The sequence below is a fragment of the Moschus berezovskii genome, chromosome 12 (assembly GCF_049115385.1).
Source record: "Moschus berezovskii isolate FMDL1 chromosome 12, NW_MosBer_1.0, whole genome shotgun sequence".
In the NCBI taxonomy this organism is placed as follows: Eukaryota; Metazoa; Chordata; class Mammalia; order Artiodactyla; family Moschidae; genus Moschus; species Moschus berezovskii.
The window spans coordinates 98,178,430-98,249,936 of record NC_142471.1 but is presented as its reverse complement, the minus strand read 5'-3'; the positions used below and the strand labels follow the sequence as shown (position 1 = coordinate 98,249,936).

Below are 71,507 nucleotides of genomic sequence, written 5' to 3'. Positions count from 1 at the left end.
AAGGTTCCGTTCCGTTCCGTCGCTCAGTCGTGTCCGACTCTATGCGATCCCGGGGACTGTAGCCTACCAGGCTTCTCCGTCCATGGGATTCTCCAGGCAAGAATACTGGAGTGGGTTACCGTTTCCTTCTCCAGGGGATCTTCCTGACCCAGGGATCGAACCTGGGTCTCCCGCATTGGAGGCAGACACTTTAACCTCTGAGCCACCAGGGAAGCCCTCACTCAGGGTTAAATGAATACAAATCTAAATTTGACAAAGATGAAAATCCATTGCCCTTAAAGCTAAAACACAATCAGGGAGGTTAGAGAAACTAAAAATGGGGCTTCCCTTCAGGCCCGCACCAAAAGAAGGGGATAATACAAAACCGAGTATTATGACTGTTTCCTCAGCTACGCAGCGCAGTTCCTATGTAGATATTCCTAGCCCAAGGGACATAAAACTGTTAGTAATTAATTCTCCATATAAAATAGATACTGGTTATTATGGGCCTATTCCTGCTAACACTGTGGGGCTTATATTGGGCAAAAGTAGTTGTACTGTAAAAGGGTTGCATGTTATGACTGGGGTTATTGATAAAGATTACGACAGAGAGATTTCAATAATGGTACAAGTCACTCAAAATATATATCTGCAAAAAGGGGATCGCTTTGCCCAGATGCTCCTGTTACCCTATGAGAAACCACAAAAATCGTCCCAAGCTGTTCGTGCTGGGGGCTTTGGCAACACTAACTTATCTGCAGGATTAACTGCTCTCTTACAGGAGTTAGAAAAGCCCATTTTGACTTTGAACATTAGGGGGAAAAATTTTTTTTAATGTTAGATACTGGGGCTGATATTTCCATTATCCGCTTGTCAGAGTGGCCCCCTAAATGGCCTCTCCAAACACCCGCAAACCGTATTATTGGCTTGAGAGAGGCCAGCCTTAATAAGACTTTTGAAATTGTCTCTTACCTGCAGGCTCGAGGGCCCGAGCAGATTGTAGCCTACATTAAACCTTATATTACAGAGGTCCCTATAAATCTGTGGGGCCAAGATTTTTTGCAACAGACTCAAGCCCGTTTGGTATCAAATAAACCTTTTTGTTAGGGGCCATTGAGATACAGCCGCTAAAATTACAATGGAATTCTAATGATCCAGTATAGACGGCTCAGTGGCCCCTGCCTTTTAAAAAATTAGTGGCCTTAACAAAACTGACAAAACAGCAACTTGATCAAGGGCGAATCGAGCCCTCTTTCTCGCCACAGAATTCTCCTGTGTTTGCAATTTTTAAAAAAATCAAGAAAATGGCAAATGTTAATAGATTTTAAAAATGTTAATGAGACTATGGTCACCATGGGAGCCTTACAGCCAGGACTTCCAAATCCGAATATAATACCCAAAAGATGGCCAGTAATTATTATAGACCTTCAAGATTGCTTTTTTACCCTTCCTCTTAATCCAGATGACAGACAACGGTTTGCTTTTTCTATTCCCACAACAAATAACAAGCAACCCGTTCAAAGGTATCATTAAAAAGTGCTTCCTCAGGGAATGAAAAATTCCCCCACTATTTGGCAATTTTTAGTGAGACAGATCTTACTACCCATAAGGGAGAGATTCCCAGATGCATATATAATTCATTACATGGATGATATCTTACTTGCTGCGTCAACAACAGCAACTGTGGAAGCCTTGTTAGCGGCTACCACACAATTGCAAATGAGATATCTAATAGTATCTGAAAAAAAAAATACAATTCCAGGAAACTTTTAATTATTTGGGATATGCAATGACTAAACAAACTGTAAAACCTCAAAAAATGTCTGTGAGATTGGACAAAACTCAAACCTTAAATGATTTTCAAAAACTTCTTGGCAATATTAATTGGCTCCGGCCTTCTCTAGGTATACCCAATTATGCATAACAAAACCTTTCAAAACGTTAGAGGGACCCTCTGATCTAAATAGTTTCCAAACTTTAACCCCCTCAGCCAAACAAGAACTAAAACTAATAGAAGAAAAAATTTCTAAAGCCTTTGCCTCGCGGCTACAATTCGGTGTTCCGATTTCTCTTTATGTTTTTGCTACAATAGATTCCCCTAACGCCATAATAGCACAAGAAAAAAAGCCTTTAGAATGGGTTTATTTGCATACCAAGCAGACAAAAAAGACTGTTACTTATATTAAATTAATTGGCAAACTTGTTCATTCGAAAAGGCAACTCATTCAAGCCCTTATGGGTTATGACCCTGCGAAAATTTATCTCCCAATTTCCAAAAAAAAATTTACTGCTGCTTTACAAGTTAATCTCATGTTCCAGATAGCTTTTTCTGATTACCAGGGACAACTTATTCCTAACCCCCCAAAAGACAAACTATGGGATTTTTTTACAAACCACCCTGTTCATTATTAACAGCATAGTATCTTCCCAACCACTTTCTGCAGTGCCTACTTATTTCATTGATGGCAATAAAGCAGGCTATTCTGGGGTAATAGGCCCAAAATGCATAAAACGACTCAAAAGTCCTTTCTCCTCAGTGCAACGTTCTAAATTATATGTTATTTTTCTTCTCTTGCAATTGGAACCAAATGCCTTTAATGTGCTCACTGACTCTTTATACATTGCTAATATGTTTCTACAATTTGTTACTGCTGGATTCTCCTATTCTAATGATAAATTACTACAGTTATTCTCTTCTACACAAACCCTTATTCAAGCCCAAACTAAACCTTTTTTCAATGCTCATATTCGGGCACACACGGGCCTCCCTGGCCCACTAACCAAAGGAAATGTAAAAGTTGATAAAATACTAAAAATGATTTTCTCCTCAGCACAAAAAGAGCACGACCTTTTTCATACAAACACAAATAGGTTACATGCTCATTATCACATCCCTTTAAAGAAAACAAGACAGCTTGTCCGTACGTGTTCAATATGTGCCCCTTTACATCAACGTTCAGTTCCTGCTAGAGCTAATCCTAGAAGACTAATCCCAAATAAACTCTGACAAGCTGCCTTCACACATTTCTCTCTCCCTCACACTACTCTTCTTTTTGTGGTTATAGATACTTATTCTGGATTCATATGGGCAACTACTGCCACTTCAAAATCTGCCAAAGCAGCCATTCATGGCCTCCTTGCTGCATTGTCGGTAATGGGACTCCCTCTTGCACTCAAAACAGACAATGGCCCGGCTTTTACTTCGGCCACATTTTCCTCATTCTTAAATGATTGGGACATTCGCCATATCCATGGCATTCCTTACAATTCACAGAGACAAGCTATCATAAAATGAGCTCATCGCACTCTCAAGCTCACAACAACAAAATTAAAAGGGGGGACATTAGGCATGAAGTACGGTAGCAAGTATTATTTACCTTTGATCTTATTTACTATTAATTTTTTAAATAAAAAGGACGATCATGTAACGAGAGGACAACGTCATTTTGAACAATCTAAAACTCTCCCTTCATCCTCACTGAATATTACTGTACGGGTGAAGCCAGGGGTATTAAAACTCCTAGGCAAAGGATTTGGCCTTGTCATTACAGATGGAGGAGAAGAAACTTGGGTTCCGCAGCGGAATATACGTCCCGGATCCGATCAAGCCCTCGGGAACACCAAAGTGGGTGACAAGCATCACCAAGCAGATGGCTACGGTCTCGCTGGAGGAAAATCACCAGCATGGGGCCAAACGACACCGGGGAAGCCCAGTTACCCGACCTGGGCTCAGATAAAGAATCTGACGCGGAAAGCCGAGGATGTCCTCAAAGAAATGGGAACCCCCAAGACACCAGATAAGCTCCTCCTGAGTATGTTGGCCGTGTTGTCCTGTGCCTCCATGGTAAGTGCCAATTACACACACTGGGCACAAGTCCCGACCCCTCCACTGCTGCAGTTCGCCGAATGGGATGAGGCAAGTCTCCTTGTCTTTACCGACGACAGTGAACACTTCCCCCTGCCTTGGTCTAAGCGCGGGCCAAGCCACCCGCAAGAAAAGGCAAAGAGGATAAATATATCCTTGGGTATCGAGTTCTGCCTACATGCTTTGGGAAGGGGCCACTGTGCATGACTATATACCCTCAGTGGTGGGGGTATTCTTACTCCAATGGAACTGGTTTTTGTTTGGGATTTTTTGACGCTGCATATTTTCTGCTAAACGACACCGAGAAATACCATCATGGACAAATTGGCAACAAAACCATCTCCTTATTTCTTCCTGATGAGCCACCATGTGAAGTGGTATCCTGGAGAAAGAAGCATCAAGGACCACCGTTGCTATGGACAGACTGCAGGGGAATTTTTGGGAAAATATCAGTTCATTCCAACATTACCTTTGTTGACTGGGGGCCTCATGGTATGTTTGTTAATTGTCCAGACTGGGAAAATACGGAATGTGATCTTACTGAGAGGTTCAATTCAAACGTTCTGTAATGGGTTTCTGGCATCAATGAGACGATGTTTTAATCTGGTATAATGGTGTCCTCTCTCCCCCTCGGCCTCGTGTAGTAACCCCTCATTTAGGACCAAAACATTGGCACATCTGGAAAATACCTGCTTCTCTACATCCCTTTGCCACCTCCATAGGCCATGCTCGCGTTTTGGGGGAACAAAATTATACTATAGAATATAATTCTACAGGCTGTGTACAAGCTTGTATGCGCCCTCCCTTTTTGTTTGCTATGGGAAAATTTATTCATGATGGAAAACTAATCAATTGTACTAATTGTCAGCTTTATACTTGTTTGAATCATACTATTGTTTTCAACCAGAGTACTGACGGGCTTTTCCTCATGAAACAGCGACCGAACTTATGGATACCTGTTTCTCTGGATGAGCCCTGGACTGATTCCATGTTTCAGTCCTTTTTGGTAAAACGATTTTCTAAGCGTTACAAAAGATTTGTAGGGTGGATTATAGCAGGGATTATTAGTCTAATTGGTGTAATCTCCTAGGGACTATCTCTGGCATGGCTTTGTATAACTCCATACAAAATCATGAATTCATTACTACCTGGCACAAAGATTCTCAGGAGCTATGGTCCCAACAGGCTAAAATAGATCAACAGATTCAGGCACACCTAGATGAGTTCCAGGACACATTATTGTATGTAGGGGATCAGATAACGAGAATACAGTCACAATTGAAGTTAAAATGTTATTGGAACTTTACTAACTTTTCTGTTACTAATTTACCTTATAATCACACTAAATATCCTTGGGAAGTTATTAAGGCCCATTTACAAATGATTCATAATAGCTCTAACATAGCTTTAGACATAGACAGGCTTAAGGAACAAATTAGCCGTTATTATGCTCAATTGTCCCCCAAGATGTACAGTTCGGCCTTCTATGACGCTTTGTCTAACGCCTTCTCTTCTTTTGATCCTCATAAGTGGTTTTCTTCGCTGCATTGGCCGCCCTATGTATTGATTGCTGTTGTTATTATTTTTGGGCTTCTAGGATTCCAATGCCTCTGGACCAGGCCCTCCTACGCCCACACCACAGGACTAAAAACAATCGCAGCCGTCTTGGCATTAAAAAATAAAGGGAGGAGATGTTGAGAAACTGAGGAAGAGGTGCCTGAGGAGAAAGTCCTCACCAGAGGCCTTGGCGGAGGGCCGGCCTCGCTTCGCAAGTCTCCAACGTTCTCACAAACATCTTGCCCTTTGGAGCTGTTTCATTCGGCCCTTAACAACCCTTGGCATGCAGCGCAAGAAACACTCCCTAGCCTAAGAAACACTTTCTTTGTTCTTCTTTATTTAGCTTTAGGAACACTCCCTACACACGTAGTCCTTGAGTTAATTGAAAGCCACGCTGGTAACCTTGATTGATAGCTGACCTGAAGCTTAGGAAACTGATTACGCTTAGAAGTGGAGCCAGCATGTCTGGTAAAGCGATGTAAATCTAAGTTTATCAACACTCCACAGGTGTCCTGGTTTTTGTCTTGCTGATATAGCTGTTAAAGTCTTACTTCCTTGTTAAACTATATAAGAGCACTTGTAAAATAAAGTAAATTGTCAGTCTCCGAGAAGGCTGTCTGTGTCCCTTTTTCAGAGGCACCTGCACCGAGCTCTACAACTAGACGGACCTTCGTCAGCAAAGTATATCTCTTTAATGTGCTGTCTGGATCGGTCACAGCTTTTCTTCCGAGGAGGAAACGTCTTTTAATTTCACGGCTGCGTCGCCACCTGCAGTGATTTTGGGGGAAAAAAAAAAATCACTCTCGCTGCTTCCACTGATTCCTCATCTATTTGCCATGAAACGATGAGACCGGACGCCGTGATCTTCGCTTTTTGAATGTTGAGTTTTAAGCTAGCTTTTTCAGGTTCCTCTTTCACTCTCATCAAGACACTATTTAATTCTTCTTCGCTTTCTGCTATAAGGGTGCTGTCATCTGCATATGTGAGGTTATTCAGGCAGCCTCTCCCTCTCCTGGTGCTGGGGGTCCCAGTTCCAGCCTCCTGCCTGAGAATGCAGCCTTCTGACACCTAAGAACTCCCAGCAGTGCACGGTGGGCCCTGAAGGGACTCGTCTGGACGGGCTGTTTGTGAGATGCTGTAGGGGAAAGGAGTGAGACTCAGGCCCTGTCTTCTTTGCTCAGGCACATCCCACTCATTTATTGCACAGTCCAGGAGGCCAGCAGGCCCTAAGGGTCCGCTTGCCCCCAGGATCCAAAGGAGGGCATGGGAATGTGCTGCCTCCTTTTGGACATTTCCTGTAACTACAACATGACCACAGGGACCTCAGTTCAATCCTCAAGGCCTCGGCTTCTGAACCAGTTCAGTTCAGTCGCTCAGTCATGTCCGACTCTCTGCGACCCCATGAATCATAGCACGCCAGGCCTCCCTGTCCATCACCAACTCCCGGAGTTCACTCAAACTCATGTCCACAGAGTCGGTGATGCCATCCAGCCATCTCATTCTCGGTCGTCCCCTTCTCCTCCCACCCCCAACTCTTCCCAGCATCAGAGTCTTTTCCAGTGAGTCAACTCGTCGCATGAGGCGGCCAAAGTATTGCAGTTTCAGCTTAAGCATCAGTCCTTCCAATGAACACCCAGGATTGATCTCCTTTAGAATGGACTGGTTGGATCTCCTTGCGGTACAAGGGACTCTCAAGAGTCTTCTCCAACACCACAGTTCAAAAGCATCAATTCTTCGGCGATCAGCTTTCTTCACAGTCCAACTCTCACATCCATACGTGACCACAGGAAAAACCATAGCCTTGACTAGACGGACCTTTGTTGGCAAAGTAATGTCTCTGCTTTTTAATATACTATCAAGGTTGATCATAACTTTCCTTCCAAGGAGTAAGCGTCTTTTAATTTCATGGCTGCAATCAGCATCTGCAGTGATTTTGGAGCCCAAAAAAACAAAGTCTGACACTGTTTCCACTGTTTTTCCATCTGTTTCCCATGAAGTGATGGGACCAGATGCCATGATCTTTGTTTTCTGAATGTTGAGTTTCAAGCCAACATTTTCACTCTCCTCTTTTACTTTTGAGTTCCTCTTCACTTTCTGCCATAAGGGTAGTGTCATCTGCATATCTGAGATTATTGATATTTCTCCCAGCAATCTTGATTCCAGCCTGTGCTTCTTCCAGCCCAGCATTCCTCATGATGTACTCTGCATATAAGTTAAATAAGCAAGGTGACAATATACAACCTTGACGTACACCTTTTCCTATTTGGAACCAGTCTGTTGTTCCATGTACAGTTCTGACTGTTGCTTCCTGACCTGCATACAGGTTTCTCAAGAGGCAGGTCAGGTGGTTTGGTATTCCCATCTCTTTCAGAATTTCCCACAGTTTATGGTGATCCACACAGTCAAAGGCTTTGGCATAGTCAATGAAGCAGAAATAGATGTTTTTCTGGAACTCTCTTGCTTTCTCCATGATCCAGCGGGTGTTGGCTATTTGATCTCTGGTGCCTCTGCCTTTTCTAAAACCTGCTTGAACATCTGGGAGTTCACGGTTCACATATTGCTGAAGCCTGGCTTGGAGAATTTTGAGCATGACTTTACTAGCGTGTGAGATGAGTGCAATTGTGCGGTAGTTTGAGCATTCTTTGGCATTCCCTTTCTTTGGGATTGGAATGAAGACTGACCTTTTCCAGTCCTGTGGCCACTGCTGAGTTTTCCAAATTTGCTGGCATATTGAGTGCAGCACTTTCACAGCATCATCTTTCAAGATTTGAAATAGCTCAACTGGAATTCCATCACCTCCACTAGCTTTGTTCCTAGTGATGCTCTCTAAGGCCCACTTGACTTCACATTCCAAGATGTCTGGCTCTAGGTCAGTGATCACGTTATCGTGACTATCTGAACCAGTTGCCCCCAGGGAATGGCAGTGTCTGTTCAGGAAGCCAACTGCCTAAGGAAAATTGTCCTCCACCCTTAAAGGAGAAGAAAGAAAGAAAAAACCAGAAAAGCACAGACTCACCCAACCTCCCCCACCAAACAAGGCGCTCAGCATCCCTGATTATTGCAGGAATGCCAATCGAAAAGACAATGGGAAGTCACATTGCGATAACTCACAAATGCCAACATGGCAAGGCTATAGACAATCAACCTGGAAGAGAGTCTAGAGGAAGAAGAATCGCCCTAGGCTGTGGGTGGGAACACCCATTGACAGCAGCCACTAGAATGGAGATGGACAGTCTCTGAATGCCTGAAAGAAACACTCTCATGTCAGGCCTTAAGCCATTCCCACACCTTGGCCTGTTTCCTGAGAGCTCCATCGATCAAAAGGCACTTGCACCCCAACAAACTTCGAGCACTTCTTCCTCAGGAGCCTAGACGCGCACCCCACAAAATCCCCAGTGAGAGACTGAAGCTTAAACAAAATGTTGTACATAGATCCTGTAAACGGTTTCTCAGAAGTAGGGAACTCTAAACCTTGGAGACACGGATGGATGGCCCATGAAGGGTAGGAGGCCAAGAGTAGTCAGTCAGGCAGAGGAAGATCCGAGTATATGAGGTCTAGTCTAGGCCAAGTGAGGACAGACATAGAAGGCAATAAATTGACATCCCAGAAAGAGATGCTGAGAGTTCAAAGTCAAAGAAAGGGTTTCAGAAAGAAAGAAAGAGCACGCCCTGGAACAAATTAGCGGGTAAGTACCCAAAACGAAAGCAGATCTGTCCCTGTAATGAATCACCCACCTGGACTGTACCCTTTCCTCCTCCCTTCCACCCACACAGACGTACAACTCTGTAGCTCTAAGAGACAATCCAGACCAGTTATCTGTTATCTTCCTGCTTTCCATTGGCAAAAAAAAAAAAAAGGGTATCTGAGGTAGAAAAGGCATGAAGACCTGATGCTCATCACTCCGCTCGAACTCCTAAGGCAAATAGTCCCCTGAACACCATAGAGAAAACCCATGAAGTGAAGTGAAGTGAAAGTCGCTCAGTCGTGCCCGACTCTTTGCGACCCCTTGGACTGTATAGTCCACGGAATTCTCCAGGCCAGAATACTGGAGTGGGCAGCCTTTCCCTTCTCCAGGGTATCTTCCCAACCCAGGGATCGAACCCAGGTCTCCCGCATTGCAGGCGGATTCTTTACCAGCTGAGCCACCAGGGAAGACAAGATGACTTCATATCGACTCAGTACAGTGACAATCATCACAGCAGGTCAACTGGATTATGCTGTGGGTAGTATTGGCAAGATGTTAAAGAAAAGGGAAGGAAAGCAGTGCCTACTGTATGATGTCTGCCCTCCCTGGCTTAGGACGCTATTCCATTCCTGGAGGCCGAGCAGGCTTGAGTCCCACTGCTGAACTGGGGTGAGGTGGAAACAGTCTGGCAGGGTGCCCTTCACTGAACAATTTTTAAAGGTTTAGTGTGTGCTATGTTGGGATGGGACGAGACTGCATTGTGGGATCAAGGTCGCTAGGAATTTCAAGGCAAAATTAAGCCAGTCTTCACCTCTGCTGGTCCTGGGGATCTCAGTTCAAGCCTCCTTACTGTCAATGCTGCCTCCTGGTGTATAAGCACCCTCAGCAGTGTACTGTGGACCCTGAAAAGATTAGTCTGGATTGGGTGTTTGTGTGATGTTTTATGGAGAAATAGTAGTGAGACTCAAGCCCTTTTGTGTTTGTTCAGGTAGAATCCAGACAGGTAGTTCAGGTAGAATCCACAAACACAGAAAACTAATCAAACTGGTCACATGGACCACAGCCTTGTCTAACTCAATGAAACTGAGCCATGCTGTGTAGGGCCACCTAAGGCGGACGGGTCATGGTGGAGAGTTCTGACAAAACGTGGTCCACTGGAGAAGGGAATGGCAAACCACTTTAGTATTCTTGCCTTGATAATCCCATGAACAGTATGAAAAGGCAAAAATATATGACACTGAAAGATAAACTCCCCAGGTCGGTAGGTGCCCCATATGCTACTGGAGATCAGTGGAGAAATAACTCCAGGAAGAATGAAGAAACAGAGCCAAAGTGAAAACAACACCCAGTTGTGGATATGATTGGTGATGGAAGCAAGGTCCAATGCTGTAAAGAGCAATATTGCATAGGAACCTGGAATGTTAGGTCCATGAATCAAGGTAAATTAGAAGTGGTCAAACAGGGGATGGCAAGGGTGAACATTGACATTTTAGCAATCAGTGAACTAAAATGGACTGGAATGGGTGAATTTAACTCAGATGACCATTATATCTACTACTGTGGGCAAGAATCCCTTAGAAGAAATGGAGTAGCCATCATAGTCAATAAGAGTCCAAAATGCAGTGCTTGGGTGCAATCTCAAAAATGACAGAATGATTTCTGTTCATTACCAAGGCGAGCCATTCAATATCACAGTGATCCAAGTCTATGCCTTGACCAATAATACTGAAGAAGCGGAAAGATTCTATGAAGACCTATAAGATGTTCTAGAACTAACACCCCCAAAAAGATGTCCTTTTCATTATAGGGGCTGGAATGCAAAAGTAGGAAGTCAAGAAACACCTGGAGTAACAGGCAAAGAAGGGATAACAGTTTAGGATTAACTATACACACTAATATTTAACAAATTAATAATCAAATAGGACCTAGTGAATATAACAGGGAAATCTACTGAACAGACTGTAATAATCTATATGAGGAAAAAAATGGAGAAAGAATAGATACGCTTCTATGTAAAATCAAATTGAGTTCTGATACCGCTGAAACTAACAAAACGATAGATATCAACTTGACTCCAATAGAAAATAAAAATTAAATTACCTGAAATCCATCTAGGGAACCCCAGACGGTGGCGACCCTATGGATTAGATATGTGATACGCTATGACATTAATATGACACCACCAACGGTTTTCACTCAGCAGAACACAGAGCAGCAACCCATTCAAAGGTGCCTCACCTCATGTGAATGTCCCAAGATGAAAAGAAGAAAAAGGACCACAGGTTAATTAGGGCAACGCCCTCAACTCAGATGCTGGGAATCTTAGAGGGGCAAGACACACTGTGGTGAAGAGCAGACACAGGGCGTCCGGGTACAGGATCCGGACCCACGTGGGTGCGGTGAGACCCACACAACCCCAGACCCTGCATCCGGGGTTGCAGGACTCTTGGTTAGGACACCAGGTCACTGATGGCTGGGCTCCTAAGGCGGAAACGAGTGGGTTCCTGGAACCTCCTGGGATGGTAGAAAGAAGCGTAGGGTGGGTCTCCTCTCCCCACACTTGTCCCAGAGAAGTCCTCCTCTCCTGCCCTTTGGTTCTGTCTGATACTGTTTTTACAGCTGTCACAATAATGTTGAACACACTACCTTGGTTCCAGCAGGCTCCACCCTTTGTTTTCCCGCTGAGGTGTTGAGAAAACATACCAGGCACGGGGCTGGAAGCTGAGGGGCAGGTCTGGTCTCTGCTGAGCAGCGACAGCCGACCGGAAGGCGATCACACAGCAACCTCACCTGTTGCCCGTTGGTTTTTTGCCTGATCCCTGAACCCTGGAATCAATTTACCAGGTGAAGCTGCCTCCCTACTCAAATTGAATGAGCTGAAAACTGGAATAATTACCAGGTAGCCCACCTGACGGAGAAGGCAATGGCAAGCCACTCCAGTACTATTGCCTAGAAAATCCCATGGATGGAGGAGCCTGGTAGGCTGTAGTCCATGGGGTCGCTAAGGGTCGGACATGATTGAGCGACTTCACTTTCACTTTCACACATTGGAGAAGGAAATGGCAACCCACTCCAGTGTTCTTGCCTGGAGAATCCCAGGGACGGGGGAGCCTGGTGGGCTTACGTCTGTGGGGTCACACAGAGTCGGACACGACTGAAGTGACTTAGCAGCAGCAGCAGCAGCCCACCTGAGGCGTCTCCATGAGCCCCAGGGCAGGTGAGCCTGGCAGGAGGAAAGACTAGGAGCCCTACTGCAGCACTGACCACTGGGAGGGCCATGGAACCCCACTCAGAGGAGGGCACGTTACCCAGAGAAGCCCCCCTCAGCTCCTGACCCCAGACATCTGAGCACTGACATTCAGACATAGGCACAGAGTTTTCCAGGACAGAGGACAGGCCCAGGCTGCACCCAGGTCTCCACATCCTGGTGCACACAGGACGTGGTCAGGTGGAAATATTCTCATTGTAGAAAGCACACAATCTTGTCTAAACATAATCAGTGCAGACAGGATTGAAAAGTCAAAGTGTTCATCGTTCAGACACGTCTGACTGTTTGTGACCCCATGGACTTAGCCCTCCAGGCTCCTCTGTCCATGGGATTCTCCAGGTAAGAATACTGGAGTCAGTTGCCATTCCCTTCTTCAGGGGATCTTCCCGATCCAGAGATCGAACCCAGGTCTCCTGCACCGCATGAGGATTCTTTACTATCTGAGCCGCCAGGGAAGCCCCTAGATAAGACAGAGAGGTCTAAATCTACTATGTAGACAGAACTTGGTCAGGTTTCAGTTCACTTCAGTCGCTCAGTCGTGTCCGACTCTTTGCGACCCCATGAATCACAGCACGCCAGGCCTCCCTGTCCATCACCAACTCCCGGAGTTCACTCAAACTCATGTCCATCGAGTCGGTGATGCCATCCAGCCATCTCATTCTCTGTCGTCCCCTTCTCCTCCCACCCTCAATCCCTCCCACCATCAGACTCTTTTCCAATGAGTCAACTCTTCGTATGAGGTGGACAAAGTTTTGGAGTTTCAGCTTCAGTATCAGTCAGGTTTAAAACTAGCATAAAGTTGCTCTCCCTAGAGGCACAGGTCACACCCAGGCAGGGTCTCTCATCGTTGGAGAGGGGGCTCAGCCTCATGTAGGAGCTGGCACATAAGTCTCTTAAAGAAATCATCATCACTGGACTCCACATGTCGCCCATATCAGGAAACTGAAAGAATCTCTGTCATTAAACAGTTCAATCGCCAAAACAAAACTGTTACCAGTATCTTTTGGCAAGCGGTGGCCAGGATCCAGGGGAGATCCAGGGATTCCTTAGAGTTGAGCCCAGGGTCCTGTACAGACAGACAGGAAGTGCCCTGATTCCATCATCCAAGGCTTCCAGCAGGAGGCAGCCACACTGGAAGCCTTCTAGAAAAGGATATTCTTTATCAGAATAAAAATTGTTAAAATTTAAAACATGCTAGTTATTATTTGCCAACCTAAAATATTCTTAAAAGCCTGCCCCCCCCCCCCCCGATCTTTGCAGTTCCCACTAGTTTCTTTGTGTTCAGATTGTCAGGGTAGAAACAATCCATCATTTCAAATTAGTTTCTTCTAATTCTGTTATTTGCTATTATATGAAGGAAAGGTCACACTTGAAAAAATACATAAGAAAATTCTTGTAAAAAAATTGAGTCAAGGAGCCCATAAGCTGCATGAACTCTGCCTTCTAACAGTTTCTATTTCAAAGACTGAGGGCAGAAGGAGAAGGCGACAACAGAGATGAGCTGGTTGGACGGCATCACCGACTCAATGGACATGAGTTTGAGCAAGTTCCGGGAGATGGTGAAGGACAGGGAAGCCCAGAGTGCTGCAATCGATGGGGTCACAAAGAGTTGGACACGACTGAGTGACTGAACAACATCAAGCTTCAATTTTCTGCCTGGAGGAACCTGATAAAATGGGTACCCTGATTTTTTCACGTCTCTGTTCAAACTCTGCTAAAATGAAATTGATATTCATATCAACACGTAAGAGTTTCTGAGTTTTGAGATGTCACAACAAGGTAAGAGGTTCTGGTGAAAATAGAACACTGCTGGTAGGCAAAACATTCTTAAAGCTTTGTTTCAAACTGGATTTAAATACAACACTACATGGTTACGTGAAGCATGAACTAAGAGTCTGAATACAGCAGGCAACGTGTGAAAGCAAGTCTGAGATCCCACACGTGAGGATAAAAGCTACCGGCTCTGCGGCGGTCATGTGCGGATGCGACAGTAGGGCCAGGAAGGAGGCGGAGCACCAAAGAACCGATGCTTGCAAGCTGTGGTGCTGGAGAAGACTCTTGAGAGTCCCTTGGTCTGAAAGGAGATCCAACCAGTCCATCCTAAAGGAAATCAGTCCTGAGTAGTCACAGGAAGGACTGATGCTTAAACCAAAGCTCCAATCCCTTGGCCGCCTGATGTGAAGAGCCAGCCCCCTGGAAAAGACCCTGACGCTGGGAGAGACTGAAGGCAAGTGGAGCAGGGGGCAGCAGAGGAAGAGGCGGTTGGGCGGCGTCACCGGCTCAGCGGACAGCGGTCTGAGCGTCTCCAGGAGACGGTGAAGGACGGGGACTCCCAGCGTGCTGCAGTCCACAGGTCACACAGAGTCAGACACAGCTCAGCAACTGGACAGGTGAAGGACGGGGATTCCTGGTGTGCTGCGCTCCACGGGTCACAGAGAGTCAGACACAGTTTAGCAACCGAACAGCAGGGACGGGAGAGTGAGCGTTTCTCGTCAGATCTGCAGCTGGCACGCACAAGTTGGTTTAGAACACTCTCCAACACAGATTGTCTGTAAGTCTGATTAAGTGTGTCACAAGTGCATGAACCAAAAGGTAATGTATTCATTCTAGGATGGAATAGAATGTTACTTTGAACAGTCTGTAAAACTTAAGAGTCTGTAATCCACTCTAGATTCAAATAATAAAACCTTTACCTGAGATTTAAAGCCTCTTGGAAAGCTGTGCTCTATCTGTGAAAACATTTCATAGATTTATTTTCATAATCATTTTTCGCAGTGAAAACACTTTTAACTCCTCAGTTGCTGATGTTATTTCCAAGATAAACTTGCCCTCACGGGTGTGGGAGATGAAGCTGACCCACTGTGACTGCTCTCTGGCCAAATGACTCTCGCAATTTCTAACAATGTTCTATATTCATAATATTTCTTTTTATATCCATCAAAATCTACTTCTCAGATCTTCATGTACACCAAATAATAGACACACTTGGTGAGTTCAGATTATATTGAACACTCTTTCGATAGCTTTCCCCATGTCAATTGAATCTGAACAAAGTGAAGCAGGGAGAAGAGTTGAAATTTTAAATGATTTTTAAGGCCTCTGAAAAAAAAAAACATTAGACAGAAATCCTTGCCTTTACTAGTCTATAAAAAAGAACCACAAGGTGCCTTTTTCATGAAATTGCAACAGTTGCAACTCTAGTTAGAGTTGCAACAAGTTGGAGTTATGCTTGGAATGATCTGAGTTGAAACAGTTTGGATGTGGGCATATGAGGATAGATAGGACAATACATACTTAAGGAGGAGCAACAAGTATGAGTCCGTAAATTGCAAAGGTATACTTTGTAAACAAAGATGAAACATTTAACTTGTTTTCACTCTCTGACCCTTCCCGAATTTGCCATCATCTACTGAGGAACGCTGGGCTGGAAGAAGCACAAGCTGGAATCAAGATTGCTGGGAGAAATATCAATAACCTCAGATATGCAGATGACACTACCCTTATGGCAGAAAGTGAAGAGGAACTCAAAAGCCTCTTGATGAAAGTGAAAGAGGAGAGTGAAAAGGTTGGCTTGAAGCTCAACATTCAGAAAACAAAGATCATGGCATCTGGTCCCATCACTTCATGGGAAATAGATGGAAAAACAGTGGAAACAGTGTCAGACTTTGTTTTTCTGGGCTCCAAAATCACTGCAGACGCTGATTGCAGCCATGAAATTAAAAGACGCTTGCTCCTTGGAAGGAAAGTTATGACCAACCTAGATAGTATATTAAAAAGCAGAGACATTACTTTGCCAACAAAGGTCCGTCTAGTCAAGGCTATGGTTTTTCCCGTGGTCATGTATGGATGTGAGAGTTGGACTGTGAAGAAAGCTGATCGCTGAAGAATCGATGCTTTTGAACTGTGGTGTTGGAGAAGACTCTTGAGAGTCCCTTATACTACAAGGAGATCCAACCAGTCCATTCTAAAGGAGATCAATCCTGGATGTTCATTGGAGGGACTGATGCTGAGGCTGAGACTGAAATACTTTGGGCACCTCATGCGACGAGTTGACTCACTGGAAAAGACTCTGATGCTGGGAAAGGTTGGGGGCGGGAGGAGAAGGGGATGACAGAGAATGAGATGGCTGGATGGCATCACCGACTCTGTGGACATGAGTTTGAGTGAACTCCGGGAGTTGGTGATGGACAGGGAGGCCTGGCGTGCTGTGATTCATGGGGTCGCGGAGGGTCAGACACGACTGAGCGACTGAACTGAACTGAACTGAACTGACTCCCCTTGTAGACTTGGTTTATCACCACCAGATTAAAACTAGTTACATGAATCGTGGTTAGATTTGTTCTCTTTATTTTGAAATTGTTTGTTTCTCTCTCCTGGTATGAACTGATAAATGCCACTATCTGTATCACTTAATTTGTCTATAAGGTTGTCTCTTGCATTTTCCACTGTGTAGTCATCTTCCACGTATATAGATATTTATATGTCTATGTATATACATATTTATGTCTCTATATATCGAAGTATTTATATATCTGTGCATACAGACATTTATATATCTATATACCTAGACATTTGTAATTATGTACACTTATGTATACACAAATAGATGTTTTACCAGTGTAACAGGGCCTGGCGAAAAGGGAACGCTCCTACAAAAAGAATCAGACATGACTTGGAGATTGAACAACAACGACAAAACAGAAAATACATTCGGTTCACCTGCCACCAACAATACATAGTATATCAATGTTACTACAATAAAAAATAAAGATTAATTTTAAAAAATAATGCTCAGGGGGACTTCCCTGCAGTCCAGTGATTAAGATTCTGTGTTTCCAAAGCAGGGGGTGAGGGTTCGATCCTTGGTCAGGGAATTAAGATCCCACAAGCTGCATGGCACGGCCAATAAATAAATAAAATTATTAAAATAAATATAAGAATGTTCAGGAAGAACACACAAGCTTTTGGGTGTTTCTTTAAGTACATTCCGTATTAAATTACAGTCCTGAGTTAAAACTCAAAAGCTTTCATTTCCAAGGTAATCACAACTGGGCATGAAAAAAGCCTGCCGCCTTGTGGCCACACCCTGCAATAGCAAAAGAGTTTTGCTTGTGAATACCTCTTGTTCGTTCAGTCCCCAGGTCGTGTCCCACACTCTGCGACTCCACGGACTGCAGCATGCCAGGCCTCCCTGTCCATCACCGTCTCCCAGAGTTTGCTCAGACTCATGTCCATTGAGTCGGTGACGCCATCCAACCAGCTCATCCTCTGTCGTCCCCTTCTCTTCCCTTCGGTTCAGTTCGGTTCAGTCGCTCAGCCATGTCCCACTCTTCGCTTACCACACCTTAGTCCACAGCGGGGCTGAGGCTGACCGCACAGCTCACCCCGCGATGAGGTTGACCCTGACCTCACCCCATGGTGGAGCTGGAGCTGATCCCACTACTAACCCCACGGTGGGGCTGACTCCACACCTCACCCCACAGCGGTCCTGGGGCTGACCCCAAACCTCTCCTTACAGCGGGGCTGACCCGACACCCCAACCCATGGTGGGGCTGGGCTTGACCCCACACCTTACCCCACAGTGGGGCTGAACGAACACCTCAGACCACGGCGGAGCTGCAACTGACCCCAAATATCACCCCTCGGTGGAGCGGAGGCTGACCGCACACCTCACCCCATGGTGGAGCTGGGTCTGACCCTAGACCACAACCCATGGTGGACCTGGCCCTGACCCGACACCTCACCCCACGGTGGATTTGGGGCTGACCGAAAACCTCACCCCACGGTGGAGCTGCAACTGACCCCAAACATCACCCCACGGTGGAGCTGGGGCTGACCAACACTTCACCCCACGAAGGAGCTGGTGTCTAACACAACACCTCATTCCACGGAGAAGTTGGGGACTGACCCCACACCTCACCCCACAGTGGAGCTGGGTCTGACCCTAGACCACAACCCATGGTGGACCTTGCCCTGACCCGACACCTCACCCCACGGTGGATTTGGGGCTGACCGAAAACCTCACCCCACAGTGGAGCTGGGGCTGACATCACAATTCACCCCACAGAGGTGTTGGGGGCGGATCCCACACCTCACCCCAAGGTGTGGCTGTCCTGACACCACACCCCATGGTGGGGCTGACCCCACACCTCACCCCATGGAGGAACTAAGGTAGGACCCCACACCTCACCCCACAGTGGGGTTGAACCAACACCTCAGACCATGGTGGAGCTGGGGCTGACCTCACACCTCATCACATGGAGGAGCTGGAGCAGACCCCACACCTCATCACATGGAGGAGCTGGAGCAGACCCCACACCTCATCCCACGGTAGAGCTGGGGCTGAACCCGCACCTCATCACATGGAGGAGCTGGAGCAGACCCCACACCTCATCCCACAGTGGAGCTGGGGCTGAACCCGCACCTTATCACATGGAGGAGCTGGCGCAGACCCCACACCTCATCCCACGGTGGAGCTGGGGCTGAACCCGCACCTCAACCCATGGTGGGGCTTACCCTGTAGCTCAGCCCTTGGTGCAGCTGGGGCTGACACCACAGCTCAACCCACGGAAGAGGTGCGGATTGACCCCATACCTCACACTACAGTGGATCTGGGGCTGACCCCACACTTCACTCCATGGTGGGAATGACACGACATCTCACCCCATGGAGCTGCTAGGGCTGACCCCAACCTCAGACCACAGTGGAGCTGGGGCTGAACCCTCACCGCACCCCTCAGTGAATTTGGTTCAGACCTGGCACCTAAGTCCACGGTAGAGCTTGGGTTGATACCACACTGCACCCCAGAATGGGGTTGGGACTGACTCCACACCTCACCCCATGGTGGAGTTGGGGGAGGAACCCACACCTCACAACACGGAAGAGTTTGGGGTGGACTTCACACCTCAAACCACAGTGGAGCTGGAGGCTGACCCCAGAACTCACCCCACGGTGGAACTGGGGAGGACACCACACTTCACCCCATGGGGATTTGAAGCTGACCCCACACCTCACCCCACGGTGGAGCTGGGTGGACCCCAGGCCTCAGCCCACTGTAGAGCTGGGGCTACCCCACACCTCACCCTGTGGTGGAGACAAGCTGACCCCACACCTCCACTCAGTTTCCACCTAGAGATGACCCTCTGCATCCCTCAGGTGAAAAATGGATGGACTTCACGACAAGTCTCAGACAGCCCGGGTCTGAGCCCACGTCTCACCCCACGGTCGAGCTGGGTGGACCCCAGGCCTCAGCCCACTGCAGAGCTGGGGCTACCCCACACCTCACCCCGTGGTGGAGATGAGCTGACCCCGCACCTCCACTCAGTTTCCTCCTAGAGATGACCCTCTGCATCCCTCAGGTGGAAAATGGATGGACTTCACAACGAGTCTCAGACAGCCCGGCTCTGAGTCCACGTCTCACCTCAAGAGGAACCGTGCTTGTTCCCACACTTGTTCTTTGGCCGCTGAGAGTCATCCTACAGCCCATCAGCACTGGGTGGAGCTGAAGAAGATCCCAGGGTGGATCTAGGGGGGACCCCACACATCACCTCAGTTTACACTGGAGTTTTTACCCCGTCACCTCAGGTTAACGTGCAGCGGATCTCCCATCTCACCCTGTGCAGAGCGGCAACTGATCCCACCCCAGTCACGTCTGTCTCAGCAGCTGACTGACAGGAAGTCCAAACGGGCTCACCCCTTAGCATTGCTGTTCAGCCACGAAGTCACGTCTGACTCTTTGGGACCCCATGGATTGCAGCACATCGCATCAGGCTTGCCTGTCCTCCACTACCTCCCGGAGTTTGCTTAAACTCAAGTCCATTCGGTCGGTGATGCCATCTAACCATCTCTTCCTCTAACCCTTATCACTTCCTGGTTTGAGTGACAATGAGCGGAGACTGAGTTTGTTACTGTGTCCGCCTCCCGAGACAGGCCTGGAGGCGCCCAAGCCACACCGCTTTTATTTCAGGTGAGTCCGAAGGCACAGCGTGGGCGGTGAGGGGCCCGTGCGGGCGTGCAGGCTCCGCCTCTGCTCCCCACGCCTCCGTCTGCTTCTGCGCAGCCAGCGGGAGGCCCGCGCGCTCCGTGAAGAAGAACAGCGACTCCCCGCTGTCCTTGTCCATCAGCTCGTGCTCGGACTGCTCCTTGGTCTTCAGGGCGGGTGGCCGGGATTGGCACACTAGCCTCCTGCCCCGCTGCAGGGAGGGGACGCCGTGAGCCTGCACCCCGGCCTCACTGTACCCGGGCTGAGGCTGGACACCTGCCCTGAGCGCACGGGAGCCTGGGGCCCAGGCCCAGCCCAGCCTTTCCGGTGGCTGAGGTCATGTGTGGTCTGCGGACAGGCCAGGGCCTCCGAGAGGGCCAGGGTAGGGAAATCTATGTGGCCTGCACGCCAGGGTGCTGGCCCTGGGTGAGTGGGGGCGGGGGAGGAAGAAGGCACCTGGAAACTCGGGAGACGCCAGGCTAAAGGGACATCTCTCTCGCCATGAGGATCAGGAGAGACTCCGTGGGGTCCACGGAGTCAGGGTCAGGGTCAGGATCGGGACTCTTCAGGGACCACAAGTCCAGCAGGCCAGTGGCTACTCCGGCCCGTACGCTATGGGTGGGGGACGCAGTGGCTGGGGGACCCTCAGTGAGTGAGGGGTGATGGCCTTGGCCTGGGGTCTGGCTGGAATGTAGGTGGGACCCCAGGGAGGCACTGAGCTGTGGGCACCAGTGCTCCTAGGGAGGGTTGGGAGGTTGCCCAGAGGAAGTAGGTCCTCAGGGGCAGGTGGGGGGAGCAGGCCTGAGATGGGGACCCTGGCTCCACCCTGTCATTGCTCTGGTGACCCGTTTCCCCACAGGACCCCAGCAAGTGTGTCTACAAAAGTGGGCGAAACCTGGCGGGTCTGCAGCCACGAGCCCTCCTGGCCACGCCCCCTCGACACCACCACGCCCCGAGCCACGCCTCCTCGGGGCCTCGCTTACCTTCTTCTTGACTCGGCCTGGGCTCGCGCCTGTGCGCGCAGCAGTCGCTCCTCCTGCAGCTCTTTCTGCAGCTTCGTCTTCTCCTCCAGGAGTCTGGGTGCAGGAAGGGCGAGGTTAACGACCAGAGGCCCGGAGAAGGCCACCAGCTCCTCCCCACGCAGCCTCAGGCCTCAGCGCCGCTCTGCCCCATCTCCTTGCTGGCTCTAGACCTGGTTGCTTGGGAGGGCCTGGCTCGAGGCTCATCTACCCCCCGGAAGGCCCAGGCTTCCCTTCCCTGGTCACTGATACATCGCCACCCTTGAAAGCCCAGGCCCCAGCAAGGTCAGCAGTCCCGAGTCCTCCTGTCTGTCTGTACTTGAGGCCACCAAATCTTTGTGCAGTGCCTGCCTGAGCAGGGTCTGGGGACCCAGGGGGAGAGCCCTTGTGTGTGGGAAAGACATGGCTGATCGCAGATAGCCGTGCCTCAGGACTCTGCTGGGACCGAATGACCCAGGTGGCCGGGAACTGGCCTGCACCCCATCGGGCCCACAGGGCACACCCTTCCTTGACTCCCCTTCGGCGGCTCTCAGGCCGGCCCTTTCCCTCCCCGGGCTCGGGCAGTACAGTTCTTTGCCCGCAAAGTGCCTCTCACTGTCCCTTCTCCTCGGCGGCTGGGTGCGGGAGGTGGGGGTTTGCCCATCACTTTGCTCCCGGGGTCCCTAAGGCCACCACATGCCTCTCCCAACGGAGGGACCTTTCCCACTGGGCTGAGCCTGTGGGGTGTGAGCCAGACACCCCCTCCCAGCGGGGAGCCCCAGGGCGTGCCCCTGTCCTCAGGGCCAGTCCAGAGCTGGTGGGGATGTGCAGGGCCCCCCACGCACCGGAGGCGCCTCTCCTTCTCCTTGGCTTTCTCGGCCTGCTCGATGCGGGCTGGGGGCATGCGCTCCAGGTTCTCAAGCAGTTCGTCCAGCTGGTGCTCGATGGTGGCCAGCATTTGCACGGTGCCCAGGCTGGACTCCTGCTGGCCACCCACGCAGTGCTGGTAGACGTCCAGCACCTTGCAGTTCAGACTCTCCAGCAGCTTGTCCTGTGAGGTGGGCAGGCCTCCCTCCAGTGGGGCCGCGCAGGCCCGGGCTGCCCCCATGCCTCAGCCAGCTGACCTCCCGGGGCTCTGCCGAGCCAGCAGGGGGTGCTCGGGAAGTCAGGGGGCACAGAGCTGGACACTCGGGCTTCTCTTGGGCAGAGGGCCACGCCCTGGGCCTCTGTGGTCAGCCAGATCCCGGGTCCCAGTGCCTACTGGGGCTCCTGCCTGGACACGGGGTGCCCACTGAGGCCCCGTGACCTACTCTGCCCCTGCCTTGCCCTCAGCTCCCCCTGGGACCACGTTCTGTGGCCTGCTTTCTGTAGTGCTCGGCTAGACGACCCCCCTCTCTCAGCCTGTTCTGATGTTCAGAAGACACAACACACCTGTCCCCTGGGGTGGCCAAGAGGGAGGGGCGGGGGGCAGGGGGCACAGGGCACAGCTGATGCCCGGTAGTCTGGGGTAGATGCCCGGCCCGCTCTCGGGACTCCAGGTACTTGGCCCGAGAGGCAGGAGGCTCTCAACAGCAATCAAATGAACTAGGAAGCTGGGTGCAGGCCCTGGGCCCCTGGGCTCCGTGCTCTGAGTCCTCTCACCCTCCTGGCCTGGCTGGGGACATGCCTGCCTGCCTCCCTGCAGGGTCACTTCCAGACGCACTGAGTGTTTAGGAAGCAGATGATTTCACGGAAGGAAGGAGGGATGGAGGAGGGGTGTTGCGGAGCTGCCCATTCATGGGGCGTGAACACACGGCTGGTTCTGATTTGGGGCCAAGGGCCATGTCCAGTGGTGCCTGTGGGTCAAGCCCAGAGCCTGGCGAGTGGCAAGGACCACGGCAGCCCCGGAGAACCACGTGCCTCCGGGCTGGCTCTCCCGCGGTCTAGGCCCCTCTGGTGGGGATGACTCCACCCTCCACTGGGGCTATGGCCACGTGCCCACCGCTGCCATCTGCCCATCCGGGGTCCTTACCTCCTGAACACCCTTGAACTCACCAAAATGGAAGATGCGGGCTTTGAGCTCCAGCTCCGCGGCCATCTCCTCCTCCTTGGCAATGGACGTCATCAGTGTGGTGATCCACTGCTTCAGCTGGTTCACCTCCCAGTCCCTGAAGGGCAGCAGCACCTCTGAGCCTGCTGGCCCTGCTACATGCTGAGGGCCAAGAGCCCCAGCCTCAGAGGCCCTGGTGAGATGCAGGGGAAATCTAACATCTTTAACAATCCACGCTAAAAAAAAAAAAAGGGAAAACCCAAACCTGCCTTATTGAGGTATGCTGCTGCTGCTGCTGCTAAGTCACTTCAGTTGTGTCCGACTCTGTGTGACCCCATAGACGGAAGCCCACCAGGCTCCCCCGTCCCTGGGATTCTCCAGGCAAGAACACTGGAGTGGGTTGCCATTTCCTTCTCCAATGTGTGAAAGTGAAAAGTGAAAGTGAAGTTGCTCAGTCGTGTCCGACACTTAGTGACCCCACGGACTGCAGCCTACCAGACTGCTCCATCTATGGGATTTTCTAGGCAAGAGTAATGGAGTGGCTTGCCAGAATTCACCATAAAATTCTTTTGAAATGTCCAATTTTTTTCGTGACCATCATAATCTAATTTCAGGACAGTGTCATTGACTGGAGAGAAGCCCCCGGTCACTCTCACCCACCCTCTCCACTCCGTCTCTCCTGGACATAAACATGGAGCCCCATGGCGTCTGTCCCTTTGTGTCTGCCTCTTTCACCCAGCACTGTTTTCAGGTCTGTCTCTCCTGTAACGTGCCTGGTCAGAGCCTCATTTCTTCCTACGACCACTGTGGTCCACCACGTGGGAGACCAGGCTTTGCCAGAGTCATTCTTCAGTGGACATTAGGCAGTTTCTACCTTTAATCTCTTGGGAACAATGCTGCTGTGGACGTTCACTGGACAGGGTTTTCCGAGCCCAAGTTTTTAATCCTCTTAGGGGCTTCCCTGGTGGCTAAGCTGGTAAAGAGTCTGCCTGCAATGCGGGAGACCTGGGTTCGATCCCTGGGTTGGAAAGATCCCCTGGAGAAGGGAAAGGCTACCCACTCCAGTATTCTGGCCTAGAGAATTCCATGGACTGTATAGTCTATGGGGTTGCAAAGAGTCAGACATTACTGAGCGACTTCCACTTTTACTAGGACTAGGATTGCAACAATCACCTTTTATATGAAACATATTAATTTTTTCTTAAGTCTGTCATGGCAGACATGCATTGTCTGCTGGGGTTTCTGGAGCAGAAACCCTGGCTCTTATAGTTGGCATGGGTCTGGCCAGTGTGGGCAGCGGCATGCCAGTCCTGACCAGAGTGAGCAGGACACTAGTCGCTCAGCCAGCTGTGCCTGTGGGGTCCAGAGTTGCCCCTTTCCCTACGGTGGTTCTGAGGCTCCGCCCAGGTGAACAGAACCACCGATATTTTCCTGTGTTTAGACAAAGTGCCATGGGAGCGGCTCCTTTGCCCTCTGTCATGAGCACGGGTGCCGGAGTACAGGCCTCTGCCCCCTGGCAGCCCTCCAGGATGCAGCCCCATGGCTGTGGGGCTGAGGCCAGGAGCCTGAGTCCGAGAGGGGCGGAGATGGTCCAGCCAGCCCTCCCAGGCTTTCAGAGGAGGGTGGCCAGGTGGACCACCTGCAGCTCACACACACCCTCCCTCAAGGCCTGGGCCCTTATGGGGGGCAAGCAGGGCACCCAGGATAAGAACAGAGGCTGGACCTCCCCTCAACCCTGAGTGTCCACTGCAGAGTCAGCGGCGCATCTCCCAGTGGTGCATGACTGTCAAGAGTCCAGCCTGCTCCTTAGAGCTTCCTCTGCGTCCAGCTCCTGGACACGAGTGACCTTGCAGCCAGCGCCCCTTTTACATGGACCAGATGTGGGGGGGGTCAGGTAATTGTGTTCTTCTATTTCTTTCCCAGGTGTTTGGGATAAAAAGATGCCTTTTCCCCACTGTGTGTGCACTCAGTCACACCCGACTCTTTTCGACCCCAGTCCAGTCTTTTGGACTGGAGCCTGCAAGGCTGCTCTGTCCATGGGACTCTCCAGGCAAGAACACTGGAGTGGGTACCTGTTCCCTTCTCCAGGGGCTCTTCCCGACTCAGAGATCGAACCCGAGTCTGTTGTACCTACTGCACTGGCAGGAAACAGTCTTTCCTGAGAGCTCGTGTTTCAGCATTATTCTGGAGACTCTTGGCAGGAAATTATCCAAGGCAGGGTGTTGGTCAACAGGACGTGAGCACACAAGCGATCAGAGCTGTGGGCTGGCTCCACCTCAGGACCTTTGCACGCGGTTCCCTCTTCCCCCAAGATTCCCTGTGGTGTCCCATCACTCAGGAAGTCCATGGCTGAAAGGACACCCTCCCTGGGAGCCTCCCCTGCCCTCTCCCATCTGCCGCCAACCTCCACTTCAACCTCCTCCTCATAGGACCCTTTACCCCTAGCATGTGTTACTACCCACAAGGCAAATCTGCACGCCTCGAAGTCGGCTCCCCTGGGCTGCCAGCTCATGGAGCAGGGTTTACCTTATTTATGAAGGGCCCAGACCCCGGCCTGATCCAGAGTGGGTGCTTACTCAAGGTTCGGGAGTAAAGCGGTGATCCCCTGCTCCCAGCTGGCCTCACCTGGAGCCAGACGCTGCCCAAACAGGCTAATAAAACTGATGCCTCTTTCTGTTCCAGAAAACTTACTCTGAGCCAAGCTGGGCAGGAAACACCACATGACGAAGGCTGGAGAGTCAAGTAGCTTGGATCATATCACTACTATTAAATAACAAATAACAGTGCTAATCTTTATAATCATTAGTAAAATAAATGCGCGTGTGCTCAGTCGCTTCAGTCATGTTGGACTCTACAACCCCATGGACTGTAGCCCACCAGACTCCTCTGTCCATGGGATTCTCCAGGTAAGAATACTGGAGTGGGTTGCCATTTCCTCCTCCAGGGGATCTTCCCAACCCAGGGATGGAACCCGCAGCTCCTGCATTGCAGGCAGATTCTTTACTGCTGAGCCAGTAAGATAATCATTATAGAACCACCTTGGGGAGTGTCCGTGGAGATGCCCCCTTCCAACTGTAGGCTGCTCCAGGGTGGGGACAGGTCAGCCCCTCAGGGCTCCACCCGCCTGGCCCACTCTGAACCTCAGCTCCGGGCCCAAGAGGACACGGCTTCTCCCCAGAGCCGGCAGGGCCAGCACCATGGACAGGGCAAGGTGGGCCACCCAGCCGCGGAGCCCTGCCTGAGACCTACATGCGGGTTTGGGTGTTCTTCAGGGTGAAGCTCAGCTCCTCCAGGGCCTCCTCCATCTCCTGGTGTTCTGGACCAGGGACAGGTTCTGCTCCTCCAGGTTTGTGAAGACGTCGAGGAGCTGCTGCGGGTCTGTGAAGTATAGCTTCAGCTCCTGCGAGCAGAGCCAGGTGAGGCCCCGGGTCAGCAGGCCCCGCCCCGCAGACCCACGGGAGCAGGCACTCACCTCCCCATTGTCGCTGTCGAGGTCGTTCTCCACAGGGAGGGTAGAGCTGGACCTGCGGGGACACGGGGTCGGGGCCTGGGGCGCCTCCCCAACCAGCCCTCGTCCCGTCCTCTGTCCCCCCGGCAGCCGAGGCCATGGCCCCAGCCTCCTCTCGGCCCCTCCTGTGGCCCCGGTCACACCACGCCCGGTCAGTCCCTCTCACTCTGGTTAGAATAAAGCACGGCTCCCGCCTCGAGGCTGCCAGCCCCAGCAGCTCCTTCCTGAGATCCAGGAGCCAATCCAACCTCAGACCCACGGCTCCCACTGCCAGGCCCCACCCCCCTGGTCCCCGCTCTTTCCCTCCCACCTGGGCCTTCCCTGCCCTGCTCCCTCCTTAGTACGTGTCATCGCTGGCCCCTCTCACAGCTGCTGTGCCACACCACACGTCAGGGACCTTGCTGGACACGCACGGCCCAGTGGCCACAGGGAAGGCCATGAGGGCTGCAAGCACTGGGGGGACCTGGCCAACCTCAGTCCTGCTGCCGTCACTCCTCCCAGCCTGCACCCTGTATGGACACACAGGCTCTGCCGCCCCCGGAGCTGGTGAGGCCGGCTTGCAGCTGCAGGAGGCTGGGCCGAGACCTCCGAGACCCCAGCTCAGCCTTCCTGGAGCGCAGAGCTGGCGTCACAGGGCCCCGCCGACGGCGAGGACACCGCCAGGCCTGTGCCTCAGCCTGTGTGCACGCTGACTTTACTCTGCGACCCCGTGGACTAGAGCCCTCCAGGCTCCTCTGTCCGTGGGATTTCTCAGGCAAGAATACCGCAATGGGTTGCCGTTTCCTCCTCCAGGGATCTTCCCAGAACAGGCACTGAACCTGCATCTCCTGCACTGGCGGGCGGATTTCCCGTCTGGGCCACCAGGGGGCCCCACGCACACAGATGCCACCGAATCGGCACACGAGAGCCCTGCCGTCAGAAAGCCAGTCACCTGCCCAAGGTCACTCTTGGCCTGGAAGGCGCCCTTCTGAGGCTCTTCCTTCCAAGAGGACACAGCCTGGGGCCAGGCTGGACTCTAGCTCCGACTCGCCCTCCCAGCCAAGTGCCTTGTGCGGCCCGCGACCTGCCCAGATGTGCATGGTGGCCGTGGTCACGGGGCTGGCAGGCGGAGGTCCCAGACCTCTGCTTCCAGGGACTTTCCCTGCTGCCAGGAGCTCCAAGGCTGAGGGCACCTCGCCAGAGGAGACACGCACATCCGATCCCGGAGCTGGAGACCACAGCCCGGCGTGGAGGGGTTACGGGGACCAGAGCTGACCTCTGCACGTGCCTGGCCTGTGCGCTTGGTGACCCGCCACGTGCACCACAAAATCAGAGAAAAAGGTACAAGACCCAGGTCTGATTGTGTCGGCACCCTGCCGAAACTCCCTGACCTCTACAGCCCCGGACCCCAGGGTGGGGAATTGAGGCAAGGCCAGGGTGCAGCCCTGCCTGGCTGCCAGGCGCCCCTGCCCCTCCGCACCTTGTGGGGAGTCCGCCCGGAGAGGCTGGGGTGCACAGTGACTGTGCTGGAGGGGCAGGGGGTCCCGGAGGCGGCGGGGGGTCAGGCGGGTCCTGCAGTCAGTCATCACGGCGTGTGTGTGTGTTGGGGGGGTGTCAGGGAATCACAGGAAGACATTCAGGACAGGTCCCAGGGTGGCTCGGTGGTCCCCGAGGGGGTTTTGCAGGGGCTACAGGGTGAATCACCAGAGCTGGATCTGGTCGGTTGGTTTGTCCCTTACCGTGTTTTGCATAAGACTTGAAAATAACTGTCATAATTAAAGTTTGGGATATTTTATATGAAAATCCAGACACTTCCTGCTTCCCTTTCAAGGTTCAGGGGCTCTGCCAGCCCCCTCGGCCAGCACTCTGGACTCTGAGGGTCCGGGCAGGTGGGTCCTCTCCCAAGTACCACTCCGGCTGCCTCCGCCATGTACCTTTGTCCCAGTAGCACCCACGTGGGCCACCCCAAGCTCAAGTTCACCAAATCACACGAACGTAAGTGTCTGCTCAGGAAACACCACGATTTTCAGGCTTACGTTTAACTCTAGACCCTCCAGGCTGGACATGGCCCTTCCTCAGCCTCTTCCCTGTTCCAGGCACTCTGAGCTGGCGCCACTGGGGGCCGCTCCCCAGCAGGCCAGTCTCCTCCATCACCCCCTCCCCATGTCCACTCACCTTTTGGACTCCACCCCACTGGGCACGCTGGGCAGGGTGCCCTGCTGCTGGCTGATGGTCATGAACAGTGCCTGGCACAGCCGCATCACTTGCAGGAGCTTGGCAGGCTTCTTGGGGCTCTGCCCCTCTGATGGAAGCAGAGGGGGGCTGTCCACCTGCCCATCCCCACAGCCCAGAGTGGGGCCCCTCCAGCTGGGGGCCGCCACATATCTCCGGAGCTCAGCTTCCCCTTGGTCTCCAGTCCTGTGGGAAGCCAGGAGAGCCTCAGAGTCCCAGGCACTTGCCCGTGGTCTCCCCAAGCGGCAGGGCTGCTCGGAGAGCTGGCCGACGACCTCCCAGAGTGTGTGGGCTGAGCAGTGGGGGTTGGGGGGTTCTGGGGGATGGGGAGACCTGGGGGGGGTAGGAGGCTCTGGGGGATGGAGAGGCCTGGGGGGCTCTGAGGGATGGAGAGGCCTGGAGGTGGGGGGCTCTGGGGGATGGAGAGGCCTGGAGGCCTTGGGGGCTCTGGGGGATGGAGAGGCCTGGGGGGGGCTCTGGGGGATGGGGAGGCCTGGAGGTGGGTGGGGCTCTGGGGGATAGAGAGGCCTGGGGGGGGTTCTGGGGGGATGGAGAGGTCTGGAGGTGGGGGGGCTCTGGGGGATGGGGAGGCCTGGCCAGTGGACACGAATGCACCAGCCCCTCCCTGCTACCTTGGTCCCCCACTGAGGACAGCAGCAGGCTCTCGAAGGCCTCCACCCCCTCCGCGGCCTGTGTCAGAGCCAAGCGCTCCTCCTCCCGCTCCTCCAGCCGCTCCCGGGCGGCACTCCCGGCTCCTCCAGCCGCTCCTCCAGCCGCTCCCGGGGGGCACTTCCGGCTCGTACAGGAAGTCCTTGTGGACCTTGTGCTGCTGCAGCGTGTCCTCAGATTCGGAGATTTCGCTGTACCCGGGAGGGGACAGGCGAGGTCAGGCTCCATCCCTGGGCCCCTCGGAGGGGAGGCAACCCGGACCCTGCATGCAGGATAGAGGGCCGGCCTGCGGGGCAGCACAGCTCAGTCCGCAGGTCACCGCCACTCCCGGGTCAGAAAGGCCTCGGCGTGAGCCCTGTCCCGTGTCCTGGCCTCGGTCACCCGCAGGGCCTGGGCTCCTGGACATGATCGGGGTGCAGAGCGGTGTGCCGCGCGGAGCTCCCTGGGCTCTGGGAGACACGGCGGGGCCAGTGCGCCCCCTGAACTCACCTCTTGATGTTCATGATCTGGGTGGTCAGCTCATGAACCTCCAGGATCTTCTCCATCTTGGCTTTGGACTCCTTGTCAGCCCTGGGGGCGGGGGGCGGAGGGGAAGGGGCTCAGGGGAGTGTCCACACTGCCTTCGGTCGGGGCTGCAAGCGGGGGAGCTGCCAAGCAGGGACCTGAACTGAGGGTAGGGGTCCGTCCACGGCCGCTGCAGGTGGGCTGGGGGAGTGGTGGGCATGCAGGCCTAGGCCAGGCCCGAGCGGGGGACTCACGTTCTCAGCGCCTGCACAGAGCTGCGGTCGTTCTCCCTGAGAAACTCGTCGAACAAGGCTGCGTCCTTCTCCAGGAACATCTCTGCCCGCTGCAGCTCAGCTTCATCCTGGGCCGCCAGCCTCTCCAGTTGCTGGATCTCGCTCCGCTTCATATCCAGGGCGTACTGAGGGCAGGAGTGGCATCATGCGGGCCTCACGGGGACAGGGGGTGGGGCCCACGGGGCAGCCGGCCTACCTGGATGAGAAACATCTGTTGGTTCCGGTCCACGTAGCTGTTGATGTCATTGGGCTCCAGCTTCTTTTCTGCAGCGCAAGGCATGAGGCATCTGGGGGTGGGCGGGCAGTGGGAGCAACCCCCCCAGGCAGTGGCCGGGGACCCGCGAGCCAGGCAGTCCTGAGGCCTGGGTCACAACAGGGACCGCGACGGAGCGAGCTCCGCCTCCAGGCTGCGCAGATATGGAGCAATCTCCATGGCTGGAGTCTGGCCAGGTGGGAAGTCCTCCTTGAGTCCGACTTGAGTTGCTCTTGCTTGTAGCACCCTTCTCCCTAGAATGAGGCTCTGGACAGCCCCTCTGGAAGTTTCACCTGGCTGGATGTCATGATGAAAGGTCTATTGGCCAGGACAGTAACAGGAGGGGGTGGTGAGAGAGAAAACAAGGCAGCAAGATCTCTAGTTGGGGCGCCCTAAGCCTCCAGCAAGGCTTCCCAGGTGGCGCTAGTGGTAAAGACTCCACCTGCCAAGGCAGGAGATGCAAGAGACGCAGGTTCGGTCCCTGGGTCGGGAAGATCCCCTGGAGAAGGAAACGGCACCCACTCCAGCGTTCTTGCTGGGAAATGCCATGAACAGAAGACCCTGGTGGGCCAGTCCATGGGGTCACAAAGAGTCGGACACAACCGGGCATCTGAGCACACGCACAAGCCTCCAGCAAGGCTTCCCAGGTGGCACTAGTGGTAAAGAAAACACCTGCCAAGGCAGGAGATGCAAGAGATACAGGTTCGATCCCTGGGTCGGGAAGATCCCCTGAAGAAGGAAATGGCACCGCACTCCAGTGTTCTTGCTGGGAAATCCCAAGAACAGAGGACCCTGGTGGGCCACAGTCCATGGGGTCACAAAGAGTCGGACACAACCAGGCATCTGAGCACACGCACAAGCCTCCAGAGGCTAAGTCCATCCTGGCAGGGTTCAGCCGGGTGGGAGGAAGCTGGGGTGGGCATCAGGGCCGCCTTCTGGAGCACGAGCAGCGAGGCATCGCAGTTGGGGTCAAGGCCCATGGGGCCTCTTTCCCGGCCTTTCTGAGAGCACGGGCCGGGGCGCCCCCGCTGCGGATGCAACTGTGGGCTCTTGGCCTTGTCCTTCACACCCGCTCCTTTCCAGAAGGATGTGCTGTGGTCCAGGAGGCCTGATTTAAGTCGAGACGCCTAGCCTGGCCGTCCTGAGCTCCTCAAGGAAGTCAGACCTGCTGGGTCCAGTCTTGTCCACTTAGATGCCCCCTGTGGCTCCCGGGTCTTAGCAATAACAGGCGGTGGAGGCAGAGATAAGACACAGGCAGAGCTCCACACTTGACATAACAAGCCTAGGTGTCAGGGGCAGAGGCTGGGGTCTCTCCATGTTCACATTCAGGGCCCCTGTAGTCCAAGGGGTCCAGGACCCTGACCTCAACTGGTTCTTTAAGCTTATTGGTTTACAGTTCATCGGTCGAATACTGATGCATATGTTTACTACTCTGGAATTCCTTGTTTTGTCCCTCAGTCGTGTCCGACTGTTTGTGACTCCATGGACTGTAGCCCACCCACCAGGCTCATCTGTCCACGGATGCTCCAGGCAAGACTACTGGAGTGGGTTGCATGTCTTCCTCCAGGGGATCTTTCCAACCCAGGAATCAAACCGGGGTCTCCTGTGTTGCAGGCAAATTCTATACCATCTGAGCCACCAGGGAAGCCCTTCAGACGTCTTACCAGGTGATGAAAATAACAACAGTTCACACACACAGCTCCCTCTCACTACATGCAGTGAGTGAAGACCTGAATCCCAGGACCCACGAGGCTAGTGATCAGCAGAAGAGGCAGCAGCAGGACACGCTGACTTGCCCAGACAGACGAGCCGAGTGAGACGCCTCATCTGACAACAGTCAAGCCTGAGCTCACGGTGCAGGTCAGCACTCTGACTGCACGCAGCACCAGGGTTCAAAGGCTGCTAGGCTGGCAGTGCATCTGGAACTGATCTTTGCGGCCTGGGAGGCAGAGGTCGGGCATGAAGAGGACCCGTTGCCCCACCACCACACACACACACACACACACAGCACCACAACCCCGCATGGCTCAAGCCCTCTAAAAGTGCTGATCGTACAGGAAGGGCGAAGGTGGGCCTGGGGACCAGGGCTGGAGACCGGGGCTGGGGACCACGGGGCGGGGGGACGGGGTGTGGGACGGGGTGCATCTCGGGTCATGGCGAGCTTCCAGGCCACCTGCTCGTGGAAGCTGCGCAGCTGCTCAGCCCACTCCTCCTGGTCCTCCGTCTCGTCCTCCAGCTGCAGCTCGCAGCCCAGGCTGGTGTGCTTGGCAGACACCTTGGACGAGTAGGTCATCTTCTCATGCACCCGCAGCTTCTTCTGCTCCCGGTCCTGAGGGAGGCGGGCGGGAGGGCAGGGTCGGGTGGGGACGGACGGACCGGGCCCGGCCCCTCCCCGCTGCCTGTCCCATCAGGCGACAGGCACAGGCAGAGGCGCACACCTGGAGGGGTGTAGGGGCCTGCGCGTGTGCCCTATGCAGGGGGAAGCGCCCGGGGTGACGGGCATCTCCCTGTGGAGAATGGGGTGCAGGCAGGCAGGGCACCAGAGGAACTGGAGAACCCTGGTCAGATGCGATTCCAGTCCAGGGGTGCAGGGACACGCTCACTGCCTCATCTCTCTGAAGCTCACACTTAAACCACATGTCTTGGGCTGTGATTTCTAAATCTGACAAACCAAGGCTCAGAGAAGCTGGATATTCAGAGTTTCCAAGTTTGATAAGGAAGCTTGCTACTTACTGGGGGTGACCTGGGGCTGGGGGGTCACTGGGGATCTGCAGCGCCCCAGCCCTTCACTTGGGGGGTCTCAGGTTGGGGGGATTTCTTCCCGGTGGCCTAATGCCCACCCCTCTTGCCCCCAGGCCCTGAGGATGTTGCTGGCTCGAGCCTGCTTGCAGCTTCCCCTGGTCAAATCCAACATCCCACTGGTCCTGCCAGTAACAACGCCTGTTCCCCTCTAATGTGTGGTGGACACTGATTTGTGTGTCCTGGTACAATAAAACTGGGAAAATGTCACCTGCGAGGATTCCAGTGGGAAAAGGTCTGCAGTTTGAAGGCACTGGGAGGCTCCTCAGTGTGAGCAGGCTGGGGCTGTGCTGGGGGGATGGGGTGGGAAGGGCGGGCAGGGGGCCCTGAAGGAAGGCAGAGGGTCCATGAGGCCGGTCCAGGCTGGGAGAAGGAGGTCCAGGCTGCGCCGCTGCTGGATGAAGGGGAAGTGTGCCGGTGGGGGGGTGAGTGTGTGCATGTATGAGTGTGAGTGTGTCTGTGCGTGAATGTGTGTGAGTGTACAAGAGTGTGAGTGTGTGCGTGTGTGTGGGTGTGCATGTATGAGTGTGAGTGTGTCTGTGCTTAAAAATATGGTTGCTTTCCTACTACCCTCGATTTAGAAGAAACAGGGTTCATCATTAAAAAAAAAAATCTTCAAATTAAAAGGAAATTTCTATGTGCTCAGTCATGTCTGACTCTTTGCGACCCCATGGACTCTGTCCATGGGATTTCCCAGGCAAGAATACGGGAATAGATTGGCTGTTTCCTTCTTCAGGAGAAGTTCCTGACCTAGGAATCGAATTCGCGTCTCTTGCATTAGCAGGCAGATGCTTTACCATTGAGCGGCCAGGGAAGCCCAGGAATCATTAAACTAAGGAGACAGACAACCGAGTAGAAAAGTGGGCCGAAGGCAGATGCTTCATAGCAAAGAATCATCAATGCCCGTAAACACAGCTAGTCCCCCTCGCTGGTTACGGGGAACACGGGATGCTAACGCATGCCCAGCAGCATGCCAGAAAGGTAACCCAGAAAGGAAGGGCCGGTGCCCAGGGCTGGAGCGGCGTGAAGTGACCAGAGCCCTCACACCTGGTGGTGGGCTGTGAGCTGGTACAGTCGCTCTGGTAGATGTTCAGTGACAACTTCTAAAGTTTAACATCCCAGCAGCAGTTCCAGTCCTCCTGGTACGCGCGGGGGAGACAGCCTCAGAACAGCAGATGGTGGACGAGCAGGAGGACGCGGAACCCATCTCTCCCCACAAACGCATCGGCGATGCACGTGCACACGGAAGGGTTGTCACAGAGCACCCGCTGAACTAGCCAGGCCCTCAGACACCTAAAAGGGTCCCACACGACCAGGCAGGACGAAAGAAGGAAGGGAGAAGATTGGCGACAGGACCTGTGCTCTGGGGGACTGAAGGGAGGGGAGCTCCTGCCGCCAGCGAAGCCCCGTCACTGGTGGGGCGATGAACAAGGACAGAAGGGGAGCTTCAGGGGTTCCGAGGGTGCCCAGCAGCTGGCCGGTGGCAGGCAGGCTGTGGTTTTTCCAGTAGTCATGTATGGATGTGAGAGTTGGACTATAAAGAAATCTGAGCATGGAAGAATGGATGTTTTTGAACTGTGGTGTTGCAGAAGACTCTTGAGAGTCCCTTGGACTGCAAGGAGATCCAACCAGTCCACCCTTAAGGAAATCAATCCTGAATATTTATTAGAAGGACTGATGCTGAAGCTGAAACTCTAATACTTCGGCCACCTGCTGCGAAGAACTGACTCATTTGAAAAGACCCTGATGCTGGGAAAGATTGAAGGTGGGAGGAGAAGGGGACAACAGAGCATGAGATGGTTGGATGGCATCACCAATTCGATGGACCCAAGTTTAAGTAAACTCCAGGAGTTGGTGATGGACAGGGAGGCCTGGTGTGCTGAAGTCCACGGGGTTGTGAAGAGTTGGACACGACGTGACTGACTGAACTGAACTGAACTGATGGGGACAGCAGACCATCATCCATCCTCGGGAGAAAGGAGGGAAACATTCTAGATGGCAAACAGGGTGGAGGCTGTACACAGAGTTGTACACATTTATCAAAATGGATCAAACTGTAACCTGGAGGTTTGTCATTGCACCGCATAGGAATGGTACCTCAGTGAAGACAGACAGACAAGCCACAATGCAGACCCCTGGCCCTTAATGCCATGCTCAGCTCAATGCAAGCATCATGGGTAGAAGAAACTGGTGGGTGAACAGCTGGGATCGGCAATGCGGGATCAGGCTGAACCCAGGGCTCACAGGTGGCTCCCAGGGAGGCAGCTGAAGGCACACTGCCCACTGGGAAGGGGTGTGTGCATACACAGGCAGACAAAGGTTCTCTCAGGCACCCTGGTTAACGCTGAGCCAGAGGAAATGCAGGGCCCACAGACACAGCCTCAGTGACACCACCAAGAAGGGAGCAGACGTGCTCACCACAGGGACATGCTTTAGGGTAAGTAAGACCACGTCCCCACCAGGCAAGCGCAGAGGGCGAGAGGGTGCGGAGGCCGCTCTGCTTGTGCTCACCACGGGGACACGCTGTAGGGTTAGAAAGACCACGTCCCCACCAGGCAAGCACAGAGGGCGAAAGGGCGCGGAGGCCGCTCTGCTCGGTTAGACAAGACTGAAGGTGCTCAGATCTCAACTGACTTTGGATGAGAACAAGTCTTCTGTGGGAAGACGTTCCTGAGACAACCGGGAAAGTCTGATGATGGCCTGGTTATCTGCTGCTGGGCATGTGAGAAAGGTCCTGATATTTGAAAAATGCACACTGGAGGAGTGAAATAACGTCTGGAGTTTATCCTGGCAGCATCTGTAGCAATGTGGATGCAACCAGCGATGATCACAGGAAGTGAAGTCAGAAAGAAAAAGACACCTCACGCTCTCCCTCAGACGTGGCGCCTCAATGTGCCACAGGGACCTCCCTGGTGGTCCAATCTCTGTGCTGCCAATGGAGGGGGCCCAGGTCTGATCCCTGGTCAGGGAACCAGATCCCACATGCTGCAACTAAGGGTTCACACGCTGCCAACTAGAGACCCCGCACGCCACAATGAAGACAAAGCTCTCGTGCACCCAGCCAAAACCCAATGCAGCCAAAACAGGGCTTCCCAGGCGGCATGAGTGGTAAAGAACCCACCTTATAATGCAGGAGATATAAGAGACACAGGTTCGATCCCTGGGTCAGGAAAATCCCCTGGAGGAGGCAATGGCAACCTACTCCAGTATTCTTGCCTGGAGAATCCCATGGACAGAGGAGCCTGGTGGGCTACAGTCCATGGGGTCGCAAAGAGTCAGATATGACTGAGTAACACTTTCACTGTACAGCACAGATAGTCAATATCCTGGGATAAACCATAATGGAAAAGAATATAAAAAAGAATGTATATATGTGTATAGCTGAGTCACTTTGCTATATAACACAACAGTGTAAATCAACTACACTTCAAAAGAAACAACAAATTTTGAAACAGTAAAATATTCTGCCAAAGACGAAAAAAGAGAAGGACAGGTGAAGCAAACATGGCTAAATTTCGTCTGCTTCTGATCTGGTGATGAGCACACGAGTTCACTGACCTCCAGTCTCTACTTCTAGGCAGGTTTGGGTTTTGATAACTAACAGGAGGAGGAAGTGGGTGTGGGCAAGGTGGACGGGGAAGCCCAGCCCCAGGGCGGGAGCTTGGCCAGAGAAGGACAGGCTCAGGCAACATGCTCAGAGCTGCACACCTCTGCAGGAGGAGCAGACTGGCTTGTGAGGCCAGGGTGGGGGTGGGGACAGCCAAGGAACCAGGAGAGAGTCCAGGAAGCCAAGGCATGGAGGACACAGCAGGGCCCAGAGGACAAGGCATGTGCTGCCAGATGCATCCCTTTCTATCTCCTAACAGGCGGTGACCTTGCAACTCACTGAAAAGCTACATTTCTCAGCTTCCCTTGCAGATACTGATGGCCCCATAACAGATGGAGTGTGGCAAGAAACTGTTGGTGGGACTTCTGGGGAAGATCTTTTCCCAAGGATGGCTGAGTTAGCCCTTCCCTTTCCTCCTGCTCCCTGTCTGGAAGCAGATGTGATGGCTGGAGCTGCCACAGCCATTTTTTGACCAGGCAACAACCTTGTAGTTGAAAGACCCAAAAGTAAATGGTGGAGCAGAAAGACTTAGAACCTGGTCACCTGGAAGATTTTGTAGGACTGCTTCTGGTAGAGCTCCACAGAGCCCTAGTCTGCCTCCCACACTCCTCATTACTGGAGAAAAACTAAATCCTATTTTGTTGCTTACATTCCTGTTATTTCAGGTTTCAGTAATCCAATTTCTAATGAAAACAGAACCTTTTCTCACTATCCTTCCCACCAGAAGCTACATCTGAGGACATCTGGGGCCTGAGGGTGAGCGTTTGCCTCCCACTGATGGGACATGCATTCCCAGGTAAGAATTACCTTTCCCTTTTTTCACATGCTGCTTCTTTTCTTCAGTGACTGAAGAACTATTGTCCATGGATTCTGGGCCATGCTCTGGGGAGACACAAAGTGACAGCTACAGCAAAAGACTCAGCAGCTTGTGAGAGCTGTGCACATGGCATCAGGCCAGGGAGACTTCAGAGGCTCCAGCCCTGGGGTCTCACCTGCCAGATGACCCTTAGCTCCCACACCTGTGATGATTATACTGACTTTGCCAGGAAGTTTAGAGGACTGAGCAAAAAACGGGCCACAAAAGTTCCAGCACACGTGTCTGACCCATGACGGCAGTTTGTGACTCCTGCTGGGCACCCCTCCCCTTTGCTCCTATGGACAGAGCAGGATGCTTTTTCACAGAGGCCACAGGTTCTGAGCCTCTGACACCCGCCCAGCCAACCCTTCTGCTAGGAGCCTCCTCAGGCCTCCGGGGGCTGCAGTGGAAGACGCGGAGACCCTTCCCTGCCGTTCCCCTGTCGGCTGACACCATGGCACCTCCTGAGGCAGGCAGGCAACACAGCGAGAGCAGGTGGGTGGCTGCCGTCACCCGCCGGTCACTGGGTCTGTGGAGATGACCCCGCATCAGCGCTGAATTCCCCCAACGCTCCACAACTTACTACACATCCCCCAGGGGCCCTATAGGAGCCTGGAGCTCAGCCAAATCGGTGCCTCGCGCGTCCCCAAACGCACAGCCAGGCCCTCCTCCTCTGTGCAGAGCCTGTCCGTAGCAGCCCCCACGGCCCCCCAGCCCTGAGCCCTGAGCCCAGCCCGCTGTGCAGGCTCTGGTTCCCTCTTCGAGGTGCCTTTCTCGCCGCCATGGCACTTGTCCACACGCCCTTCCTTTGTCTGGGTTCGTCCCAGCATCTCCCCCATGCCCGCCTGTCTAGGACGGTGGGAGCTCACCCCACCCTGGGCCTCCCTGGGTCAGCTCTGGAGCGGTCCCCACAAGACTCGGGAGACGCTGTTGCTTCTCAGTAACCGAGGAAACCGAGACACGGGAGGTGGGCTCGGACAGCACAGGCGCGACGCTCCCCTGCCCCAAGCCCCTGGGCACTCCTGCCCTCTAGAAACTCCCATGGCCCAGGTGCCACAAGAGAAAGGCGTGGGTCTGTGCTCCTCGATGGGGCTGCGATGGGGGTTGGGTTTTCTCCAAAAATAAATCAATAAATAAAATTTGTAAGAAAAGATTTCCTAAGACTCTGGCTCCAAAGCAAGAGAAGGGGTCCCGTTTCTAAACTCCCACCAACAGACATGGCAGGGAAGTGGCTCCAGCCTCTGTGTGGCCCTTCAGCAATCAGACAGCCCAACTTGGAGGACGACCCTTGCTGTCCACCCTGGTGTTTCCAAGTGCAACTAGCTCTGCTCACCACACGAGAGCCCAGTGAACCTGAGAGACGAGGGGCTGAGGCAAGAAAGAGGCTTGAATCAGGAGCCGGCAGATCGAGGAGACGGCAGCTCGTGCCTCAGAATAACCATCTCGTGGGCTCTCGAGAAGACCCTGATGCTAACGCCTCAGAATAACCATCTCGTGGGCTCTCGAAAAGACCCTGATGCTGGGAAGGCAGGAGAAGAAGGGGATGACAGAGGCTGAGATTGTTGGATGGCATCACCGACTCGATGGACGTGAGTTTGAACGAACTCTGGGAACTAGCAATGGACAGGGAGGCCTGGCGTGCTGCAGTCCATGGGGTTGCAGACAGTCGGACACAATTGAGTGAATGAACACAGTGGGGTCTGGACGCCGGTTCTCTCATAGATCCGAGACGGCAGGAGATGAGGAAGCAACGTGAACAGGCCGTTAGTCTTACAAACATCTCCTAGAATGGCAAGCCTCAGGCAGGGGGATGTGTCAGTTTCTTCTTTGCCATCCATAGGTGGACAGAGTTCTGGACAAAGGCCCTTAACAGTCAGGCAGAGGGGCAGGATTCTCTGAGGCAGGCCGTTCTGTATGATTGTGATAGCAAAAGTGACAGAAAGTGAGTCAAACAAACAGTTCCAACATGGAGTCAGAACTGACTTCTTCCTGCTACACTGGCACCAGCAAGCCACGCCAGGAACTCAGGCCGCCCTCCCCACTGCTGCTGGACTGGAGGCTGGTAGCCACACCACAAAATGCCAGAATCCCCCGGAATCCTCCCGCCTCGGCATTAACTTCTCTCCTGGAAGCTGGGGAGGTCCTGTCCCGGGTTCTGACAGCGCCTGCCTGCTGGAGAGTCATTCTGGTGGAGAGACTGACTCCTGGGTCTTCTTGCTTGGTCGTCTCCCACGACATCACCCCTTTCCTGGATCTCCATTCTATTCAGTGCCGTCGTGAATGGAACTGCCCCTTAAATCCCAAGTTGAACTGTTCATGGCTGGAAAATGGAAACACAACTCACGTTTGAGTATTGACCTTGTGTTCTCCTGTGCTGCTGCATTCATTTATGAGCACACAGAGCTTCCTCAGGGAGAGACGCCCGGCTCCGGCGGCGCAGACGCGAGAGACGCCCGGCTCCGGCGCAACCGACCACGTGCAGAATCGTGGCCGAGAGGAGCTGTACCACGTCCAGGAGGCGGTGGCTGCTTGGGCACTGGAGGGCCGAGAGGAGCTGATCCACATTCAAAGCAGTAGAGGCGGCCTTGAGGAGATACCCCTCGTCCAAGGTAAGGTACAGCAGCTGCACCTTGCTGGAGCAGCTGGGAAGAGATACTCCACGACCAAGTGGAATATAAGAATCCAGTGTTCTGGGGAGGAAGGAACAAGATGGCAGAGGGATAAGACGGCGAGACCACTTTCTCCCCCACAAATTCATCAAAAGAACATTTGAACGCGGAGTAAAGTCCACAAAACAACTTCTGAATACTGGCAGAGGACATCAGGCTCCCAGAAAAGCAGCCCATTGTCTTCTAAAGGAGAGAGAAGAAATCCAGCTCCACCCACCAGAACACCGACACATGCTTCCCTAACCAGGGAACCCAGACAAGTCACCCGTCCAACCCCACACACAGCGAAGAAACTACATAATAAAGAGAACTCCACAAACTGCAAGAAGAGGGAAAGGTCACCCCAAGCAAAGCAATATAAGCAAGATGAAGAGGCAGAGAAATACCCAGCAAGTAAAGGAACAAGATAATTGCCCACCAACACAAACAAAAGAAGAAGATATAGGGAATTTACCTGATAAACAATTTCAAATTTTGATGGTGAAAATGATTCAAAATCTTGAAAGCAAAATGGAGTTACAGATAAATAACCTGGAGAAAAGGATTGAGAAGATGGAAGAAAGATTTAATAAGGACTTAGAAGAAATAAAAAAGAGTCAGTATACAATGAATAATGCAATAGATGAGATCAGAAACACTCTGGAGGGAACAAACAGTAGAATAACAGAGGCAGAAGACAGGATAAGCGAACTAGAAGATAGAATTGTAGAAATAAATGAAACAGAGAGGAAAAAATAAAAACGAATTAAAAGAAATGAGGACAATATTAGAGACCTCTGGGACAATGTTGAACACTCCAACATTTGAATCATAGGAGTCCCAGAAGAAGAAGACAAAAGGAAAGACCATGAGAGAATACTTAAGGAGATAATAGTTGAAAACTTCCCTAAAATAGGGAAAGAAATAATCACCCAAGTCCAAGAAACACAGAGAATCCCCAACAGGATAAACCCAAGGCGAAATACTCCAAGACACATATTAATCAAATTAACAAAGATCAAACACAAAGAACAAATATTAAAAGCAGCAAGGGAAAAGCAGCAAATAACACATAAGGGGATTCCCATAAGGATAACAGCTGATCTTTCAACAGAAACTCTTCAGGCCAGAAGGGAGTGGCAAGACATACTTAAAGTGATGAAAGAAAATACCCTACAGCCCAGATTACTATACCCAGCAAGGATCTCATTCAAATATGAAGGAGAAATCAAAAGCTTTACAGACAAGCAAAAGCTGAGGGAATTCAGCATCACCAAAGCAGCTCTCCAACAAATGCTAAAGGATCTTCTATAGACAGGAAACACAGAAAGAGTGTATAAACTTGAACCCAAAGCAATAAAGAAAATGGCTACGGGATCGTACTTATCAATAATTACCTTAAACGTAAATGGGTTGAAATTTTCAAAAAGGCTAGGAGACAATTCTCATAGCCATCAATAGTTCAGTGTTGAGTTCATGAATAGTTTTTAAAGTTTGGGACAAACTGTAGTATTTGCTATTTGAAGTACTATTTGTAATTGGCATATTAAGATGTAACATTGGTCTTCATTTCCAACTTAAAACGCCTAAAAATGCCTAACAGGTTTTTAGATTTGTGAATTTTAGTTGAAATGTATTTTACGATGTTACTAAACCTGCAGAAATATTGAAATATTTCAGAGAACTTATTCACTGTACATTTAATTTATTTTATTTATAAAAGTTATGAACTGTAGAAAGTTTTACTTGTTGGGTCAAATGCTTGTTGCATTTGAAGTGCTAGTTACAAGAAAATCAAATGCCTTCAATGTATAAATGCTATTAAGTTTTTAAAGAACTCTGGAGTATAAGTAAGTTTGTTTAAAGAAATTTAGTCTGTTCAACTTGAATCAGCTCTGTCAAACATTAATTAAAAGCCTCATTTAAGAAAAAAAATAAAATAAAGATTAAAAAATAAATAAATAAATAAATCAGGAAAAAAAAAAAAAAAGAGCTTCCTCAGGGCTTCTCACGTTTGAGTACTGACCTCGTGTTCTCCTGTGCTGCTGCATTCATCTATGAGCACAGAGCTTCCTCAGGGCTTCTCCACATACAGGATCACGTCATCTGTGAGCAGTCTTGCTTCTTCCGTCCCCGTCTAAACGCTCTAGCTGAACTCAGCATGGCATTGGAAAGCAGTGCCGGAAGGTCCTGACCCTTGGGGAAAGCTTGCAGCCGAACAGAATTTCATTGCGGGCTTTCTGTGTACCGTGTTTTGGAAAAGACAGCAGCCTTAGAGGCAAACGGAAAGCCCCCAGCCCTCAGGCAGATGACAGTCTACCAGCGGGGGGAGGGGGCCAGGGCGACTAGAAGATAAAGCTGGGGAATGAGGGTGGGGAAGGTGTGGGCGCCCCAGGAAAGCCCTGGATGGTGGGGTGGGGAGGTGGCTCACTGAGTAAGCTCGTGCGGGGGTGGGGCGGCACTCTGTGCAGGGACTGCCTGGTCTGTCCGAGAAGCAGAGAGGAGAGCAGCAGGTCACGCTGCCCCAAACACTCTGAGAGCAGGCCTGCCTCTGTGCCCTTGACCTCTGCACTCCAGCACAGTGCCAGGCACAGAGCAGGGGCGCCCACACGCGGCCGCCAGCCCGGGCTTCGGACAGCCCGATTCTGCAGCTCCCCAGACTAAGGCTGGGTCGCTGAAAACCATGTTCCCTAAATCACCAAATTAAAGGACCGCATCCAGCCCCACCCCTACAGTCAGCGGTGGATGGGGGAAGGGACCTAACCCTAACCCTAAATCACCAAATTGAAGGACCGCATCCAGCCCCAACCCTACAGTCAGCAGAGGATGGGGGAAGGGACCTAACCCTAACCCTAAATCACCAAATTAAAGGACCGCATCCAGCCCCACCCCTACAGTCAGCAGTGGATGGGGGGAGAGACCTAACCCTAACCCTAACCAAATTAAAGGACGGCATCCAGCCCCACCCCTACAGTCAGCAGCGGATGGGGGAAGGGACGCCTACATGCGGGACGGGGTCGTCCCCAGCACGGGAGGTGCAGACATGGGGGAGGCACGGCCCACCCCGGCCAGCCTGCTCAGGTTAGACCCTGACAGTGAGCTTCCTTCACCAGGAATGACCCCTCGCCCCGCCCAGTCTCGCCTTCGGAAGATACCACCATCCATTCAGTGATCACTCCCCCCCAATCCACCCCTGGACCCAAGAGGCTCAGGCGGGTTCTGGCCTGGATGTCAGGAGCCCCCAGAGACAGGGGGACGAGCCACAGGCCGCGTCTCCCAGAAGCAGGGGTGCTGCAGCCTTGCCCCCACCAGCCCTGCCTGGGAAGCCTGGGCTCCACTCTGGTATGGCCAGCCCCTCTGCCAGGCCAAGCTCCCCACCGAGGTCTTTTGCCCTCTACGCCAGGGCACGGACTAGCCATGTCTCGAAGCAGCTGTGGCCATTTCCCTCCCCCCGACCCCCGCTCAAGGTAGGAGGAATGGTGCCCCAGTCACACACTCGTAGACCTGGGCTGTCTCCATCATCCCGGCAGAGCCAAACAGCCCTCCCCTTGCCCACAGGGCCCCACACACTGGCCCACAGTGGCCTCTGTCTCTTCCTCCAGCACCTTACCGCATCCCCAGATCATGGCCCAGAACACCCTCCCCTCTGAGAATGGAGTATTTTCCACCACATCAATAACAAGGAAGTCACAATCTGAAGTGACTCCTGCCCTCCAGGGCACCCAGGAAGGAGAACAATACCTGTGATCCCAGGGCGCCAGTGCCAAGGGAAAAGGAAGGACACTGGCCCCAGGGAGGTGGCAGGCACATGAAAGGAATGATTTCAGCGAGCCCAGACTCTTGCATCTCCCCACACTTGGAGAAGCGCTAACTTCCTTAACCCGGGCTGTCTGGTTTTCTTTCACTGACACTAACCTTTGGCTGTCAGGGCTCCCTAACTTGCGCCCAACCTGCAGAACTTCTGCAGCCCGCCTCCTCCCTCCCCTGCTTGTCGCAGTTCTGTTTCTCCCAGGCGTGAAGTCCTACAAATTCACACTGAACAAAACACAACTCAACTTTTGTGTGTGCTCAGTCAGGTCTGAGTCTTTGCGTCCTCGTGGACTGTAGCCTGCCAGGCTCCTCGGTCCATGAGACTCCCCAGGCGGGACTATTGGGGTGAGCTGCCGTTTCCTGCTCCAGGGGATCTTCCGAACTCAGGGACTGAACCCGCACCTCCTGAGTCTCCTGCGTTAGCAGGCGGTTCTCTACCACGAGCACCGCCTAGGACGCCCAGATGTCCCCAGGGAATGAAACATAATTCCGAGTCTATTGGAGTGAGCCGCCATTTCCTGCTCCAGGGGATCTTCCCAACTCAGGGACTGAACCCTCACCTCCTGAGTCTCCTGCGTTAGCAGGCTGTTCTCTACCACGAGCACCGCCTAGGAAGCCCAAATATCCCCAGGGAATGAAACATAATTCCGAACTTGTAGGTTGTGAATACTGTTTCCGTCAACAGCACCATTATGTCGTTTTGTGTGAGCGCATTTAGAGTTATTTTGTTATCTGTAAACATTTCAAAGCTATCTTTTCTCTGGGAACCCCAGTTCAACCTTTCTTCATTTTTCAGTTTACTCCGGAGCAGAGCGGATGAGAAAGAGGGAGGGCGTAAAGCACACAGTGTAAGAGGGACAGCCATGGACAGCAGCCGCCAACAGAGACTGGTGCCCGCACACGTGGAAGCGCCTTTGCTGGAAGCTCTAGGTTTACAGGAGCTCAGGTTTGATAGGCAGCAGTCTGCACAGCATCTGGGTTGATGGGGAAGAAGGCACAGGGAGCGTTTCTGTTGTGTGGTCATTGGTGTGAGAAAAGGACAGGCTGTGTGTGCATTTGTGTGGATGTGTGCAAGGTGTGAGCACGGCGGGCGTCAAGCTTGGAGGGAGAGAGAACACAGCGGAGCCTCCAAGAATGTGGAGTTTCACACGGGGGCTCTCAACACCCTTTGGAATCGGAAGCTCAGGACCAGTAAACCAAAGCAGAGGGTGTGTGGCCAGTTCTGCCCCTCAGCCCCGCGGCCACGCCCGGGGCCACTCAGCGGGAGCCCGGGGAGGAGGTGCGGGCCTCCAGCACGAGGGGGCTGGCCAGCAGCTGAGGCTGCAGGAAGGCTGAGCGAGCCCCACCTCCAGTGCGGCCTGTCTTGGGGTGAGCTGCTTTCCCCCCTCAAATTAATGCTTTTGAAGATCTGAAGTCCCAATGCCCGGCGCCATAGCGTGCAGCCCTGCTTGAAAAGAGAGTGGCTGCAGATGTAACCCTGGTGAGGTCACGCCGGGCGAGTGTGCACAGCCTTAACAAGAAGGGGAAATAACGGACACACTCGTCTAACTTGAGGATGGAGTGAAGATGAGGCAGAGACCAAGGCGGCGCTTCTGCCGATCACCACCAGAGGGCGCCAGCAAACCACTGGAGGCTGCGCACGCACAGGGCGCAGGGTCCCCTCCAGCCTCAGAATGGAAGCATCCCTGCCCGGGACTCGAGGTCCCCGCAGCTGTGAAACCATAAACTCTGGGGGTTAAGCCCCAGGCTGGGGTGGGGCTTGGCTACAGCAGCCCTAGGGATTACAGCATGGAGTTTCTAGGGAAGTTGGCAAAGCCTGTGATTTCTGGTCGGTGGCCTGGCTTAGAATCGCTGTCGCCTTGATTCCACCTTGAACCCGCCCCCCAAGGCCCCCTAAGGCTGCCTCTGACGCTGCGCAAGCCCTCCCCAGCCCAGCACTTACTGTTGAAAGTGACGCTCTTGGAGACCATAGGAGGCAGGATCTCCGACATCGGCGCCGAGGAGGAAGCGTGCACTGAGAAACCTGACATCAGCTAAAGGAGACTCCCAGCCTGGGGAGAGACAGGGTCTGAGCCGGGTGGGCCCAGCCTGCAGCCCGCAGCCCGCAGCCCGCCCTCCGCCGACGGCTGCTGAGAACAGCGGGCACCTGCCCAAAGCTCACCAGGAGGACACTTGCAGCTCCGACCCGCAGTGCCTCCCTCCTCTGCTCCGCGTACTTCCAGCAGCCCAGGGCTGGTCCTGCCAGCAGAGCCGCCCACCCACCCCCAGCCCGAGCCTCAGCCCCTCCCACCCTCGCCCAGCGCTCAGGCCCGCCCCTCTCCAGAAGCATCTTCCCACCACCCCACCCACCCTCTTTCCTTTAACCAGTTTCCAAGAGCTGATGTATCCCTTTAACGACGGCCGATTACCTGATTCCCCCCAGAATGTAAGCTCCCTGAGGACCGGGGGAGGCACTCATTGGCGGCTCATCAAGCGTTCCGCCCCACCATGGCGCTTGTTTTCACTATTTGCGGAGCTAGTCTGCATTCTGCAGAGGAGGAAACAACGTGACAAACAGTCTAAAGTCACACAGCCAGGGAGGGCCGAGGCTGGGACTCCCGCCCGAGATTCCTTGACTCCAAAGCTTGCACCCTTCCAGCTGCATGCCTGCTGCAGCCTCCACGAAAGGAATCGGGGTGCTCGGCTTGTAGCAGGGCCGGGCCTCCCCACACCCTCGTCTGGCCCTTCCGGGCGTGTGGCGAGAGTGCATGGGCCTGGAGGGAATAGGGGTTGCTAGACGGCTGGCTATGCGATGAGTAAGGAACAGGGAGCCTTGCGACAGGGGCTTGGAAGGGCGCGCGAGGTGTCCGCCCCGACCCCGCCCCCGCCCGTGGCTCCTGCCCAGGCCCCGAGCGCACCCACCGGCTCCGCACGCTGCCGCTCGCTGGAAGCCTCTGAGTTGCTGCCCCGGGGCTCCGCGAGCCCAGGCCTTCGGTTTACGTCGCCATGGCAACCATTCTCCCGGTGGGCGAGGCTATGGCATCACAAAGGCTCCGGCCTTCCCACTGCGCCCGCGCCGCAGGGGGGCTGCGCTGTAAGCGGACTCGCCCCGCCCAGCGTGCGCGGGCTTCCTTCCTGGTCTGCACCCCTCTGGCCGTTTCCCTCATTCTCCTGATTGATTTTTTCACGTGCACCACCTACCTGCCTCTTCCTGCGGAGCTAACCTTACAGTCTAGAGGGGCGGCTCTGACAATTGTGGTCCCGGGCCGCAGCATCCCACGTGCTGGGAACTAGTTACAGAAGCAAACATTCTGCAGGACCCGGGCGGCGGACCTGGCGATCTGGGCGCCGACATGACCACCCGGCGAAGGTGACTTCAGTGCTGACTCGGGTGGAGATCCGCCGCTCCACAGGCTGCATATGACGCATGATGAAGGCAGGGCGGCACACCTGTCAGTAAGCAGGGAGGGGTCCGCGCTAGATCGCCGAGACTCACCCCCCCACCCCAACCCCCCAGTCCCTGCCAGGTCCCCTATCCCCCAAAACAGCAGGAGACCCCTCCTTGAGACTTGACCATGGCCACCAGTTCTGCCCACACATCTCATCTCGGGGATTTATAGATTGACAAGGGTGGCTCAGACGTAGAGTCCGCCTGCAGGGCAGGTAGACCTGGGTTCTATCCCTGCGTTGGGGAGATCCGCTGGAGAAGGGAGTGGCTACCCGCTGCAGTATTCTTGCCTAGAGAATTCCGTGGACAGGGGAGTCTGGCAAGCTACAGTCCATGGGGCCGCAAAGAAAAGGACTCGACTGAGCACCTGACCTGCCTCTTGAGAAACCTGTATGCAGGTCAGGAAGCAACAGTTAGAACTGGACATGAAACAACAGACTGGTTCCAAATAGGAAAGGGAGTACGTCAAGGTTGTATATTGTCACCCTGCTTATTTAACTTATATGCAGAGTACATCATGAGGAACTCTGGGCTGGAAGAAGCACAAGCTGGAATCAAGATTGCCGGGAGAAATATCAATAACCTCAGATATGCAGATGACACCACCCTTATGGCAGAAAGTGAAGAGGAACTCAAAGGCCTCTTGATGAAAGTGAAAGAGGAGAGTGAAAAGGTTGGCTTGAAGCTCAACATTTAGAAAACAAAGATCATGGCATCTGGTCCCATCACTTCTTGGGAAATAGATGGAAAAACAGTGGAAACCGTGTCAGACTTTATTTTTTTGGGCTCCAAAATCACTGCGGATGCTGATTGCAGCCATGAAATTAAAAGACGCTTGCTCCTTAGAAGGAAAGTTATGACCAGCCTAGATAGCATATTAAAGAGCAGGGACATTACTTTGCCAACCAAGGTCTGTCTAGTCAAGGCTATGGTTTTTCCCGTGGTCATGTATGGATGTGAGAATTGGACTGTGAAGAAAGCTGATCGCCGAAGAATTGATGCTTTTGAACTGTGGTGCTGGAGAAGACTCTTGAGAGTCCCTTGGACTGCAAGGAGATCCAACCAGTCCATTCTGGAGGAGATCAATCCTGGGTGTTCATTGGAAGGACTGATGCTAAAGCTGAAACTGCAATACTTTGGCCACCTCATGAGACGAGTTGACTCACTGGAAAAAACTCTGATGCTGGGAGCGATCGGGGGTAGGAGGAGACGGGGAAGACAGAGAATGAGGTAGCTGGATGGCATCACCGACTCGATGGACATGAGTTTGAGTGAACTCCGGGAGTTGGTGATGGACAGGGAGGCCTGGCGTGCTGTGGTTCATGGGGTCGCTAAGAGTCGGACACGACTGAGCGACTGAACTGAACTGAACTGAGGGACTAACACACATAAGGCATTTAGGGGCCACTGGGGCCTCTGGACAGTCTGCAGGCCAGTACTGCGGAGCCAGTGAGTCCCAGCAACTCCCGGCTCTGCCCGAGGCAGGAGCAGTTCTTTGATCTGTTCTGGGTCTGCCCAAAGTGGGGAGACTCTTACAGTCCCAATGATCCAGCTGCCAGCCTAAGCCTGTAGCCCTGCCTCCCTGGGGTCCACAGTCTATAGTCCAAGCTGTGTGACCAGTGACTGAGTAGGAAAGGCGGTTCTGAGAGGGTTCATCTCAAGCACCAGGAGTTCTCTAACTAGACTTTAGGAGTCTGGAAAATATCCATCTCAAAAGGAGAAAAGCCAACCCCTTGTTAACAACATGTGAGCTGATTTCCTCCTGAAAGAAGCTGTGACAGAGTTCTTGAGGATAGATACAGAAATCAACAGTAACCAATTAAAAACGGAAAGGGCAGGGGGGCTCCCTGAGTCTGCAGTGGGTGGGAGCCAGCCACCCCCAGATGGTGGTGTCCGGAATGAGCCCAAAGCGGGCAGCAGGTGTGACCCTGGCCATGAGGGGGTCCTGATGTGTGTTTCTGACCTGCAGAACCTGGGTCACCTGCCTGCCTCCATGTCTGATAGGCAGAGCCTGAGGGTCCCCCCTCCACCCTGACTGCAAGAGAGGCAGGAAGGAAGTGGGGGCTCCTAAGAAGGGGTCCCCAGCCCGGGGGGGGGGTGCGGGCATTGTCAGAGGCACAGGTGGTCCAGCAGGACAGGAGCTGGTATGTTTCCACGGCAGCAGGTCTCAGGTCACTCCTACAAAACCGACTCTGCGCCTGGGCTTCTATTCATCCCGTTTTTGGAATGACCTTTATTCTGATGTCAAACTCCTACTGTTAGCAAACTCAGGTTCAGCTGCAGGTAGATCAAGAAATCAATACTGAGAGACAAGTGTTAGGTAACAGGAAAGATGGTTTTATTGGGGAAACTGCAGTCTTGGGTAGAAGGTGGACTTATGTCCAAAAGACAACTCCTCACTCCCTGGGTTTTGCTTGGAGATCACGTAGGAGAGGGCTATGCCAGGGCAGAGGGTTGCAGGGGCCATGATCAGCGCACGGACATTCTTCCGATTGTGAGGCAACCAGGGGTCAGCATCACCAACCTTCTGGTTCCATCCGGTCTGGGGTCTACATCTTGTGGGCAGCACACAGTTAAGTTCTCCCATCGGACAGGGTTTTCGGTGTCTGAAAAACAGCTCAAGGGGCGGGGCTCACAATATTGTCTACAGTTCCTGAGGAAGATCTAAAGGTCCCTGACTTTGTGCTGCGCTTAGTTTAATGACTAACCTCTTACTATTTTGTCTCACTTGACTGCTTTCCTTTCTCTCCGTGTTTTCTCATTTCTCTGATCACATTTATTCTTTGGCTAACGTCTTTCTACAGACAAGAGGCAGGTGGATGACACGAGTGGGGAGGTCTGTCCCAGGAAGGCCGAGAGGGTCCTGCTTGGCTTCACTACATTTCTCAAGACTCAGTTCGGGGCTGACCTCTCGGGAGACACCCCTGGAGCAGGGCATCCTGCTGCTCTGTCCCGTCACGGCCCACATCCTCCAGGTCCTTCCGCCAGCACTGCCTAGCCCTGGCTCCTCTGGACGCCCGAGGGGTCTGGTGGGGGAGAGGCTGGGGGGCGGGGACGTACTGGAGCCAGAGCATCTGTCGCCTCCCTCTGCTTTCAAGGGCTCCTCAGCTGTGGCCTCCTAGGCAGGCCTGCGGGGTTCCAGCCCGGCCAGGAACCCTGGCTAATTTCCCATGGCCCCACCATTCATTCCCATTTCGGCATCTAGTTACTTCCCTCACATGTGTAACAAATTTCCTATATTCAACTTCCTCTCCTGGAAACTCCCAGGGCTTCTGTTTTCCAGATGAGAGACTGACCCCCACCCACTGCTCAGAGACAGGAGACCTTGGTGGCCAAGGGGACAGGCTGTGGCATCAGGCCGGGTTGGGTCCACGCTGACCCTCTCTGGCTGTGTGACATCGGACAATTTACTTTAGTGCTCTGAGTCTCAGTTTCTCCACCTAAAAAGTGGGACATAAGAACACCCAGGAGAGATGCTGTGTGATAGCACAGAACCCAGTACCTAGCTCAGGATGCCAGTCTGCCTCCGTCATAGCGTGGCTGGAGGGGTGTCCTGGGTCACAGTGTGGTCGGAGTGGTGTCCTGACTGGAGGTCTCCAGGGCACCCCAGCAGGGTGGTCGTCATCTCCACAAGGAAGCTGACAGACAGGAAGGTGTTTGCCCACGACCACAGACCATAAGAGGCAGAACTGGGACTCAAACCTGGGCAGTCTGACTGCACAGCCCAGCGCATGACCACCCCTGTGCCTCCTCCACCCCAACCAACGCCCCTGCCTGGGGAGACACGGTGCCCAGGCGGCTGGGGAGGGCCAGGTTAGGGGGTCTGCAGCTGGGGATGGACGCTGTGCGTTCTCAGCCAGGCAGGGTCCCTCCCTGTGCTTCTCGGCCTCAGGGGCCCTGATGTCTGGGCCCGTGTTTAAGTTTAGAACCCCTCCCCCGGGGCCAATCCTCTCCTGCAGAACGGACGTGGACCACGTGGGACGCCTCCGTGGCTGCCCCGGGAGCCTGGAGGCTGACGGTGGAAGCGGGAAGGAGCGGCCCCGCCGCCGGCAGGGGGCGCTCTCGGAAACTCCCAGTGGGGCTGGACGGGCGCCGCGGCGCTCAGATGCCTGCCGGCCCCGGCCACTTGCATCTGGATTTCCCTTTCTCCTTCTTTCAGGTTCAGAGGTAGCAGGACGTGGAGAAAGTCTGCCTAGCGGTGAGCCAGGGTTCTCGTGGGCCATACGGACCCTGTGCACGGCTTCCACCTCACTGCCCTGCCACACGGGACCACCTGGCTCCAGTCCTGCTGTGGTCCACAATACTGTGGGCCCATCCAGGGAGGCCACCAGGCCCTGGAAGAGAGTATGAAGCATTCCACTTGCCCCTCAGTCTCCTCCCACCCCAGGGCCCTCACCTGTCCTGGCAGTGCTTGAGCCTGGCCTGCTCTTTCCCTCACTGTCATCGGATTGCTTGCCTGACAGCGCCAATGGGCAGGTAATTTGATTGGCACCTGGGGAGAAAACAGGGCGGCTTTTGGCATCCACTTTTGGCTGCAGGAGAATGTGTTCAGAGAGCTATAGGCAAAGTGTCAGAGCCCAGGGTAGGAGTCTGGGCCGGGTTCTAGGATGCCTAGGGTCTAAACAGGGTCCTGGGAGGGCCCTGGGGGAGCAGGGACGCTGCGGAGCCTAGGGAAAGGGAGTGACCCTGCGCGGCTGCGGTGCAGAGTGCGCGGTGGTGAAGTCAGTGGGGGGATGGACGCCTACGGGCTGTGGTGGGGGAGGGTGGGAACTGCCTGCCAGGTCAGGGAGGGTTGGCATGTCGTTCCCGCTGTGATGGGGGATCTGTCATCGCTCCCGGGATTAGATTTGTTCCCGGGACCCGAGGACGCTGGGGCAGGCGGGCAGAGCGGCGGCTGCGCGCAGTCCGACCGTCCACCTGGCGGAGCCCGAAGGCGGTGTGCTTGCCGCCCCCCAACGCCCTCTGTCCGGCAGGACTTACCAGGGAAGAACCTTTTGTCCCTGGTCGCAGCGGACATTTCCCGGTGACGCAGGACGGTAAACAAACTACCCGGATGGCCCACGACGTCAGACGCAAACGGAGACCTTGTGGCCGGGCGAGCGCGCGGCGGAGTCCGGGTCGCTATTCTGGGCGCCCGCGGACGAGGCCGCAGCCACCTCGGGCCACTGAGTCCTGCTGGGGACCCCAGGGCCCCTTCCTGGACTGCTGCAGACAGCCTCGAGGGGCGGGGGTAGGGGGGTTGGGGGTGTGGACATCAAAGTCTGTGCGGCCCCTGTGCCCACAGGCAAACACCCTTCCCCTCCAACCTGCCCAGTGATTTACACCTGGTCGGGAAACCTGCAGCCCTGCCCCAGCCCGGGTTCCACCGGAATCCTCATTTATTCAGAATCCTGTTTCAGAAACACAGTTTAAATAAACCCCTTCCTCCCCAAACTCTAACCCAAGGTGTTTTTACCCCAACTCTGCTGGGCCCTTTAGTGAAAAGTGAGTGAAGTCATTTAGTCGTGTCAAACTCTTTGCGACCCCATGGACTGTAGCCTACCAGGTTCCTCCGTCCATGAGATTTTCCAGGAAAGAGTACTGGAGTAGGTCACCATTTCCTTCTCCAGAGGCTCTTTTTGACCCAGGGATCGAACCCAGGTCTGCCACATTGTGGGCAGACACTTTACCGTGTGAGCACTTCTGAAACCAACAGCATCAAACCTTGGGCTTCCCAGGTGGCTCAGTGGTGAAGAATCCATCTGCCAATGCAGGAGACTCGGTTTCTAACCCTGGATGGGGAAGATCCCCTGGAGTAGGGCATGGCAACCCACTCCAGTATTCTTGCCTGGAAAATCCCATGAACAGAGAAGCCTGGTGGCTACAGTCCATGGGGTCCCAAAGAGTCCAACACAACTTAGCAATTAAAACACCACACGACCATCCCTGGTCAGTTATGTGTGTGACAAATATCTCCATTTTCTAAAGACTTTACAGACACGCCTTCCACGTTTTTGTCTTTAATCCTGCTGGAAACTATTTGTGTGTGTCTGTGGTATGTCAGAGGCTCAGTTTCACTCTTCCCCTGTTTGGCTAATGGATTCCTGCCAAACACTAAGGTCTATGATCCCTCTATCTGCACTTTGATCAAGGCCACACATGAAGTTTCTGTACATACCCTGTGTCCCGGCTCCATTTTATTCAATCAGTCCCCTTGTCATCTGTTTCATTCTGTGTGTGATCACTCATCACTACAGTGGTTCTGGCTCAGAGGTTAAAGCGTCTGCCTCCAATGCGGGAGACCCGGGTTCGATCCCTGGGTCGGGAAGATCCCCTGGAGAAGGAAACTGGTAACCCACTCCAGTATTCTTGCCTGGAGAATCCCATGGACAGAGAAGCCTGGTAGGCTGCAGTCCACGGGGTCGCATAGAGTCGGACACGACTGAGCGATGGAACGGAACGGAACGGAACGGAGTGACAGACGAACAGGCTGCTACATCAGCACCTTCGGAGTGCATGTTTTCCTGCACAGATGCCCCGGGACACCACGTCCTCCTGCCCTTACCTCGTCTGGCTGATCTCGTGGCCTCCTGGTTAGTCGTCACCTCAGGACTTGCCTTCCTTCTTCCCTGCAGGACAGTGTCTTCTGCACCCTTGCTCTCCTCCCCTGTTTGGTGGAGTGTTCTTTTAGAGGCTTTCTGAGACCGTCACAGGAGTGAACTTTCGAAAGCTTGCACTTTCAATCACCTTGCACTTTCAATAGGCTGGCAGGGTACAGAATTCTGCTACTACTACTACTAAGTCGCTTCAGTTGTGTCCAACTCTGTGCGACCCCACAGACGGCAGCCCACCAGGCTCCTCTGTCCCTGGGATTTTCCAGGCAAGAGTACTGGAGTGGGTTGCCATGTCCTTCTCCCACAGGATTCTAGGTAGGAGTAATTTTTCTCCTAGGACATTGAAGGCATTTGCAGCCCCTTATGACAGATAGTATTTTCCAGAAATGGCCAGAGCAGCACATCCAGTCCTGAATGGTCTTCCAGAACCCCGCTGCTCTCCACCAGGACACCCCTCGGACCTAGGCAGGTGTTCGGGATGCCCTGACAAACAGCAGGCGTGGGAGTCAGGTGGAGTGACTCTCCAGACTAGGGCACGACAGACAGAGGGCTTCCTCCTGGCTGTCTTTCCTGGACTCTCTGCCCTGGAGCCAGTTTCCTCGTTCTGAGGAAGCCCTGGCCAGTGGGGAGGCTGCACGTCAGTGTCCTGGCTGGGAACGCTAGCTGAAGCCTCAGCCTGGAGGCAGCATCCTTCCCAGGCATGAGTAACCAAACTTTCAGATAATTTCAGGCCCCAGGTTGCAAATCACCAGCGGATTCCAGGTGGTGCAGAAGTAGACTGCCCCCTCCACACCTGCTCAAATGGAAGATTTGTGGGCAAAATAATTGCCAGGATTTGCGATGTAGCTTGTGTGACAGAATGGCCCTCCTCACTCCAGTTACTAGCAAAACAGAGCTGAGGACACAGCAGTGAGCCCTGCACCTGTGGAGACGGGGGTCCAGCCAGTCACTTCACATAAATGTGCAATTCAGTTCAGTCGCTCAGTCATGTCCAACTCTCTGCGACCCCATGGACTGCAGCACACCAGGCCTCCCTGTCCATCATCAACTCCTGGAGCTTGCTCAAACTCATGTACATCGAGTCAGTGATGCCATCCAACCATCTCATCCTCTGTCGTCCCCTTCTCTTGCCTTCAATCTTTCCCAGCATCCGGGTCGTTTCAAATGAGTCAGTTCTTCGCATCAGGTGGCCAAAGTATTGGAGTTTGAGCTTCTTTAAAAAATTATTTATATATTTATTTCTTGCTGTGCTGGGTCTTTGTTGCTGCATACAGGCTTGCTCTGCTTCCAGAGAGCAGGGGCTCCTCTCGAGTTGGGGTGCACAGGCCTCTCATGGAAGTGGCTTTTCTGTTTGTGGAGCACAGGCTTAGTAGGGGTGCACGAGTCTAATTGCCCCGCAGCATGCGGGATCTTCCTAGATCAGGTATGGAGTCCGTGTCCCCTCCATTGGCAGGCAGATTCTTAACCACTGAGCCACCAGGGAAGCTGTAAATAACTTTTAAAGTAATGTGAAAGAAGGTGAACTGTGAAATTCCAGATGTTCAAGCTGGATTTAGAAAAGGCAGAGGAACCAGAGATCAAATTGCCAACATCCGTTGGATCATCAAAAAAGCAAAAGAGTTCCAGAGAAACATCTACTTCTGATTTATTGACTACACCATAAGCTTTGACTGTGTGGACCACAACAAACTCTGAAAAATTCTTAAAGAGATGGGAATACCAGACCACCTGACCTGCTTCTTGAGAAATCTGTGTGCAGGTCAAGAAGCAACAGTTAGAACTGGACATGGAACAACAGACTGGTTCCAAATCAGGAAAGGAGTACATCAAGGCTGTATACTGTCACCCTGCTTATTTAACTTATATGCAGAGTACATTATCAGAAATGCTGGGCTGGAGGAAGCACAAGCTGGAATCAAGATTGCTGAGAGAAATGTCAATAACCTCAGATATGCAGATGACACCACCCTTGTGGTAGAAAGAGAAGAAAAATTAAAGAGCCTCTTGATGAAAGTAAAGGAGGAGAGTAAAAAGTTGGCCTAAAACTCAACATTCAGAAAACTAAGTCACGGCAGCCGGTCCCATCACTTCCTATAGATGAGGAAACAGTGGAAACAGTGTCAGACTTTATTTTTTTGTGCTCTAAAATCACTGCAGATGGTGACTTCAGCCGTGAAATTGAAAGACGTTTACTCCTTGAAAGAAAAGTTATGACCAACCTAGGCAGCATATTAAAAATCAGAGATATTACTTTGCCAACAAAGGTCCGTCTAGTCAAGGTTATGGTTTTTCCAGTAGTCATGTATGGATGTGAGTGTTGGACTGTAAAGAAAGCTGAGCGCCAAAGAATTGATGCTTTTGGACTGTGGTGTTGGAGAAGACTCTTGAGAGTCCCTTGGACTGCAAGGAGATCCAACCAGTCCATTCTAAAGGAGATCAGTCCTGAATATTCTTTGGAAGGACTGATGCTGAAGCTGAAATTCCAATACTTTGGCCACCTGATGCGAAGAATTGACTCATTGGAAAAGTCCTTGATGCTGGGAAAGATTGAAGGCAGGAGAAGGGGACGACAGGATGAGATGGTTGGATGGTGTCACCGTCTCAATGGACATGAGTTTGAGTAAACTCCGCGAGTTGGCGATGGACAGGGAGGCCTGGCATGCTGCAGTCCATGGGGGTCTCAAAGAGTTGGACACGACTGAGCGACTGAACTGAGCTGAACTGAAAAGAAGGTGAGCATCTCACAAGTTCCCAGCACCCGGTGCCCACTGCTGTTTATGGCAGCACGCTTGAGCCTTCCCAAAGGATGGGGGACCAGTGGGGCATCTGCTTCTCTGCACCTTTGGCTGAATTTGCTGGTGACCTGGAGGTAATGGGAAAACAGAGGGCAAAGCCCCGTGAGGCCTGTGCTGGTCGCTGTCTGTGCTGAGGCCGCCTTTCTTTCCGCCCCTGGTCTGGCCCCCCGGGAGCTGCTCGCGAAGGCAGCCTCTTTCCTCCCGAGTGTAGGTGGGCCCAGAGCTCAGGCAGCTGTCACCCAACCGAGTTGGAGGACCACCCCTCAGACCTCAGGAGACGAGACTCGGGGTCAGGAGCCCCGCGGGGCCCATCACTGCTTAGGGAGGACCGCCGGTGCAGCCGGCAGGAAGACGAGGCACCCCAGGGAGGGTGTGGGGAGCTAGCCTGGGGCTGCAGGAAGCTCTGGCCCAGCCAGTCCTCACCCACCCCAGCCCTAGGTCTGAGCCAGTGCTGGAGCTGGAACCAGCCACGGGGCCTTGGAATACCCCCCTCGGGGGTGGACCCCAGCCTGGGCCGGTGTGCAGGGCGAGTGACTCCTTCCATCTCTTAAGAAAGAGTTACTACTGAGTGTTTACCACCACTAGGCATGCTGGGAGTGCGGCAAAGAGCAAAAGAAGCAAAAGTCGCTCCCTTCAAAGAGCTAACCTTCTGGGGAGAGACGGTGCCTACAGCCCAGTGGGCGCAGGCCGGGAGACAGGCAGTGGGGCTCAGCCAGCCTGAGATGGCTGGGAGGGCAGCAGGGTGTGGGGGGCTCTCTGAACAGTGCTCAGTGAGGGAAGGGCTTCTCTGGTGGGTCAGAAGTTAAAGAATTCACCCACCAAGCCAGAGACGCATGTCCAATCCCTGGTTTGGAAAGACCCCTGCAGGAGGAAACAGCAACCCACTCCACTATTATTGCCTGGAGAATCCCATGGACAGAGGAACCTGGCGGGCTACAGTCCATGGTGTCGCAAAGAGTCAGACAAAACTTAGTGACTAAACAGCAGCAATGGCGAGAGGCAGGTGTCCCCGGGCAGAGGCGGAAGGGTGAGGGCACAGGCGGCCTCCTGGATGGGGCGGGGATTCCAGGTAGCGGGGATCCAAGGGGGAGCAAGTCAGGGGGCTCTGGGTGGGACTGGGGACAGCAGCTTGGAAGAAAACTCAGGAAGCCAGGCAAGAAAGGGCCTCGTGCATTGGAAAACACCCCCAACGCACCAATGAACAAGAAAGGAAAGTCAGCAGATCTGTGCACCAGGTTTTGTTATGTGTTTCAAGATAAAACGCCAAACCCCTGAAGGCTTCCTGGGAATTAGAAATTACTTTTAAACGCAAGAGTCTCAAATTTACCCACAAACCACAGCCTGGGAGTGACAGACACCACCTGGGGGAAAATCACGGGACTACAGGATCCCATAGTCAGCCCCGCTGGCCCGTCTGTGCCCAAGGCAACCGGCCATGGAGAGGCGTCCAGAGGCCACGCGGCTCCCACAATCAGCCCAGCGGGCCCATCTGTGCCCAAGGCAGCCAGCCGTGGAGAGGCGTCCAGAGGCCACACGGATCCCACAGTCAATCCAGCGGGCCCATCTGTGCCCAAGGCAGCTGGCCATGGGGAGGCGTCCAGAGGCCACGCGGCTCCCACAGTCAGCCCAGCGGGCTCGTCTGTGCCCAAGGCAGCTGGTCATGGAGAGGCGTCCAGAAGCCACGAGTTTCCCTGGGGAGCCAGCGTGTCCGCCCCTGTTTCTCAGATGAGGAAATCAAGGCCCGGACAAGTCAAGGCGTGTGAAGGCCACTCGGCTCCCCTGGGCCTGCCCCCACACCCGCAGCGCCCCCAGCACACCCTGCCCACTCCTCTCATCTCGCCCGGCCTGTCCCCCTCCTGACCCACCTCCCGCCTCCTGCCTGAGCCTGCCCATGGTCTGTGACATCTTCTGCAGCAGAAAGCAGACTCCCAAGGACCGAAGTCTTTCCCTGTGTGCTTGCTGCTGCAGCCTGACCATCCAAGCAGCACCTGGCACACGGCGGTGCCTCTGAGCAGTCCTGACCTGTTAGGTAGTTAGAATAGGGAAAAGGAGTCCAGAATGGCGGTGGACAAAAGACAAAGAAGGGAAAAGCCCGTGAACATTGAACAAAGGAAGGTCAGCGGACTGGAGTGAGGACCTCAGGTAAAACATACAGCCCTCCTGGCTAGCCCAATTTACACAGGGCAGGTTCAGGGGAAGGAGACGAATGTATAAAAGGAGGAAGCCTGGAAGACTGGAAGCTTCTATTCTCTCTGCATCTTTTGGGTCAGCCCTCCCTCACTCATAGAGGGTGTATTTTCCTTTGTTTGCCAAATAAATCTGAGCTGTATCACGGAGCTGTAACACTGGTCCGTCCATTGCTTCAAATTTTTGCTGGAGGGAGAGATAACCGAGGAAATTACAAACTTCCCTGACACATACGGTGCCATGACTTGGATTTAACCCGGCTAAAACAACCTCAGCTCAGCTCCCGCGAGGCAGAGGCCAAACAGAGCAGAGGCCCAACTCGGCAAAAGCTCCCACGGTGGAAGTTGAACGTGAGGAAAACCCAGCACAGGGGAAGTGACAAGAAGCCCAGGGTGCTGGAAATGGGGACAGCAAAAATGAACGCACAGAGGCTGAGGTAGCTCTGTCTCAGAGTCCAGAAGACCTCCGGTTGGGGTAGGAAGTTCTCGCTCCTATGGCTGGACGGACATATGGCTAACAAAATCTTAATTCCTTTACAATCTCTCATTCCTTGTTTCCTCAAACCCCCGGCAAACGGGTGAGCGGCAGTAGGTGCCCCAGGGTGTCCCGAAGGCTCTGCTAACTGCTGTGTCTTGGTAGCGGTTGCCCAAGCAGGTGGAGGTTCTTCTGTCCTTAACCTCCTTTATGCCAAGGATCAGGCCAATGAAAACAGTGAGCACAGGTCAGGCATTTAGCAGATTTTCCGGCAAGTTATGAAGGGGATTCCTAGGCACCTTTTTCCCACCTCTTTTTCCTCTTGTCCTTCAGCTCCTCTCTCCATTTAACCCACTGGTCACTAAGTATTGGGCAGGTCATCATCTTTCCATTTCCAAAAATTGTGTTTGAAACTGTTTACCTAAGATTGGGACTCAAACTCACATGTCAGGGACTCTGTGCTATGCTTAGTCACTCAGTCGTGTCCGACCAGGACTTGAGCCAGGCCAAAATCCGTGGTGCTTGGTTTCAGGACCTTACGAAGCTCAGGTTCTTGATGTCTCATTTCAAAAAAAATTCCATGAGAGACCCAGCAATAGGTAAGAGGTAAACTTGTTCGGATTCAGAGATATACATACTCCAAGAGTGTGGGCCATCACAGAGGACCATCGCGGTGGCTGTGGAATGTGGTGTGGTTAGTATTAGTGAGTTGGGTGATTTCATATGTTAATGAGCGGAAGGATCATTCCAACTACAGGGGAACCACCCACTCCTCGGTCTTTTGAGAGTGACTTGGAACTGTCCTGGCACCCCTGGGTGTGTCATTTAGCTTGAAGATTGAGGATCAAGATTTAGCTGAAATTGATTTGTCTGTCATCTTAGATCCATTTGATTTTAATCAGTTTATATTATGCCCTTCAGTTCAATTCAGTCGCTCAGTCATGTCCGACTCTTTGCAACCCCATGGACTGCAGCATGCCAGGCCTCCCTGTCCATCACCAACTCCTGAAGTTTACTCAAACTCATATCCACTGAGTCAGTGATGCCATCCAACCATCTCATCCTCTGTCGTCCCCTTCTCCTTCCGCCTTCAATCTTTCCAAGCATCAGGGTCTTTTCCAATGAGTTAGTTCTTCGCATCAGGAGGCCAAAATATTGGAGTTTCAGCTTCAACATCAGTCCTTCCAATGAATATTCAGGACTGATTTCCTTTAGGATGGACTGGTTGGATCTCCTTGCAGTCCAAGGGACTCTCAAGAGTTTTCTTCAACGCCACAGTTCAAGAGCATCCATTTTTCAGCACTCAGCTTTCTTCACAGTCCAACTCTCAGATCCATACATGACCACTGGAAAAACCATACCCTTCACGAGACGGACCTTTGTTAACAAAGTAAACGACTCTGCTTTTTAATATGCTGTCTAGGTTGGTCATAACTTTCCTTCCAAGGAGTAAGCGTCTTTTAATTTCATGGCTGCAATCACCATCTGCAGTGATTTTGGAGCCCAAAAAACAGTATGTCACTGTTTCCACTGTTTCCCCACCTATTTGCCGTGAAGTGATGGGACCGGATGCCATGATGTTAGTTTTCTGAATGCTGAGCTTTAAACCAACTTTTTCACTCTCCTCTTTCACTTTCATCAAGAGCTCTTTAGTTTTTCTTTGCTTTCTGCCATAAGGGTAGTGTTATCTGTGTATCTGAGATTATTGATATTTCTCCTGGCAATCTTGATTCCAGCTTGTGCTTCTTCCAGCCCAGAGTTACTCATGATGTACCCTGCATATAAGTTAAATAAGCAGTGTGACAATATGCAGACTTAACGTGCTCCTTTTCCTATTTGGAACCAGTCGGTTGTTCCGTGTTCTTTGTCATTACTTCTGTTATTACCTACAGTGGGTCTATAACAATGAAATGTTTACCACTGGAGATACCCTAAGCTATTCTTATGGAGGACTAGGGGAGGAAATCAGTAACTTACAATCCCTCAGAGCAATAAGAAGATAAGGCTGATGGCTGTCTCACCAAGTTCCCAGTCTCAGGGCACAGGCTTGGATTGCTTTACATCATGGTATCTGTTCCCATCCATGGTGGAAAAACCAGCAATGAGTTAAGGTTACGACCCCTTAATCCTACCCAGCACTGGTCACGCTGGAGACCTTGGGGACACTCAACTCCAGTCCAGGGGTCCCAGGAAGTCAACATGATTCGAACTGTCCCACGACCCAATTCTCAGGAGACCAACCTCCCTCGACCTGCCTGGGGATTCAATCTCCAGGAGGCTGTCACACCTCAGCCTGCCTGGGGATCTGCACCCTGACCCAGGGACACCTGGCTCTCAGGTTGCAACAGTACTGTGTAGGATAAGCTTTAAAAAGACTCACCCCTAAGGAAGTCCACCCATGGAATTAGAAGTAAGCCTATTGGCTGTGGGACTGTGCCCAGTCTCAGCAATAACTCAGGAATCCAACGAGAACACCATTGCCTTTCTGGAAAGTCTAAAAATGTCTCTCCAAAGTTTACCAATCTGGACTTAGACTCATATGAGAGACAGGTGATTTTAAAGGACAAATTCTTGTCCTAATGTGCATCAGACATAAGGATAAAGTCCTAACTCTACCCGCCGGTACTTCCACCTGGAGGCATAGTGCGGCCCGGCCGACTGGTCCACCCGCCAGTCACTGCACTGGGAGGCCGTCTGGGGCTGGCTGGTCGACCCGACAGTCCCTCCACCCGGAGGCACAGTTCGGCCCGGCCGGCTGGTCAACCCGCCGGTCAGTACACTGGGAGGCCATCTGGCCTGGCTGGCTGGTTAACCCGCCATTCCTTGCACCTGGAGGCAGAGTGTGGTCCGGCCGGCTGGTTGACCCGCCGGTCAAGCACTGGGAGGACGAGTTGGGCCAGGGAGCACGAGCTGGTGGCCACGGGACGGATAGGGCCAGGGCGGCGGACGGAGCAGGGTGCGGGGGAGGTTGGGGCTCGCACAGGGGCCCTGACCCTGACCCTAACCCCATGAACAGCATGTAAAGGCAAAATAATAGGGTACTGAATGAGGAACTCCCCAGGTTGGTGGGTTCCCAATATGCTACTGGAGTTCAGTGGAGAAATAAATCCATAAAGAATGATGGGATGGAGTCGAAGCAAAAATAAGGCCCAGTTGTGGATGTGACTGGTGACAGAAGCAAGGTCCAATGCTGTAAAGAGCAATATTGCATAGGAACCTGGAATGTTAGGTCCATGAATCAAGGCAAACTGGAAGTGGTCAAACAGGAGATGGCAAGAGTGAACGTCGACTTTCTAGGAATCAGTTAACTAAAATGGACTGGAATGGGTGAATTTAACTCAGATGACCATTATATTTACTACTGTGGTCAGGAATCCCTTGGAAGAAATGGAGTAGCCATCATGGTCAAGAAAAGAGTCCGAAATGCAGTACTTGGATGCAATCTCAAAAACGACAGAATGATCTCTGTTCGTTTCCAAGGCAAACCATTCACTATTTATAGTAATCCAAGCCATGCCCCAACCAGTAATACTGAAGAAGCCAAAGTTGAACAGTTCTATGAAGACCTATAAGAACTTTTAGAACTAACACCCAAAAAAGATGTCCTTTTCATTATAGGAGATTGGAATGCAAAAGTAGGAAGTCAAGAAACACCTGGAATAACAGGCAATTTTGGCCTTGGAGCACGGAATGAAACAGGGCAAAGGCTAATAGAGTTTTGCCAAGAGAACGCACTGGTCATAGCAAACACCCTCTTTCAACAACACAAGAGAAGACTCTACACATGGGCATCACCAGAAGGTCAACACTGAAATCAAATTGATTATATTCTTTGCAGCCTAAGATGGAGAAGCTCTATACAGTTAGCAAAAAAAAGGGCCAGAAGCTGACTGTGGCTCAGATCATTAACTCCTTATTGCCATATTCAGATTTAAATAGAAGAAAGTAGGGAAAACCACTAGACCATTCAGATATGACCTAAATTAAATCCCTTATGATTATACAGTGGAAGTGAGAAATAGATTTAAGGGACTAGATCTGATAGATAGAGTGCCTGATGAACTATGGACGGAGGTTCGTGACATTGTACAGGAGACAGGGACCAAGACCATCCCCATGGAAAAGAAATGCAAAAAAGCAAAATGGCTGTCTGAGGAGGCCTTACAAACAGCTGTGAAAAGAAGAGAAGCGAAAAGCAAAGGAGAAAAGGAAAGCTATAAGCATCTGAATGCAGAGTTCCAAAGAATAGCAAGGAGAGATCAGAAAGCCTTCCTCAGTGATCAATGCAAAGAAATAGAGGAAAACAATAGAATGGGAAAGACTAGAGATCCCTTCAAGAAAATTAGAGATACCAAGGGAATATTTCATGCAAAGATGGGCTCGATAAAGGACAGAAATGGTATGGACCTAACAGAAGCAGAAGATATTAAGAAGAGGTGGCAAGAATACACAGAAAAACTATACAAAAAAGATCTTCAGGACCAAGATAATCACGATGGTGTGATCACTCACCTAGAGCCAGACATCTTGGAATGTGAAGTCAAGTGGGCCTTAGAAAGCATCACTACGAACAAAGCTAGTGCAGGTGATGGAATTCCAGTTGAGCTATTTCAAATCCTGAAAGATGATGCTATGAAAGTGCTGCACTCAATATGCCAGCAAATTTGGAAAACTCACCAGTGGCCACAGGACTGGAAAAGGTCAGTTTTCATTCCAATCCCAAAGAAAGGCAATGCCAAAGAATGCTCAAACTGCCGCACAATTGCACTCATCTCAAACACTAGTAAAGTCATGCTCAAAATTCTCCAAGCCAGGCTTCAGCAATACGTTAACTGAGAACTTCCAGATGTTCAAGCTGGTTTTAGAAAAGGCAGGGGAACAAGAGATCAAATTGCCAACATCCGCTGGACCATCGAACAAGCAAGAGAGTTCCAGAAAAACATCTATTTCTGCTTCATTGACTATGCCAAACCCTTTGACTGTGCGGATCACAAGAAACTGTGGAAAACTCTGAAAGAAATGGGAATACCAGACCACCTGACCTGCCTCTTGAGAAACCTGTATGCAGGTCAGGAAGCAACAGTTACAACTGGACATGGAACAACAGACTGGTTCCAAAAAGGAAAAGGGGTATGTCAAGGCTGTATATTTTCACCCTACTTATTTACCTTATATGCAGAGTACATCATGAGGAACGCTGGGCTGGAAGAAGCACAAGCTGGAATCAAGATTGCTGGGAGAAATATGAATAACCTCAGATATGCAGATGACACCACCCTTATGGCAGAAAGTGAAGAGAAACTAAAAAGCCTCTTGATGAAAGTGAAAGAGGAGAGTGAAAAGGTTGGCTTAGAGCTCAACATTCAGAAAACTAAGATCAAGGCATCTGGTCCCATCACTTCATGAGAAATAGATGGGGAAAGAGTGGAAACAGTGTCAGACTTTATTTTTTGGGCTCCAAAATCACTGCAGATGCTGATTGCAGCCATGAAATTAAAAGACGCTTACTCCTTGGAAGGAAAGTTATGACCAACCTAGATAGCATATTAAAAAGCAGAGACATTACTTTTCCAACAAAGGTCCATCTAGTCAAGGCTATGGTTTTTCCAGTGGTCATGTATGGATGTGAGAGTTGGACAGTGAAGAAAGCTGAGTGCCTAAGAATTGATGCTTTTGAACTGTGGTGCTGGAGAAGACTCTTGAGAGTCCCTTGGACTGCAAGGATATCCAACCAGACCATTCTAAAGGAGATCAATCCTGGTTGTTCATTGGAAGGACTGATGCTAAAACTGAAACTCCAATACTTTGGCCATCTCATGCGAAGAGTTGACTCACTGGAAAAGACTCTGATGCTGGGAGGGATTGGGGGCGGGAAGATAAGGGGATGACAGAGAATGAGATGGCTGGATGGCATCACCGACTCGACGGACATGAGTTTGAGTGAACTCCGGGAATTGGTGATGGATAGGGAGGCCTGGCGTGCTGTGATTCATGGGGTCGCAAAGAGTCAGACAAGACTGAGCGACTGAACTGAACTGAACTGAGTGCTCAGCCAGTTTAGCACCTCAGACGCCAGGTCTCCGGGCCTGGCCCCACGGCCTCAATTCCCGAGTCAGGGCCGGGAGTCGGCTTGTACTCTGCCAGCCAGGTGGGTATTCACTGTGTTCTACCCACAGGAGCCAAGCACTGTGCAGACAGGCCTAGGCTCGTGAGCTCTCTCCTGCAGAGCAAACGTGATGGAACAGCCGTGTGGAGGTTGCCTGGACGTTCCCTGGGAGTGTGGCAGCCCTGCCTGGGAACGGGACCCTACGGGCCACTGCCACTGCAAAATAACTTCCCAGCCAGCACTCCCAGCCTGGGGTGACTCTCAACCCCCACGCGGCTGAGGCCACTATCGTCCTAGTGTGTGGCTCCTCAGGCACCAGACTGGCAAGGCCTGCTCCAAGGAACTCATTTCCCGAGTCAGGGCTGGATGTGGACCTACACTCTGCGAGCCTTACAAACACATTCCTAGGTCAGCGCAGTCCTGCCCATAGGTGAGGGGGCTGCGGGAGTGCGTCTGAGGGGGCCGGGTACCATGTCAGGAACCCTAACCCTAACTCATCTAAACCTAAACCATCTAAAGCTAACCATAACCCTAACTTATCTAACCCTATCCATAACCCTAACCCCTAACCCTAACACGGTTCCCAGCTATCTTTCCTCTCTAGGACCTGACGCCGCCTCTTGCTGCTCCCTGAGGTCTTTCCTCTCTAGGACCTGACGCTGCCTGTGACCGGTCCTGACTTCTTTCCTCTCTCTGTGCCCTGAGACGGCTCCCTTCAGGTCCTGTCCACAGACCCCGTGCGCTGCCACTCGTCCACTTACGACTCCCCACCCCAGGTCCACTTGACCGCTCCCCTCAGGGTCCTCTCCACAGACCGACACCCCCCGCCAGGTTCTTTCCGTGGTTCCCCCATCCCAGGTCCTCTCATCGAACAGATCGGGTTCCCAGATCCTCTCATCGGCCCGCCGCTGCTCCTCACTACATGCCGACCCTGGCTCACTACTCCCTGACGTCGGTCCTCACTGTGGCACGTCTCTGGACCTCACTACCGCCTGACTCTGGTCCTCGCTGTGCTCTTACTCTGGACCTGACCACACTTCCATCCTGATTCTATGTCCTGACACTTTTCCATTCAATTCCTGACACTGCTTCTCACTTTGTGATGACACTGGTCTCACTATATCCTGACTTACTTTACTCTCCATCCAGATTTGAGCCCCACTGCGGCCCTGACTCGGCCTCACTTCGACGTGACTCTGATCCTCAGTCAACCCTGTCTCTGGTCCTCACTTGGGCCTGAATCTAAAAGAACTGTTAAAATATGCCATACAATACCTACACAAACAGAGTGACGTTATTTCAAACACAAATACAGAACACTTTAAAGCAATTCAGAAGCACACACCAGATGAGATTTCCTGGAATGAACAACCACCAAAATGGGAACTAAGATTACCCTAAGTCTACAGAACCACAGTGTGTCTGCTCTCTGATGCCCCCCCCCCCCCCCGCCACAATACCTACTGTCTTATTTGGGTTTCTCTTACCTTGGTCGTGGGATATCTCTTCACAGCTGCTGCAGCAAAGCGCATACTTAAATGCAGAGTACATCATGAGGAACGCTGGGCTGGAGGAGGCACAAGCTGGAATCAAGATTGCCGGGAGAAATATCAATAACCTCAGATATGCAGATGACACCACCCTTATGGCAGAGAGTGAAGAGGAACTCAAAAGCCTCTTGAGGAAAGTGAAAGAGGAGAGTGAAAAGCTTGGCTTGAAGCTCAACATTCAGAAAACAAAGATCATGGCATCTGGCCCCATCACTTCATGGGAAGTGGATGGGGAAGTGGAAACAGTATCAGACTTTATTTTTTTGGGCTCCAAAATCACTGGGGATGCTGATTGCAGCCATGAAATTAAAAGACGCTTACTCCTTGGAAGGAAAGTTATGACCAACCTAGATAGCATATTAAAAAGCAGAGACATTACTTTGTCCACAAAAGTCTGTCTAGTCAAGGCTATGGTTTTTCCAGTGGTCATGTATGGAAGTGAGAGTTGGACTGTGAAGAAAGCTGAGTGCTGAAAAATTGATGCTTTTGAACTGTGGTGTTGGAGAAGACTCTTGAGAGTCCCTTGGACTGCAAGAAGATCCAACCAGTCCATTCTAAAGGAGATCAGTCCTGGGTGTTCATTGGAAGGACTGATGCTAAAGCTGAAACTCCAATACTTTGGCCATCTCATGCGAAGAGTTGACTCACTGGAAAAGACTCTGATGCTGGGAGGGATTGGGGGCGGGAGGATAAGGGGACGACAGAGAATGAGATGGCTGGATGGCATCACCGACTCGATAGACATGAGTTTGAGTGAACTCTGGGAATTGGTGATGGACAGGGAGGCCTGGCGTGCTGTGATTCATGGGGTCGCAAAGAGTCAGACACGACTGAGCGACTGAACTGAACTGAACAGAACCATAGAGTGCATGCCAGTGAGTTATCACACACTGTCTGAGTTCTTGCAATACCCCATGTGCTACTTTCCTGGTTTCCCAGATTAATTCCTTGGAGTAGGACATTTGGAACAGTCCAAGCAGGATGAAGACAGGATCTTCCTCAAGGCAGAGTTGGTCTTAGTAATGGCTAGGCCAGTCCCTCTTAGCTGTCTGCTCCTGCCCTGGAGTTCCAATTGCCAGATGGGGTATGACTCGGTCTCGACCTTTCCAGGCAAGAATGCCAGGTGATCTGCCCTCTCATGGCATTCTCCAACCCTCCACTCTCTTGAAAGAGGCTGGCATGGAGAAAATCTTGGAGCATCTGATCACATCAGAGGACCCACAGGGGCCATCCCCAAGTGAGCCCTACACTGAACACCAAATCCGATCCGAAAATACCACCTCTGTACACCTGTGCTAAACTGAATTTCAGAGATAGAGTTTCAGGTGAAGTAGAAAAGCATAGCTTTACTGCTTTGCTAGCAAAGATGAACACAGAAAACTCGTTCCCTCAAAAACTGCCCCAAAGCAGGAGGATTTGTTTAGGAGTTTTATAGCTATGGGCTTCCTTGGTAGCTCAGCTGGTAAATAATATGCATGTAATGCAGGAGACCCTGGTTCAATTCTTGGGTTGGGAAGACTCCCTGGAGAAGGGATAGGCTACCCACTAGAGTATTCTTGGGCTTCCCTGGTGGCTCAGCTGGTACAGAATCCACCTGCAATGCGGGAGACCTGGTTTGATCTCTGGGTTAGGAAGATCCCCTGGAGAAGGGAATGGCTACCCACTCCAGTATTCTGGTCTGGAGAATTCCATGGGATCACAAAGAGTCGGACTGAGCAACTTTCACTTTATAGCAATGGTTAAAGGGCAGAGTTGTAAGGAAGGATTAGGGTGTGTACAGGGCCTGAACTCCCTTCATCTGACCTCAGATGGTCTCTTGGTGAGCTTCTCTGGAATGAAGAATGCTACAATTTTCCATTTTGCTGGAGAGGATGTTTAGTTGGGTAAAAAGTTTAGAGATATTTTTATGTGTATCCCTTTGGACAGAAACAGGACCCTGACCCAAGACAAAATACTCTTTCTTGAGTGTTTTTTCCTTCTCTCTGCATCCCCTCCCTTCCCTGATTAGCACCTCTTCCAATCTGCCCTTTGGAGCTCAGGGTAGGTCATGGAGCCGGAAGTCTATTCCCAACAAAGAAACAGGGGACATGGGAAAGGCTTCTGGGCCCTGGAGCCTCACAGGGTCCTGCTTGATTTCACTACCAGGCCCTGACCCTACACTAACTATGGCCCTGAGCTGTCCATGATGGCCTGAACTTTCCCAGTCTGTTCTTAACTCTCTCCCTAACTAAGGTCCTGATGCTGGTTATAACGAACACCCTGACAATACTCCTGAGACAAATGGTCTAAAGTGTCTTTTACTAAGATCTTCAAGTTTTCTCTGAGGCCCTGACACTCTCCATAATTAAGCCCTTAACTCTGAATTTAAGTGACGGCCTGATGCACTCCTGATGCACTCCCTCACTCAAGGCACTAAGGCCTTGAAGAAGTCTCTACCTGAGGAGCTGATACTGTCTGTAACCAATTTTCTGACTCTTTCCCTAACATCCGCATTTTGCCTCTAAATAACACCCTGAGACTCATCCTAATGCCCTGATGGTGTCCCTAATAGCCCTCAATATCCCTACTTTTGCCATGATCCTATCCATAGCTAAGGCCCTGAATATGTACTGAAGTAGGTCTCTGACGCTGTCCCTAACTGACACCCTGACACTAGTCACAACTGTGAACCTGATGCTAGCCCTATTAAGGTCCTGATATGCTGCTAAGTAGCAACCTGAACTTCTTTAAGGCCCTCAAGTTGTCTCTAACTGAAGCCTTGAAACTGTCTTTAGCTAAGCCCCAGACATGTCCCTAGCTAAGGCCTGAAGTATAGTTCAGGAAGGCTCTAAGCCTGTCCCTAAATCTGACAATGCCCCTAATTGAGGCCATGATACTGCCCCTTATAGCCTAAGCTGTCACAAAATAACACCCAGATCCTATTACTAAGGCCCTGACTATGTCCCTCAGAAAGTCACTAAGTACATCTAACTAACAGCTGAACTATCTCTTACACAGGCCATGAAATTATCTCTGAGGCCCTAACACTGTCCCTAATTAAAGCCCTGTTCTTGGCCCTAACTAATATCCTGCTGCTGAATCTGAGTCCCTGATGCTCTTCCTGTTATCCTTTGCCCTGCCAACAGAGTTTTGCCAAGAGAACACATTGGTCATAGCAAACACCCTCTTCCAACAACACAAGAGAAGACTCTACATAGGGACATGACCAGACGGTCAACACCAAAATCAGATTGATTATATCCTTTGCAGCCAAAGATGGAGAAGCTCTATACAGACAGCAAAAACAAGAATGGGAGCTGGCTGTGGCTCAGATCATAAACTCCTGATGGCCAAATTCAGACTTAAATTTAAGAAAGTAGGGAAAACCACTAGACCATTCAGGTATGAGCTACATCAAACCCCTTATGATTATCCAGTGGAAGTGAGAAATAGATTCAAGGGATTAGATCTGATAGAGTGCCTGAAGAACTATGGACGGGGGTTCATGACTTTATACAGAAGGCAGTGATCAGGACCATTCCCAAGATAAAGAAATGCAAAAAGGCAAAATGGTTGTCTGAGGAGGCCTTACTAATAGCTGAGAAAAGAAGAGAAGCTAAAGGCAAAGGAGAAAGGAAAGATATACCCATTTAAATGCAAAGAATAGCAAGAAGAGATAAGAAAGACTTCCTTGGTGATGAATGCAAAGAATTAGAGGAAAACAAAAGAGTGGGAAAGACTAGAGATGTCTTCAAGAAAATTAGAGATACCAAAGGAATATTTCATGCAAAGATGGGCACAATAAACGCCAGAAATGGTATGGACCTAACAGAAGCAGAAGACATTAAGAAGAGGTGGCAAATGCCCAAGAATGT

The 71,507-nt window shown here is 52.3% G+C and overlaps 1 protein-coding gene across 1 annotated transcript; it reads right to left on the bottom strand.

The window, feature by feature from the left end:
- Positions 1-20,436: 20,436 nt before the first annotated feature.
- On the bottom strand, positions 20,437-33,440 carry LOC129535530 (cilia- and flagella-associated protein 100-like). The gene is given in 21 exon segments (XM_088842029.1): positions 20,437-20,547; positions 21,320-21,412; positions 22,180-22,385; positions 23,346-23,481; positions 26,613-26,676; positions 26,679-26,763; positions 26,836-26,887; positions 27,364-27,480; positions 27,705-27,850; positions 27,939-28,078; positions 28,331-28,422; positions 29,026-29,268; positions 29,310-29,415; positions 29,715-29,814; positions 29,873-29,942; positions 30,241-30,321; positions 30,510-30,673; positions 30,745-30,812; positions 32,938-33,130; positions 33,240-33,308; positions 33,405-33,440. Coding segments are annotated over 21 exon segments (2,277 nt in total). The 3' UTR covers positions 20,437-20,531.
- Between the last annotated feature and the right edge of the window lie 38,067 nt (positions 33,441-71,507).